Source organism: Dreissena polymorpha, chromosome 9 (genome assembly GCF_020536995.1).
Source record: "Dreissena polymorpha isolate Duluth1 chromosome 9, UMN_Dpol_1.0, whole genome shotgun sequence".
NCBI classification, from domain to species: Eukaryota; Metazoa; Mollusca; class Bivalvia; order Myida; family Dreissenidae; genus Dreissena; species Dreissena polymorpha.
Window position 1 is genome coordinate 22,945,823 of NC_068363.1, and position 72,089 is coordinate 23,017,911.

The window sequence follows — 72,089 nt, forward strand, 5'->3', positions numbered from 1 at the left end:
TGAATGATACATGGGACCTATGACCGTGACCATCTAAAAGCAACAGAATTTTGGATTCACACCTGCCAGGCATAAATTGTATGAAGGGTTTGGTCAGATAGTTAATGAAAACCTGGGTGTTAGACCAACCACTCTCTGACATTGGTCCACTGGCTCCTGGTGATGCCCCTTTCAACAAGTCACTGTTCATCCGATTGCCCGGGAAAACAAAGAATGGTGGAACTGCTGTACCACTTGCACTGCCAGCGCCAATGATTGTAACTGTTTTATCATTGCCAGAGGTCACAGCTTGCGCAGGATAGTTAGAACTAGCTAGTATGTATGGTGGCTTGTGATCAATTGATACACCCTTCTCATCAATATTGTAAAGCAAATGGGGCTTATCTTGGAGATAATGCTTCTGTAAACATTTCTGGTAATTTTCAAAGAATTTAGACACGATCTTTGCACTCGCCATTTTGGCCCTCACCTGATCAAGTGCTCTTGGTTTAACAACCCTCATTTCTGGCCATCTCTTTAGAAACCCTTTCATCCACATCATGGAGAGGGGTGTGTCAATTGTCCTCTTACCCAACTGCGCAGCAAACTGTGAAGCAACATCAATACACTCCTGCTGTGTATAACCATAACCTAAATCGGCCAAGGCTTTGAAATGGTTTACAATTTGGGCCTCTTCAATCTCATCAAACAATGGGAACTTCTACATTACAACTGTTTCTGGGTCAACTTTCCCCAAAATCCTGTTCCTGAGTGTGTTTTCTGGCACCATATAAGTCCTGGATGCTCTGAGAACGGACATTCCATCATCTTTCACTGCTAAAGCATTTATCAAATAAGATGGTGAATAAAGTCGATATTTTTTCCCTATAGGCTGTGGGTGTTTCTAAAATAAACAAAAAAATGGTGTTACAGGTGTGAGTTTCAAAAACCATATATTTTGAGATGCTTGGCCTTACTATAAACTTTCCGTCACGTGACTTTCATTCATGGGCATAAACACTTGCAGCCGACATGTAAAAAGTCAAAAAAAGTTATTGATAAACGAAGAAAAAATTGTATATCCATGGTAATTTATAACAAAAAATGTTAAATTTTGGTACATCTACGAAGACCTAGTGATAAATACCTGTTTAAATCTCATGTTTTCATGTTTGACAGCAAATACGATCGAGTAAACTTTGTAGTAAATGTGACGTCACTAAAATCACCGACCCGTGACCTCTCGCGAGATTTCGAATCAAAACAAAAATGGCCGCGAATCAATATACATCTTGATTTTAGATACATCGATAACAGGTGAAAATTCAAAACTCAATAAGGGAGATTACTTCGGCGAACCAAATGGAGTATTCGAAGCGATTGTCTCACCGTTTCCACAAACCTATTTATAAACTACACATCATAGATGATGCACACGGCTGTTTAATATTCCAGACCCGCTCGTGTTACTCGTCTCAGTTCAGTATTTTATCACAAAGGAATGTTCAGTCAGCTCAGGGCGGCCATGTTGGCAGTTTTGTAACAAAGTGAGGAACTTTATCAATCAATGTAAGTAGATCTTGTACTTTCAAATGTATGGGCACTGCTGTGTTTGTCAACGTTACGCTAGCAATTATGCACTAAACTTTATTACTTAGATCAGCTGCATAAGTAATGCATATGTAATAAATTGTCTTTAGTTGGGTTCAAGGTCGAATTTCATTATGGTCAGTATATAAAACTTAAAGCAACTGTTTCTTTCAATAATATATTCAATTTCATAAATAGTGTTCATAAGGAAATGTTCATGATGTAATACTGAAGGATTACAATATTCCCTTGAGGTTGGCTCAAGACTTAAAGCCCTAAAATTATAGGGAACATATAGAATAACCTGAAAGTAAATCATGTTTAGACATAAACTTTTTAACAGGATGCGTTCTAGTGGCTCCAATAAAATTAACACTTTACACTAGAAATAAATATTATGTATGTAATACATATGATAAAACTAAGCTTAGAAAACAGTTAACATCACAGATATAAATTACATATAACAGTTATACACATACCAGTGCTTTCCGCAGGATTTTTGTCAGGCGCGCCGGGGTTGATAGGGGTGGTTCGGGAGGGAACGCCTCCCGACGTTGATTTTTTTAAATTCAACGTGTCAATTGACGTTCTATGGTGCGTTATAACTCAAATAAAAACAGCGTCAAAAGACGTCATTTGGTGCGCTATGTCTCTTCAAGAAAATCCCCCAGTCATTTAAAAATATATGGTTTAATTTTTTTTTAAACTGTTCCGCATAGATAGTAAAATCCCGACTCGAACGAGTTCCCAATGCATCCGTTTCAACCCGACTCTATTACTGTATACTTACTACTTTTCAAGTTTCTATTTATTATGCCCCCCTTCGAAGAAGAGGGGGTATATTGCTTTGCTCATGTCGGTCGGTCGGTCGGTCGGTCTGTCGGTAGGTCGGTCGGTCGGTCCGTCCGTCCACCAGGTGGATGTCAGACGATAACTCAAGAACGCTTGGGCATAGGATCATGAAACTTCATGGGTAGGTTGATCATGACTCAAAGATGACTCCTATTGATTTTGAGGTCACTAGGTCAAAGGGCAAGGTCATGGTGACCCGAAACAGTAAAATGGTTTCCAGATGATAACTCAAGAACGGATACGCCTAAGATCATGAAACTTCATGGGTAGATTGATCATGACTCGCAGATGACCCCTATTGATTTTGAGGTCACTAGGTCAAAGGTCAAGGTCACGGTAACCCGAAACAGTAAAATGATTTTCGGATGATAACGCAAGAACGCATATGCCTAGGATCATGAAACTTCATAGGTAGATTGATCATGACCTGCAGATGAACCCTATTGATTTTCAGGTCACTAGGTCAAAGGTCAAGGTCGCGGTGACCCGAAACAGTAAAATGATTTTCGGATGATAACGCAAGAACGCATATGCCTAGGATCAGAAAACTTCATAGGTAGATTGATCATGACTCGCAGATGACCCCTATTGATTTTGAGGTCACAAGGTGAAAGGTCAGGGTCACGGTGACCCGAAATAGTAAAATGATTTTCGAATGATAACTCAAGAACTCTTTTGCCTAGGATCATGACACTTCATAGGTACATTGATCATGACTCGCAGATGACCACTATTGATTTTCAGGTTACTAGGTCAAAGGTCAAGGTCACAGTGAAAAAAAAAACGTATTCACACAATAGCTGCCAGTACAACGGACAGCCCATATGGGGGCATGCATGTTTTAAAAACAGCCCTTGTTACCCGATAATTCCGATTTTATAAATCACTTTCTGGTAAATACTGACGATAAAAGCTCTCAATTAATTCTTTTACACAAATCTTACCGTTTTTCTATTGTATGAAATAAATTTTAAGTGCCTATTTATATTTTACCCTTTATTTATATTTTACCTTTTCCCGCATTGATACGCATAATCCAGTCTCGATCAATTCCTTAATATATCCGTATCAACCATACCTTCTATCTATTATTACTGCATACTTACTACTTTTCCAGTCGCTACTGATTACCCGATAATCCCGTATATTCCAGTTTTAAAGCAAATTCTGGTAAATATTTACGAAACAAGTGCTCAAGAATAAAAAAAATAAATCGCCATATTTTCTTAAGTATCAAAAAATTTTGGCATGTGTTACTATTTAAAGATGTGATGAAATATCGTCCAATCAGGGCGTTTTTTCCACAGAACACGCGTAAATCGCCTGACATGATGTTCATGTTTTTATACAGCACAAAATTCATCCACACTTTCCATGCGACATTCTACATGTCTGCATATTTTTTTGCGCGCTTTTTATTGAGACAAAGGATAATACACTGTTTATTTGACGCTACAATTTGTTGATGTCGCGTTAGCATTTAAATTCGGAAGCGTGTTTCGGATTACAAATTGATAATGCTCATTTGAAAATCGAACGAAACATTTACAGTTGTGCATAATTAATTCAAAGATTATTTGTTAAAGCGAATTACGTGTCTAATAAATGTCAGAAAAACGAGGTTAATCAGTTCTATAAATGGACATGATACAATAAACATGTACTGGAATTAAATTGTTATCGCATAATTGTTACCGGGAGTTATTTGCACAACTTACTCGCTACAAGTAAGTAATTGCTTACCACTTGCAATTAATTTCTTGTATTAATTATAAGTCATGAGTAACACTTGTTTTCAGTAAAAAGGTGTGATGATGATGCCCCAAACCGTCTTTAATGTACTGTTCTAGTTACCGGTTTTATATTACGTGAATGGTACAACTTCTTGCTAATCAAGCTGGGATAAACTCTTACTAAGTGCCAGACGTCAATCAAAAATAATTGTCGATAGTTAACCCCGCCCTTATAAGCATTCGCGTAACCGATTGGACGATGAACACAACAGTTTGACGACTGAAAAGTTACCTGAGAGTTTCCTGTGGTACATCCTTGCCAGCATAAATGACTATGTAATGTGGCTAGAATAATCGATACGCGCGTCATTCTATCTCCTATCAGTGGATTGTCTATAACCCCATGTGGTGTTTATGGCGATTACATGCAAAAGTGCTCTTTTAAAACAGGGAATATTGATACACTGATAAAGAAATCTTGATTTTTTTGACATTCTCCATTTATTTTTGCTGTAAAAATACACTGATCGGAAAATTTCAAGCGCACCGGGGACTCTGATTTCGAAATTCAAGCGCCCCGACGAGATACCGTTAAATGGACTGTGGAAAACCCTGCGTACAATACATACAAATGTATCACCATACCAAATGTGGTTTGGGCTTTTACACCTGTCTGTCCGCCTCTCGTATCTCACTGACTTGTGATGGTTAAAACTGCAACATTAGATTTATGGTGCACATTAGAAAGAGCATAATTACTGCATATACGACTTAAAAATGGAAAAGCACAGTACTCTCCCAAATACAGGTTTATTCACAACATCTCAATACAAAGAATTTACAAACAGAGCATTACCCATTTGCAATCAATTAAAAAGTATATAAAAAATACAAAAATGTACAAAAATGTATTGCATGTTTAATACAATTAGTACTAACCTGATAAGAAGTAATTCTAATGAAGATATATAAAAATCTGCAGCTCAAGCAAAAACTGACTGCTGACACTTTGACTGCCTAGAACACAATGCAAAAGAGAAGGAAAAAAATCTGGCTGAATAGGCTTTAAAATCACTCAGCTATTGTAATTGGTCACAGTGGTCACCTGACTGAGTTGATTTAAAATCAGTCAACTATGAAATTTGGTCACAGTGGTCAAAGGTAGATAATCTACTACTCTGATAGAATTATTGGAAATTCTACCTGGTTACATATGATAATTGATACTGTAATTAAGTTATTGAGTATGTGCGAATCGCAATATGTTCGCAAACATTTGCTTTTGCTCGTCATTAAATGTTTACGTGAATCTTTGCTTTTATATGTTATGAGATATCGAGGTGATTTAAAAAAAAAAGCTTCTCTAATTTAAAGTTTACAACGCAATAGATCCCCTTTATGTAACAAAAGACAGTGTCTGTGTTGTTATGTTTCCCCGTGTTACACTCTCAAGTTTGAAAATCATATCAACAAGCTGCGAATAAAACAACATTGTTAAATTCGTAATGCAAGTGTACACCTATTTCAATTATTGAAACTTTAATATCACTTATTTTGTATAATTATATTAAATAAAATTGCTCAAATCTTTATTCCAAAGCCCTGTGGCGTATAAATCAAAGAATGTCTATTGGCAGTTATATTCAAACCGAATTAAAAGAAAATTCAAGAAATCGTTCTTTGTAGTCGATTTTTTTGTGCAATATTTAAACAATAATTTCTTTTTTATATCAATCAATGCAGTGTCGTCGGGAATGATAGCTCTGCTTTTAATTTGTATTTAAAAATAAACGACACCCTATTTTGCATATAAATTGTTTTGCAAATCAGGTACATATATTTTCTTTACCCTACCAACAATAAAATATACTACCAGGTATTTAAAAATCACCACACTAGAGAAATGGAAAACTTAATTAATAACGTACAACTCAGATGCTTTTTGTACATTTATAAATATACTCCCCTGCACATATACTTGAATAGGCAACTTTCTCTACAATGAGCAAACAAAGCATACATTTGAATTACGTAATCTGTTTTTGGAAGCATTTTATCCAGTGGTGTAATGAATTGCCTATGTTATAAAGAAAGCATATCATACTACACCATTTATCCGAGTAAACGCATTTTATTTATATGAACTACCAACCCTGCTCAAATAAATGTATACGAAACACTATCTACATTCAGCAGAAAAAAGCTTTTTGTCCACCTGTGTATTATTTTGCTAGAAGAAATAAATCAGGTATTCAAAATATTCACATTTTCTAATGTACCACGCATTGTAAGTTGTAAATAATACGAAATTAAAAAATGCCTTGTAAGAAAAAACAATCGTCATATTTGAGATGATATACATTAATTTAATTGTAAAACTTGGTTTGCTTGTTTGCAGCATTTAGTCTTTAAACAGATTTTAACATGACTAGTAAAGGTAAGTCGATGTGTTTTTAGATAAAGACATAATTATAAGATCGAAAAGATAATCACGAAGCCAGTTTGTTATTCTGTGCCGATGACGCATCATACTTGTGCAGTGCATACCAATGTGTAGTTATGTAATAGTAATGTTAAAGATAGAGCAGGACAATGGTAATATAGCATTCGATCTGAGACTACTGGTCACCTTAATGCCGTCCTCGGTTTGTATTTTAGTTTGTGAACTTAATTTACTCTGGTTAATGTGCGATTTAAGACATAAATGCCTGATTGCGCTATGCTTGTGTATACTTGGTGCGTTAATAAAATAACTTGAATAATACAAATGATACTAATTAGATCATTATAAAAAGTGTTTTAGTATGTTTAGACCATCACTTATATGATTGGAATAAATTCAACTTTTAAATAAACCGACTTGTGTAATCAATACAAAAAATATGTTACAGTGCATTCTACATTAAGAAAAATGCTGGTGATAACTCCACCGACCAATGCTAATAAATGATCACTCGCACAAGCTGCATTAAGGCAGCATGTAACAATTCTAACTTAGTAGGCTGCCAGCATCTTGATAGCATAATAACAATCAACAAACTGTTCAAATAAATGAGTGTGTGACCATGAGGTATTTTTAGTGATAATAAAACAAACCTGATTCATATCCTCACTTTAGTGTGTGGAAAGAAGAACAAGAAAGTTAATATAACATAATTTGAACGATATGATAAAACTAGCAGTGGAAATCTGCTAGTCGGTTGATGAAAAACAAAAATATTATATGTTTGCAATAGTGTTTCCTTACAAATATTGTTTTACAGTGTGATTTTCTTTGAACTAAACAATACCGAACACACTGCATATGTTTGTATAAAGCAAAATAACACTTTTAACTCTACATATAACATACAATTGTGTTATGTTTATGTTTAAGAACAATAGTTTCGCTTACTTGCGAAATAATTAACGTTTTGCATCAATTCATGTGCGACGTTTGTCGATACCGATATTGTTTCTTAAAATAAACACTAGAAGACAAAATGCTTAAAATAAACACTAGAAGACAAAATGATAGATTCGGAAAAACACTCGTACATACATGTAAAACCACAATGTTTCATTACTCTTCATAAGTTGTCGTAACTGTTTCAATGTCCAAGTCGACTTCAAAATAATTCATAACAGCTTTGAAATAATTCTAATACGCCTGCTAATTTAAAAGTGCAGATGCATGGGAACGTACACAACAGTACACACGTGACGAGTGAGTCATTTTCAATGAATCGGTATTCGCATTCTTACAACATATACCCAAAATAAAGATGTTAGTAAAATACAAATCAAATACAAATACTTGGAATAGTTCCCCAGCTAGGTCTAAATGATAGGGCACCCCGCCCTACCCTCCCTACGTTCCGCCCTGCCCTACTGGTGCTCCACCCTGCCCTTTTGTATTATTTTTTTAACATATTATTAGTTATAAATCTCTTATTACATTGTAATAATTAATGTATGGTTTAATGCTAATGGCAATGATTTATTATACGCGTTGAAAATGCCCTTTTGACAAAATAGCCCCCCCCCCCCCGACTTTGCCCTTTTCAAATCCTAGTTGGAGCACTGCTTTAAATAACAACTTGTTTTGAGTACTGTGTAGACTCTCAATCGCCCAAAAGCACTTTTTTAACCAGACAATTTGTGTAATAAAAGAAAAAAACATATTCAAAAGCATTATCGCCTGATGGTATTGAAATCACTTACTTGCACTTAAAGCCGTATTATTGGACTAGCCCCCTTAAACCTTCTTATTTAGTTATTAACAAGAACACTTACAACTCTCACGTAGAGGTTCAAGTGTGCAGGCATGTCTCCGCATTGAGTTTTCAATGCTTAAATCGGTCATTTAAGCGATATTCCTATTTATATCCAATAAGCGAGTATTTACGAATCGAACTTTGGTTTAAATGTTTCAATGTTACACTTGATATCGTTAGGCATTGAATGTTTAAGTGAATCATTGCATAAATATGTTAATGAAATCTAGAGTTATTATCATTAGAAGCTGTCGGTATAGGTAAGAGTTTGTTGGTGTCGCAAAGTCACGTACATGTACACTACGCGACCCGTGATTTTTGCCGCGATTCTCGCATCACCGCAATAGATGCAACGTGACAAATTGCGGTGATTCCGAGCGACGAGAAAATTTGGGTGATGTCTCGGCGACCGTCGCGCGATGTATCTCGCTGTTACGCAATCAGCGCGAATCACCGCGAACCGCCGTGGTTCACCTTTTTAAGAGATTGACATCAAGGGTTACACTGTACACGTAACATATATGTATACACTTACATTATACATCGCAATAATAAAGCTTTTGTTGTTGTTGTATGCCATGGGCGTATTAGCTAAAATACTCCCGTTCCGACATGAACGTGATGAAGTAATGTCGGAAGCTTTAACGGCTCCAAATTAATATAACAGCGCAGAAGAATGATCATGCAATAATTATTTAACACAACATGTAAACATTATTTAACTAATTGCATTAGCAGAATGTTTATTAAAACTTACAATCAATTATATTCCAGGCCCGAATACACTACCACTGTTCAAATTCCATATTGTTGCAATATACATGTAGCGTAGCACTGTGTAAATTGAAAGTTGCATAGTGTTTCGTCATTGGTCGGTTATAAATACCTTGTTTCTCTACATGGTATTTGATTTCGACGAAACTAATAATTTGGTAATTTACGAGAAATATGATATAATTTTTCCATTTAAACTTTGATCTTACCGTGTGTGTTAATTGACGTTATTAATAATGTTAATACGTATTTTTGCATTTCATTAAGAATTATAACGTGTAGCCCTTTTGTTAACAGTGTTTAGCAAAATATTCGCGCCTTAAGACACGGGAAATTGTTTAAGTAACACTTTCATTTAAAGGTTAAATGTAATCGGTAGATTACATCTAATTATTTGGACTAAAATATGCTATACTTATTTATTTTCTGTTTCAGGCTCCAATGCGGATAACTTGCGTTACTTTCCGAGCGTTGTACATACATTCACAATGCTTGATAAGCCGGAAATCGGAAATACATTACTGTTCTATTTTTAAGTACATGTTATTATGAGATCGTGGTAAATAATTTGTTGTTATTACATCATTGCCTATATATTAAAGCCGTTAAACATTGTGTTTGTTTTGCTGAAAAAAAAACACGAGTATATCAACGTAGCACTTAGCGTTCGCAGAGTTCAATAAATTTATGATGACATATAATGTACATGCATTTCTCTGGGTTTTCACGCCAAAAACAAAAAAACCCTCAACATTTGATTATTTAGTGTGTACTGTCCAGCGGGTGATAGTGTTTGTTCAAGTGTCTAATTGGCACTCTTTGTACGTGTTCAAACTGTGAAAAGATGTGACAATCACAGGAACAACAGGATGACGCTGCCAATTAAGTGCGGTAATGGATCAAAAGGCATTGACAAAAAAATAACAGTTTGGATATATTTTTCGGCGTTTACTCAGATGGTCTTTCAACAAAAAAACTATACAAGTCAATGTATTATGTTTTACTTCTATCAGTAACGATACGGATACGGCGTGTTTGATTTGAATTGACTTTAAAAGAAGTATCAAATTGTTGGCGATATAACAGTTTTAAAAATACCAAAGAAACATTTAACCGAAATCAACAGAATTCAATGTTCTCTGCGCTACGCAGTTTGTATAAAAAATCAATACCTGCACACTCGTATACCTTGACCTTGTACATTGCCGCATAATTTTCGTGCTCATTTGTCGGGAAATATACATGATGACTATATTGAAAGCATTTGTTAACGTCGTGTTAACATTAAAACATCGGAAGTGTGTTTCGGATTATAAATTTGTATTCTCATTTGGGAATTTAACGAACATTTATACTTATGGTGTATTTGTTTTGAATTGTATATTAATTTGTTACAACGCTTTACGTGTGAAAAAAATGTTTTGATAATATTATGCATTAATAGCACCATTTCCAGGAGGAAAACTTTTTTTACATGAAGGCGTATGACGCAATTAAACGTTTTTTTGTAAGATTGTATTGTATCAATCTAAATATAAATACGCTCGTTCAATGAAAGCTGTGTCCCACATTGTGCGCTGTACTCTTTACACTTCTGAAAAATGGCGTAGTCATATGGTTGTTTTAATGAAATTCTCAAACATATTAACCAACATAAATGTTCAAGATTATTTTTTTGATGTTGGATTATCGGATAATTGTGAACATTAGAAGCGTTATGTACATGTATAAAGTTATCGATACGATTCGGTTTCTATATTGGCGAGTCATCGTTGTCACTGCGATCACGGCGAATTGCGGCGAATCGCAGCGAATCACCACAACATTGAGGGGATTTAGCGCGAAGATTATCTTGTTCTCGCGCGACGTCGGAGTGACGAGTCACGTGAAATCGCGGTGATTTTCCACCCAAAAAGCAAAATGCCCGCCTTGACTTCGCAAGTTAGGCAAAAATCACGGGTCGCGTAGTGTAGTTACGTTTGATGATCGTATGACAAAGCTGCTATATAAACATGGGAGTTAATTTTGCAATACAAGTGTGTATGAATTGCGCACGCTTATTTCAATTGTTCCAGCATGAGTTTAAATGAGTTTTTACAATAATATTAAATCAAATTATTCCAATCACTTTTTGTATCCCCCAGTGTGGCCGTTTAAATCAATGAAAAGTGTGATATTTAAATCTTAGCATTTAATGCACCTTATAAAAACAGGAAAATGACATTTAAACGTGGCTTCTTTATAATTGATTCTTTCGCGAGAGTAAAATAAACTTGTGTTATGTCACAAAATAAATTTTAGTTGGAAACGATAGCCTATCTATAATGGTTACATTCATAAATCATATTAATGAAACACCAAAAACTGTTTATTATATTTTGCAAATATTCGTACTTAGCTTTACACTATCAACAAGACATTTTCGATGTCTGCACAAGTAACTAGATTGGGTCTCAGATACATATGGTATGACGAATGACGGATATTTATAAGTATATTGCAAAATAAAAACACATCACATAATGGAGCACTTGGCGCCCAACACAATAGGGCACATCATACAGCAAGGTTCTGCTTTGAACCGATTGGTCGACCTTTTTCCGTAACAAAAAAGCCGATTATTTTAAAATGCTACAGTGTAAAGCGAAGTGGGTCAATCAGCTTTCAATTGAATGTTTTAAGTCTCAAAACGTGTGCAATCAGGATAGCCCAGTTCACAACCATCAAAACGATCGCTCCAATTGATATAATAGATAGAACGACCTACAATGTAAGCATATACAGCTCATAGTCAAAATAACAATAACAATAAAGCAAAATAACAATAACAATAAAGCAAAATGACAATAACAATAAAGCATTAATACAACAAATACACGTGCTCCTGCACCCTTAACACACACTTGACATTAAATTGGTAGATCCCTCTTTATACAAATCCATTTTAAGAAAAGCTCGGAAATAAATGTTATTAACTGATATACATGTATGCTTTACAGGGATTTAGTGGACTAAAACGCAATGGCGAGTCTATCCGCTGTCTTCACTGAGGCGGAAAGGACGAACTGGCTAAAGGCGTGGCTGGCAGTTGAAATTGCAAAGTCTGGTTTAGAGCAATTCGTGGACATTGAGGCTAAAACTTTGCACACCAATATATACAACACTATCTGGTCTAGAAGTTCGGCGCCAGCCGAGTGTAAAGGTTGTCACACTGCAAATTTGCTTAAATGCCCGACACAAGGCGTATGCAAAAAACGAGGTGCACATGGCAACTGCACAGCTATGCATGATACTGCGGCAAAACAACCACGACCATGTCCAAAAAATGTGTGTAATAAAGTCCATGACGAGATTGTTAATCAACATACATTTAGTAATCCGTCATGGAAGAATACATCGGCTCAACAATGGGCAAAACATCCATGGGAAATTGCCAAGTGTTATTTCCCTCCAGACGGATATGTTGGAAAAACTTCAGTTCAAGATACCGACTTCAACGGGCTCATCAGCTTTATTATGAACTGCAAACACTTTAACAACATGTTTTCATTCGCCATAGCTGTAGGAAAACAAAATCCCCCTTGTCTACTAACAAAGGTAAAAGTATACTTGTGATTGTCAGTTTATTCCATTACTTTGACAAACATTGAACCTGTCCCACCCACCTGTCCATCCAGCCACATGAGATCGTTTATGTTGTATGCTACATGTATATATCACTGTTTTGAACATTTCTAATATCAACAAATTATTACAGCAACGCATTCATGCCATAACTATGTTTCTTTGCAATTCCATTTGTTATTCGTTTTTTTACAGTGTCAATTAGTCTACATGTTGTTACAAGATTTCAATAAACACATTTTGAACACTCATAATACGTCTTTAAATTGCACAAGAAATATAATAACTGCAGTCACATACTAGTGTGTATCAGAGCTTAATCACAGATACAAACATTAAATATGTTTTGAATTCAACAGCAGTGTACATCTTTATGCCCCCCCCCCCCTCGAAGAAAAGGGGGTATATTGTTTTGCACATGTCGGTCCGTCGGTCGGTCCGTCCACCAAATGGTTTCCGAATGATTACTCAAGAATGCTTAGACCTAGGATCATGACACTTCATTGGTACATTGATCATGACTGGCAGATGACTCCTATTGAGTTTGAGGTCACTAGGTCAAAGGTCACAGTCATGGTTATTTTAATTGCGTAATAACGCAAATACGCTTGTTATCTATAGCCCTGCCACCTACATGACCTACAGATGAAGTGTAAAATGCGTTCTTGTCTTTTGATGTTTGACGAAGATACAGGCCTTTGACTGATCTAAATTTGTGCCAAGGAAAGCTTTAATTTTTATTTATCATTTGGCAGATACAAGGTCATTTTTGACAAGGAAAGTAATATTTTTTAAATGGATATAATCCAAGGTAGGAGCTTCTATTAATAGAAAGTAAAAGGCATGGAGATTTTAGACAAAAGTGCATATACAATTTTTTCTATATTAACCGTTTTGCAGATGTTTTTTATGCAACGCTTTAAGATATCGAGCTGAGTTTTGGTATGTGAGTCTATCTACATGACATTCAGATGAAGTGTAAAATTCGTTCCCGTGCGTTGATATTTGGCAAATTTATAGGCCTGGGACTTGGAAATTATTTCCATAGATAATAACCATTTTCTGGAGTATATTTTTACGCAACTTTCAGATATTGAGCTGATTTTTGGTATTTGAATCTAACTACATGATTTACATATGAAGTGTGCATTTCGTTGTGATCCATTGATTTTTGGCTAAGTTATGGGCCTTGTTTTCTCTTAAATAGCTGCTTTGGGACTTCAAAGCGCAGTAAGGGGCATTGTGTTTAAAAAAACACAGCTCTTGTTTTTTGTTATTTTACATATTGTGTATTTATAAGTAAACATTGGTCTCTTTTTTTTGTATAGGCTCGTAAATTGCGGAATGAAATCTGTCACCCGCCTTCATTGAAAATCTCAGACCAGAAGCTCCAGGAATATTTTACGACGCTGATCAAACTGCTGAGTGATTCAAAGTGCCTTGCGCAAGATAAAGAGGCCAAAACTGCGGTTTTAAATTTAGATGAGGTATTATGTTAGCGGAGCATTAGTTTGATTTTGTGGTAGTAAAACCTTTTATTATACGCCCATTACCATTCGTAATGGGGGCATTATAGGAGTCACTTTGTCGGTCTGTCTGTCTGTCCCGAAATGTCATCCAGTCTTCACCAAACTTGGTCAGAAGTTGTATCTAGATACACTACGCGACCCATGATTTTTGCCTAATTTGCGAAATCAAGGCGGGCATTTTGCTTTTTGGGTGGAAAATCGCCGCGATTTCACGTGACTCGTCACTCCGAGGTCGCGCGAGAGACAGATAATATTCGCGCTAAATCCCCTCAATGTTGTGGTGATTCGCCGCAATTCGCCGTGATCGCACTGACAACGATGACTCGCCAATTCATGTATAGAAACCGAATCGTATCGATAACTTTATACATGTACATAACGTTTCTAATGTTCACAAATATCCGATAATCCAACATCAAAAAAAAAAATCTTGAACATTTATGTCGGTAAATATGTTTGAGAATTTCATTAAAACAACCATATGACTACGCCATTTTTCAAAAGTGTAAAGAGTACAGCGCATAATGTGGGACACAGCTTTCATTGGACGAGCGTATTTTAAATTAGATTGATACAATACGATCTTACAAAAAAACGTTTTATTGCGTCATACGCCTTCATGTAAAAAACGTTTTCCTCCTGGAAATTGTGCTATTAATGCATAATATTATCAAAACATTTTTTTCACACGTAAAGCGTTGTAACAAATTAATATACAATTCAAAACAAATATACCATAAGTATAAATGTTCCGTTAAATTCCCAAATGAGAATAAAAATTTATAATCCGAAACACACTTCCGATGTTTTAATGTTAACACAAGGTTTACAAATGCTTTCAATATAGTCATCATGTATATTTCCCAACAAAAGAGCGCGAAAATTATGCGGCAATGTACAAGGTCAAGGTATACGAGTGTGCAAGTATTGATTTTTTTATACAAACTGCGTAGCGCAGAGAACATTGAATTCTGTTGGTTTCGGTTAAATGTTTCTTTGGTATTTTTAAAACAGTTATATCGCCAACAATTTGATATTTCTTTTAAAGTCAATTCAAATCAAACACGCCGTATCCGTATCGTTACTGATAGAAGTAAAACATAATACCTTGACTTGTATAGTTTTTTGTTGTGAGAGGCCATCTGAGTAAACGCCGAAAAATATATCCAAACTGTTATTTTTTGTCAATGCCCTTTGATCCATTATCGCACTTAATTGGCAGCGCCATCCTGTTGTTTCTGTGATTGTCACATCTTTTCACAGTTTGAACACGTACAAAGAGTGCCAATTAGACACTTGAACAAACACTATCACCCGCTGGACAGTACACACTAAATAATCAAATGTTGTGTTTTTTTTGTTTTTGGCGTGAAAACCCAGAGAAATGCATGTACATTATACATCATCATAAATTTATTGAACTCTGCGAACGCTAAGTGCTACGTTGATATACTCGTGGTTTTTTTTCCAGCAAAACAAACACAATGTTTAACGGCTTTAATATATAGGCAATGATGTAATAACAACAAATCATATACCACGATGTCATAAAAACATGTACTTAAAAATAGAACAGTAATGTATTTCCCATTTCCGGCTTTTCAAGCATTGTGAATGTATGTACAACGCTCGGAAAGTAACGCGAGTAACACGAGTTATCCGCATTGGAGCCTGAAGCAGAAAATAAATAAGTATAGCATATTTTAGTCCAAATAATTAGATGTAATCTACCGATTACATTTAACCTTTAAATGAAAGTGTTACTTAAACAATTTTCCGTGTCTTAAGGCGCGAATATTTTGCTAAACACTGTTAACAAAAGAGCTACACGTTATAATTCTTAATGAAATGCAAAAATAAGTTTTAACATAATTAATAACGTCAATAAACACACACGGTAAGATCAAAGTTTAAATCGAGGGTTTGGCGCAAAACTATTGTAACTCACATTTTTAGAATTTTACAGGAGATCAAAAAAACATCCTTGTTTCCCTAATTTTCACTTCCTGATAAAAACCAGGCTAAAACTTGTAGTAAATAACTGTATTTAAACATAACAGTTAACAATTTGTTTAAATATTGATTCATTTAAATGTATTTGATTAATATCAAGATACAATACTGTTGCGTTAAAATTTATTCCTTTTTAGCCAATATAATTTGGTGCAAAACTATTGTATCTAAAGATACATTACTTTTGCACTAAGTTTTTATCTAAAATTGATGGTTTTGACATATCCAAGAAATATTGTAACTATAAAGGAAGATTTTTAATGGACATGTCCTTTTGTTTATAACCTTAATTTTATAACGTAATTATAAAGAAGGGAAGAAATCTTTTAATGACATTAAATTAAGTATACTTCGATGGACGGTTGGTTTCATTTCAACTGTTACAGTAGAAAATGCACACCATGACTGGCCAGGTACTTACAACTGACAAGACTGGTATCTTACAAAATAACATTCCATCAAAATAAACAAATTTAAATGAGTGTATTATGATAATAATATCAATAATCATTGATACAATGCCACATAACAGTTGCAAGTGAAAATAAACACTTAAGTCTTGATATGATAGGTATCTTTAATATTTACAAAAGTAGATTTACCTTAAGTACCTTTAATATAAAATTGAAATATGTTATTTCCTTAATCTTATTTTTTTTTATTTAGCAAAGATTTGTTTAATTCCCATTGTATGCCATTATACTAAAATGCCATAGTTATAATCAAATAATGTATAAAGACAGTCATTTAATTGCAGAACTTGTGAAATAATTGGCAATTGATATGTGAATTAAAAGTCTGCATTATGCAATTAAAACATGTATTGTTATAATTACACACTATTCCTATATTTCTTATGTTTAGGTCCATAACTTCATTATAAACAAACAAAACAAAAAATCCAAAACATTAAAATGATACTTAATGCTAACATCCAAACATTACTTCATCAGTAACTTTCATACAAAATTTTCATAAAGGAGGAGAAAGAAGAATGTATGGTGGACACCAATGGAATGGCATGAGCTTTGCAAAGCATTAAATGTGCCTTTTTCACGTTTTGGTAAATTGAAAAAATCAAAAAAAGTTGTTTCAGATTTGCAAATTTTCGTTATAGTTATGATATTTGGTGAGGAAACAGTAAAATTCGGAACAATTACGATGCTCTAAATTATCCATTATGCATCTTTTGACAATTTAAAAACCTGAAATTATAAAGCGTTGCAACAGGAAACAAATAAATAATTTGGAGAGTTCTGTTGTTGTTTTATATTTTGTTAATCTACGAGGATTGCTTACGGTATATAAAATATCAAATACATCAATCATTGTATAAGCACAGATGGCCGAGTGGTCTTAGCGGTAGACGTTTACTCCAGGACTCCAGGGGTCAGTGATTCCAGCTCAGCTGAGGGTTACTGTTTTTTTTCTTCTTTTTTTATTTCATTCTTGTTTTACTGGAGCTTTGTTGATCCAATGTTTACAATTATCAATATAAAGCATTTAATGACAATCTTCAATACATGCCAAAATCTGTGAAAAGGCCCCTTATGAGGTCTCTGTCTTTTTCCCATTTCAATTTGATTCAACAGAATCCTCCTTTGAATTTCTTGGTCGTTGCATCAGATTTAACTCATGAAACCATATCGGTACTGATAAAACACCAATACCCGTGTCCATTTAACTTAATTGTACTAAATGTTATTTATCATAGTCAGCAAAACCATACGTTGACTGATGTACCCGACCGTGTAAACTCAAACATCCTTAATGTTATTCATCATAGTCAGAAATATCATACCTTGACTAATGTACCCTTGTAAATTCAATCATCAAAATGTTATTTATCATAGTCAAATATGCCATACCTTGAATAATGTATCCGTTTAAATTCAAACATCCTGAGTGTTATTTTTCATAGTCAGATATACCACACCTTGACTTAATATGTACCTTTGTAAATTCAAACATCCTTAATGTTATTTACCATAGTCTGAAATATCATACCTTGACTGATGTACCCGTGTAAATTCAAACATCCTAAATGCTATTTATCATAGTCAGGAATACCATACCTTGACTAATGTACCCATGTGATTCAAATATCCTAAATGTTAGTTACCATACTCAGGAATACCGTAACTTGACTAATGTACCAGTGTAAATTCAAACATCCGAAATGTTTTTATTTATAGTCAGATATTCCATACCTTGACTCAGATGTACCCGTGTAAACTCAAACATCCCAAATGTTATTTATCATAGTCAGATATACTATACCTTGACAAATAAACCCGTGTTAATTGAAACATTCTAAATGTTATCTACCACTGTAAGGAATGCCATGATACCTTTACTAATGTACACGTGTAAATTCTTACATTCTAAATGTTATTTATCATAGTCAGATATACCATACCTTGACTAATGTACCCGTTTAAATTCAAACATCCTTAATGTTATTTATCAAAGTCGGGAATACCATACCTTGACTAATTTACAAGTGTAAATTCAAACATCCTAAATGTTATGTACCATAATCAGAAATACCATACCTTGACTTATGTACCGGTGTAAATGTAAACATCCTAAATGTTATTTATCATAGTCATATATACCATGCCTTGCTTTATAAACCTGTGTAAATTCAAACATCCTAAATGCTATTTACCACAGCCAGAAATACCATACCTTAAATAATGTACCATACCTTGACTGATGTTCCTGTGTAAAATTATCCTAAATGCTATTTATCATTGTCAGGAGTACCACACCTTGACTAATGTACCTGTGTAAGTTCAAACATCCTTAATGTTATTTACTATTATAGTCTGGAATACCACACCTTGACTGATGTACCCGTGTAAATTCAAACATCCTTAATGCTATTTATCATAGTCAGGAGTACCATACCTTAACAAATGTACCGGTGTTAAAATTCAAGCATCCTTAATGTAATTTATCATAGTCAGGAAAACCATACTTTGACAAATGTACCGGTGTAAATTCAAACATCCTAAATGTTATTTATCATAGTCAGCAATACCATACGTTGACTAATGTACCCGTGTAAATTCAAAAATCCTAAATGTAATTTATCATAGCCAGCAATACTATACGTTTACTCATGTACCCATGTAAATTTAAACATCTTAAATGTTACTTATCATAGTCAGAAATACCATACATTGACCAATGTACCCTTGTAAATTCAAACATCCTTTATGTTATTTATAATAGTCAGATATACCATACCTTGGCTAATATGTCCTGTGTAAATTCAAATATCCTTAATGTTATATCATAGTCAGATATACTATACCTTGACGAATGTACCCGTTTACATTCAAACATCCTAAAAGTTATTTATCATAGTCAGGAATACCATACCTTGACTAATGTACCCGTGTAAATTCAAACATCCTAAATGCTATTTATCATAGTCAGGAGTACCATACCTTGACTTTTGTAAATTCAAACATCCTTACATCCTTTACATTTTCGGAAAAGGTTAACCTAGAAAAAAATATTTGATTATGTTGCTTTTTTCATGGAATAATTCGTACTTGTTTACTTTTTTCGTGTGGCATACTGCCAACTTGCGCTGGCGACTTGTAAGAACAACAGGCCGCACCATTGCCGGTAATAAATAACATGTCAACAAAGTAATAAAGCAATTAATCAATACCTTTGTGATAACAAATAGGGGGTACGTTTTGATAACTGATACTATTAGTCTTTTGACTCGCTAAAATTTAACTAGCGAACTGCGGTGAGTGGGATCTACCGGTATTAGCGAAGACGTAATTGCCACGTTTATTGAACTCGCAATAAAAAACAGTTGAGACATTGGACGGCTTATTTTGATGTTTTGTTAACCAATATCCAACACTGACTGCTCGCGAAAATACCGTGTTTATAAGTAACAATTTTATGAAGAATTGCATTCGTAGTTACAATCTTTACGAGTTAAAAATTAATATCATTGTGATAATGTACGTCCAACAATACGACCATTACTGTCCGATGCAAGTTTTATTTAAGAAAGCAAATTATGAACTAATTAAATTATTAAACATCAAATAGAAATATTTTAAAAATAAACCCATTAAATTTTTTATTCGTGTAATTGCGTAAAATTTGTGCGCTATGGTACGTTTACAAACATACGTAACTATCAGTATTCAAGATCATTATACTTAGTTACATCGCTATTTAATAAATGTACTGATTATATTAAATATTCAACATACATTTCGTTCAAAATTAATTTAACTTGCTTTTGTGTCCTTTATTTTATGCACATTTTTTATTGTAAAATGAAAATCAAACGATACAGCTTCATCTACAAACGATAAAATGCAAACAACAAAATACATTGTATGCAATTATCGAATAAGAAGAGGTGCGGATTCATTGAACACACATAGCCCACTTTACGTCGCATTGAAAGGAAAAAAACATTTCTATATTAAGGCAATTTGAGTTTTAAATATTATAACAGAACGAACAAAGGAATACGCCATTTTTGTGAACGATACGACGCAAACGTAATATAAGCGGCCCAACCAAAAATAAGTTAATAAAACATAAAAATGAACATTGTGTAGTTCTTTAATTTTTTACTCCTATGCATTTACACAGGAAAAATAAAAAAATATATAGCATACATTTACAAAATTATGAAAATAATTTGTATAGTACATTTTATTATCAAACTGGCATGTTATCAACACAAGCGATTTCAAATTTGAAATAACTTTTGTTTCTACGGAGCGGTTCGAGCTGTATGACATTTTTTACATTCTATAAATTATTTAAACTACATAAGGCTTTTCGGTAACCGGTTAATAACCGGTTACTGAAAAAGATTAACCAGTTAATTATATTTGTAACCTCTTGTATCCCTAGTTATTTATACCATAATCAGAAATTCCATACCTTGACTAATGTACCGGTGTAAATTCAAACATCCTAAATGTTATTTATCATACTCAGATGTACCCGTGTAAATTCAAACATCCTTAATGCTATTTACTACAGTCAGAAATACTCTACCTTCAATAATGTTCCTGTGTAATTTCAAACATCCTAAATATTATTTACCATAGTCCGGAATACCATACCTTGACTAATGTACACGTGCAAATTCAAACATCCTAAATGTTATTTATCATTGTCAGAAATACTATACCTTGACTAATGTACCTGTGTCAATTCAAACATCCTAAATGTTATTAATCATATGGTCAGAAATACCATACCTTGACTAAAGTACCCGTGTAAATTCAAACATCCTAAATGCTATTTATCATAGTCAGGAGTACCATACCTTGACTTTTGTAAATTCAAACATCCTTAATGTTATTTATCATAGTAAGAAATACCATACCTTGACTTATGTACCTGTGTAAATTTAAACATTCTTAATGTTATTTACCATAGTCAGATTTACCATACCTTGAATAATGTACTCGTGTAAATTCAAACATTCTTAATGTTTTCTACCACAGTCAGGAATACCATTCCTCGACTAATGTACCCGTGTAAATTCAAACATTCTTATAATGTAATTTATTATAGTCAGGAATACCATACCTAGCCTTATGTACCTGTATACATTAAAACATCCAATATGTTGTTTATCATAGTCAGAAATGCCATACTTAAACTTATGTACCTGTGTAAATTCAAACATCGGTAATGTTATTTACACTGAAAATATATTGGAAAAGCAGTAAAACTTGGTTCATTACTATTGTAACTCAAGTTACAATAGTTTCGACAAAATATATTTATATGAAAATACATGCAAATTAATTTGCAAAACTATTGTATCTTGAGTAACAATAGTGTTGCAATAAAAAGGAAAATATATAACTACTGAGTTTATATGTGCAACACTATTGTATCTATAGATACCATAGTATTGCAATATGACTTTTTGTTTGGATTCAAATATGTTATTGCAACACTAATGTATCTTGAAATACAATAGTGTTGAAATACATTCTTTACATATTTTAGATACAACATTTTTGCAGGATCACTATAAAATTGTACATGTTAATTATATAACTGTGATATTTTTTTTATGGATGCAGGGTATGAAAATATGTACAATTTTAGTGGAAAGTGGTTTTGAGAAAAAATCCTAGTTACAATAGTTTTGCGCCAAACCCTCGAAATGGAAAACTTATATCATATTTCTCGTAAATTACCAAATTATTAGTTTCGTCGAAATCAAATACCAATTAGAGAAACAAGGTATTTATAACCGACCAATGACGAATCACTATGCAACTTTCAATGTACACAGAGCTACGCTACATGTATATTGCAACAATATGGAATTTGAACAGTGGTAGTGTATTCGGGCCTGGAATATAATTGATTGTAAGTTTAAATAAACATTCTGCTAATGCAATTAGTTAAATAACGTTTACTTGTTATGTTAAATAATTATTGCATGATTATTCTTCTGCGCTGTTATATTAATTTGGAGCCGTTAAAGCTTCCGACATTACTTCATCTAGTTCATGTCTGAACAGGAGTATTTTAGCTAATACGCCCATTGCATACAACAACAAAAGCTTTATTATTGCAATGTATAATGTAAGTGTATACATATATGTTACATGCAATGTAGTGTAACCCTTAATGTAAATCTCTTAAAAAGGTGAACCACGGCGGTTCGCGGTGATTTGCGGTGATTCGCGATGATTGCGTTACAGCGAGATACATCGCGCGACGGTCGCCGAGACATCACCCAAATTTTGTTTCGCTCGGAATCACCGCAATTTGTCACGTTGCATCGATTGCGGTGATGCGAGAATCGCGGCAAATATCACGGGTCGCGTAGTGTAATGTCTAGGTCACATTTGAATATGGGTCATGCCGGGTCAAAAACTAGGTCACGGGGTCACTTAGTGCGTTTTTAATTGAAAGTTTGTCCGGACCATAAATGTGTCATTTATAGTTAGATTTTAAAATGATTTGGTACATTTGTTCACCATCATGGGACGTTGTGTCGTGTGTAAAAAGTATGTCGATATCTAAAAAATCAAGGTCACACTTGCAGTTCAAAGGTCAAATGCTTGTCCGGACCATAACTTGTCATTTAATGTGAGATTTTAAAATCATTTGGCAAATTTGTTCATCATCATTGGACGGTGTTTCTCGCGAAAGAATTACGTCGATATCTCCAAGGTCAAGGTCACACTTTGAGTTCAAAGAACAAAAATGGCCATACATGAGCTTGTCCGGGCCATAACTATGCCATTCATTGTGAGATTTTAAAATCATTTGGTGCATTTGTTCACCATCATTGCACAGTGTGTTGCGTGAAAGAATTAGGTTGATATGTCCAAGATCACACTTTGAGTTCTAAGGTAAAAAATGGCCATAATATTAGATGAGCTTGTCCGGGCCATAATGATGTCGTAAATTGTGAGATTTAAAAATCATTTGGCACATTTGTTCGCCATCATTAGAAGGTGTGTCGCGCGAAAGAATTACGTTGATATCTCCAAGGTAAAAATCACACTTTTAGTTCAAAGGTCAAAAATGGCCATAAATGAGCTTGTCCAAGCCATAACTATGTCGTTCATCGTGAGATTTAAAAAAATCATTTGGCACATTTGTTCACCATGATTGAACGGTGTGTTGCGCGAAAGAATTACGTTGATATCTCCAAAGTCAAGGTCACACTTTTAGTTCAAAAGTCAAAAATGGCAATAAATGATCTTGTCTGGGCCATAACTATGTCATTCATTGTGAGATTTTAAAATGACTCTGTACATTAATTTTGTTCACAGGCATTGGAGGGCGTGTCATGTGAAAGAATTCAATAGTTCAACGGTCAAAATGGCTATAAATGATAAACTAATTCTTAAAAATCGCCATAAATTAGATTCTCTTGTTTTGTGAAGACAGCATGCAAAATAGTATGTGTCAATGCGGCACGTGGGGGTATACGTCATGTCTGTGACAAAGCTCTAGTTTATCTTTTCATTGGGTTCTACCAACTTAAATCTAATTTGCTCTTTTTTCTTTACACATCGCACCAGCATTATTTATTCTTCCAGTCACGTTTAAGAAACAAAATACCACAAGTTTGAGTCATACTTAGGGGTCAACTGTCAAACATTGACATGATTCAGATAGTTAATTGAGCTCTCTGGACAATATGCTTGACATGCTGCTGATAAGAATCTAGTTGAAAATACATTTATTATAAAAAATTATTTTTAGGTCATCAAAATTAATTCATTGATTTTTGTAACCATTCTTTTTTAATACCCATAAAAACTGGTTGTTATAACCAGTTTGGATAAAAAAAGTTTACTTACAATTTATTGAAGTGACATTTTGTGAATCAAATGTTAAGTTGCCAAAAAATTATGTATATACCATCTCCATACACTAGGCTTACTTGTACACATTTTGCAATGTTTGCAATGGTATTTTGTCAAAATGTGTGGTTTTCTACAATAAAAATACACTTGGAGACTTTTCTAATGCAACGCTTTTCAAATTTGAATATCTCAGTTATGAGTTAAGATTATGACTCTAAATCAATCAAAGTACTTCAAAATCACTTCGGCATATGACGCAGGCCTGCAGTTATACGTATGATATATTTGTACGCATGTAGATGTTTACTTGTGTCAAACTTTTTCTTTATTTACCATGTATTAATCAAAGTACTGAAAGCACTGGTTTCACGATGCTTCTGAAGAGGATGGATATATAGAGGATATTTGTTGGATTCGGTGGAATATCCATTTTCCCAGAAAAAACAGCGAAACATATTGATATTTTCACTGTTTATTTTTCACTGTTTGAAACAGTGAAATACCAGTTTATTTCACTGATGTTTCTTTATAAATCACCAGAAAGCATAAAATAAATAAGCATCCATTTAAGTTAATCAACATCACCGCAATTGTGTAATTTTTAGCATAGGTGCGTTTACGCACCTATGCTTATGGTATATACCACATTTCGAAAATCCACATCCATCGGTTGCCCTTTATGAAGCCTTACCTGATCAAAAATCAGACGAAATATCTATTTAATTTAGTATATGGTCATTCTTACAATTTTTTTTTGGAAACGTTTTTCTAACGTTTTCTTCCAAGAATATTGCTGACACCGTTTTTAGTGAATTTTTCTAAAACCGTTTTATGTCAAAAAATCTTCTTATAACCTAAAACAAATTTCGTTCGTAAAACAATTCTATCTGCACTATAAATCTCAATCTCCTACGCAGTGGCCTCCCTTATACTAGAAGTTACTGACCGGGCGAAGCAAGGGAAGTAACTGCTGTGAGGAGTTTCTATAAAAATCTGCATTCAGAAATCTGTATTCAGAACTCAATCTGTTGTGCACGTCTGCATCTAACGCTTACCACAAGTTTTACGACAAATTCTTGACGCAGACGAATAGGGTAGCGTCTATTTTCATTTGTGAAAAGAATAGAGAAAAGAATCGATACAGATCTGTCCGTGCTTAAATTTTGAAAGGCTTGGGTAATTATTTTTCATAAGCGTTTCAAACACTGATGTAAATGGAAAGATTATCTATTTAAATAGTCGGTAATTGTTTGAAATTATTGATTTTAGAAATTCGCGGATGGCGATATCGAACTACATTATACCACGTGACGCCATTCTTCCCTGTATCTTGCACCTATGCTTTTAACGCCATCGGCGCTCTCGTTATTGCTTGTCATTTATCCGCAGGTCAATAGTTAATGATTGTGGTGCAATCGTTTTCATTCTTGGACACTGCACTCCCTTCAATGAGATTTATTTACCTAAATATCTCATATTTGAACTTACAATTCTTTTGGGAGTAATGGTTCAGACAACTGGATAAAACAGCAACAATATGCTAACCCATTATTTTTCGAGGAACATAATTGAGAATTCCTGTGCTAGCCCCCAATCACAGTATGTTGGGGTATAATAATAGTCAAATTTTGTTTTTCTTCTCAAAAGATTGTCGTAGATTATAAGTTGAGGAATATATCATCCAAGACTACAACTTTCAGAAAGCCATTTTTTTCATTTATTTTTATTGATAAACAAAATTTTGTAACAATCTATACTATACATAGATAGCTTTAACAGCACAATGTGGCTCACCTGAAACTGATTGTTTCCTAGTGGTGTTAACTAATTTTTCATGAAGATCTAGAAAAAAAAGGCATTGTGAGTATGAACAAACTATTTGCGTCCAACAGATCTAGTTGAGCCTTGTTACCGAGTTCCTACTTTTATTTATTTGAACATTCTGATCAACTGCCATGAAGATCAGGTAAAAAATGAAAGTGTTAACATAGATTTTAATGATTTTAGTTATTGATCAAATGCTTGGAAGCATATCACCCACTTTGGAACGTGACCTGTTAATCACTGAGACTAGACCTTGTGACCTAAATGTTGAATATGCTACTTTCAAGCTTGACTTTGAAATCATTTAAAATAATGTTCTAACCAATTTACAAGTGGATCAAAGAGAGAATGTGACCACTAAAGTATTAACAGACCTTTTCTTATATTTGACCTAGTGCCCTAATTTTTGATAGAATATGAAACCCAAAATGACATAGAGGTGACTAGTTTCATAAGAATCTGGCAAAGAGGTGACACCCAAATTTAAACATTGTAAAATGATATCTTATGTGTTCAAAATAAACTTTGGATAAAATACAACAAAGAGTGATAACAAAAGCTCACCTTGTCACATCATAACAAGTGAGCAAAATAACCAAATCTATGACATCATATAATTGCTCAGTTACTTCCAATAACAATAAAATGTTACTTTTGAAACAAATACAATACCTTCCCTTTCTTACTACAGGCTGTTCTAAAACAAGATAGCCCTGTATCGCTCACCCAAAACTCCTTCTATAGTGTCAAAAACTTGTGTATGATTTGACTTAGTTGTAACCTAGCTTTAGCCTGCACATGACCAACTTGCAAATTCAGCTTTTGATTTGATTAAGATGGACATTGTAAGCAATTTTCATGAAAAGCAGGAAGATAATGTGACCTGTAGAAAGGTAAAGGAAGTTTTCTATATTTTGACCTAATGACCTAGTTTTTGACAAACTACCAAATTTCAAACTGAAACTTTATTTCATCTAGATAACATTCTGTCCAATTTTCATGAAGATCTGGAAGAAAATGTGACCTCTGGAGTGTTCACTAACCTTTTCTGTGATTTGGTTTGTTGACCTAGTTTGGACCACATATGACCTACTTTCAAACTTAACCTAGAATTGACCGAGATGAACATTTACCAACATAAGACAAACAAGGGCTGTTTGTAAAACATGCATGCCCCCCATATGGACTGTCAGTTGTAGTGGTAGCCATTGTGTTAATTCATTTTTACTGTTATGAGTCACTGTGACCTTGACCTTCGACCAAGTGACCTGAAAATCAAAAAGGGTTACCAGTCATGATCAATGTACCTATGAAGTTTAATGGTCCTAGGCGTAAGCATTTTTGAGTTATCATCCGGATACTATTTTACTGTTTTGAGTCACTTTGACCTTGACCTTTGACCTAGTGACCTAAACATCAATAGGGGTAATCTGCAAGTCATGATCAATGTACCTATGAAGTTTCATGATCCTAGACATAAGCATTCTTGAGTTATCATCCGGAAATCATTAAACTGTTTTGACTCACTGTGACCTTGACCTTTTACCTAATGATCTGAACATCAATAGGGGCCATATGCCAGTCATGATCAATGTACCTATGTAGTTTCATGATCCTAGGCCTAAGCATTCTAGTCACTGTGACCTTAACCTTTTATCTAGTGACCTGAGAATCAATAGGGTTCATCTGCCAGTCATGATCAATGTACCTATGAAGTTTCATGATCCTAGGCCTAAGCGTTCTTGAGTTATTATCCAGAAACCATCTGGTGGACGGACCGACTGACGGACTGACCGACATGTGCTAAACAATATACCCCGAACAAGCCACATAAGAAATGCAGCATAACACATTCTAAAAGTAAAATACATCTGTGCAATGATATCTTTTCTTCAAATGGTAAGATGAACAAACAAGAGGGCCTGAAAGGCCCAAAGTCGTTCACCTGGGAAAACAAGATATTATTGGGACAAATATTGTGACCAAAATTCATGAAGATCGGAAAATAAATGTGAACTCGCGAGTGTTAACAATGTTTTACTATAGCAATATAAGGAAAAATGCCCCACCCCCTGGCAGCCATGTTTTTCAACCAATTGTAACCATTTTCGAAATGATCGAAGATATCATTGAGACTTATATTCTGGCCAAATTTTATGAAGATTGGAATATAAATGTGGCATCCACAGAGTTAAAAAGGCAAATGTTGACGGCTCACGACAGCCATAAAGCGATCACAAAAGCTCACCATGAGCACGTTGTGTGATTACACTCAATGTGTTCAAATTTTTCTCACAGGCTTTGCCATTGACCTTTATAGTATGGATGGCTTTGTTATTATTTATTGCTATCATGTACCTGCAATATTGTGTGTAATGTTTACAATACACAAAGCATATGACATAAATAGACTAATTGAGCTTATAATAATTTGATTACTATAGCCAGGTCAATTACATGTAAGGACTTAAAAAACATTTTTGTTGTCCTGATTTCATGAAGACTTGAGATATTTATGCACATAGAGTTTCAAGATATGGGACTATCCACAAATAAAAAGTATTTTTGATCTGTGTTATGCAGGCTCTTTTTCCATGACTGTCAAAGTGAAATTTCCATGTGAAAAGGATGTCATTTTTTTAATTCAACCATTGTGTATAAAGTACGGTTCTGCATTTAATTTGCCATTTTGATAGGAGATAACCAGGGTGACAGAGAAAAGGGATATGCATTTGAGATCTGGTCAGGACATTATATAAAAGTGGTTATATTTTAAAATGTTTAATTACCACATGACCACGGCACGGACTCTAGATCTCCGTGACATGACTAAGGTTCTAAATGAATCTAGTATGAACATTTGAACTTTATCTTTTTAAAACAATAAAAGAATAATATTTGATGTACAAATTTAATCTACCGATGTGTACAGATACTACTTAACATATATTTGACTGTATTGAATGTAGGAACTACTCAACTAGTTAAAATATCCATTAGAAAAATAGATCAGGATATGAAATATTCATTGCCTGAAGCAAAGACCCTGGAGCTATGTTTATATATCTTTAAGCGCACTGATTAAAGAAGTAAAACCATACATTGAGACAACAGAAGTAAAATCATCCCCTCTGAACTATAATTATGTATCATATCTTTTTATCTAGATCTGGATAGGTACACAGCAGGATGTTTAGGTGTGCGCGCTGTGGGAGAGATATAGGAGTTACTTATATATATTTAATTTAATTCACTGAAATTCATCACTGAAATTACAGTATGATCTCATTTGATATAGATGTACATGATTGTATCAAGCAAAATATATTAAATAATTATCAGTATTTGAGTCACTGTGACCTTGACCTTTGACCTAGTGACCTGAAAATCATTAGGGGTCATCTGCGAGTCATGATCAATGTACCTATGAAGTTTCATGATCCTAGGCATAAACGTTGTTGAGTTATCATCCGGAAACCATTTTACTATTTCGGGTCACCATGATCTTAACCTTTGACCTAGTGACCTGAAATTCAATAGGGATCATCTTCGAGTCATGATCAATGTATCCATGAAGTTTCATGATCCTAGGCATAAGCGTTCTTGAGTTATCAGCCGGAAACCATTTAACTATTTCGGGTCACCGTGACCTTGACCTTTGACCTAGTGATCTCAAAAGGGGTCTGCGAGTCATGATCAATGTACCTATGAAGTTTCATGATCCTAGACGTAAGCTTTCTTGTGTTATCATCCGGAAACCATTTTACTGTGTCAAGTCACCATGACCTTGACCTTTTACCTAGTGACCTGAAAGTCAATAGGGGTCATCTGCGAGTCATGATCAATGTACCTAAGAAGTTTCATAATCATAGGCGTAAGCATTCTTGAGTTATCATCTGGAAACTAATTTTTCAAAGTTGAGTCACTGTGACCTTGACCTTTGACCTAGTGACCTGAAAATCATAAGGGGTCATCTGCGAGTCATGATCAATGTACCTATGAAGTTTCATGATCCTAGGCATAAACGTTGTTGAGTTATCATCCAGAAACCATTTTACTATTTCGGGTCACCGTGACCTTAACCTTTGACCTAGTGACCTGAAATTCAATAGGGATCATCTGCGAGTCATGATCAATGTACAGTACAGCCAACGCGGCACAAACATAATCCGTGGCTATGCCACGCGGCCGAATCGTGTGTTAACGCGGCTTATCGCCGTGGCACTTGGCATCGATCCGCGCAACGACGCCGAGTCTGTATTAACCTCGCGTACTTTCGCGGAGTAAATCCGCCGCATACGTACGCGGCGGATGGAGTGAAACGATATCCACCTACATGTACATACATGTATGTGTAGTGTAGAAACCAAGATTTACGCTGGTTTCATAATTATTATTTTCACGTTTTAATAAGCGATATGACACGTTATGCGCTTTAACAAATTATCGTTGGATTAATTACACGCAACTGTTAATGTTTCGTTCGTTTATCAAATTATCATTAATAAATTTGTAATCCGAAACACACTTCTGAATTTTAATGCTTACGCGACCTTTGGCAAATTCTAGCGTCAAATAAACAGTGCTTAAATATCCTTTGTTTCATAAAAAGCGCTCGAAAATTATGCAGACATGTAAAACGTCGTTTGCAAAGTGTGGGTGTATTTTGTGTTGTAGAAATACATGAACATCACGCCAGGCGTAAATCGCGTGTTCAGTGGGGAAAAAACGCCCCGATTAGACGTTATTTCATCATCTCTTTAAATAGTAACAAATGCAACAATGTATTTGATACTTAAAGAAATATGGAGAATGTTTGTGTATCGTAAATATTTACCAGCATTTGCTTTAAAACTGGAATATACGGGATTATCGGGTAATTAGTAGCGATATTAACTGTATACCGTAAAAATCCAGTCATAAGTCGAGATTTTTTACCTCCAAAATTTGATTAAAAATACAGTATCGACTTATGAGGTCGACCACGAAAAAAATTAATGAAATTCGACGAAGATTGATCCCCGCGGCAATTGTTGTTGTTGTGTATAAAAAAAAAATCGTTGATTTACGACACATGAAATGTCGTCTTTTAACTGATTCTTACCAATTAATATAACCACAGTTTGCAACATTTCCATTGTTTTTATTTTCATAATTTAATCCAAAGTTTTCATGTTAGCAGGTGTTTTTTATAACTGAACGTGTAAACAAAAGATCAGGTCATTTTTAAAGTCGAGTGATATTTGGCAACCTGTGTGAATTGACAGTTTGACGTCATCAAAGGAAAGCCGCTTCCTGTCAAGAAGCCATAAAGCATCACCCTTCTCGCCGATAAATTAAGATTCATTTAATTTGTGAAGCGACATGTTTAACCAATCGCGAGTTTGTTATTCACTGGTAATCGTCCAATTATGTTTGAGCACGTGCATAACTCCGCCTTTTAAACTGTTATGTAGAACAAAGGTGGAGTTAGCGGTCTATTGGTTATGTAAATCATTGTAATAAAAACGTGTTTTACCGAGGAAGTAATCAATTGTTTTGATAGATAAAAAGTCCAAAGATTTGATTACAGTGATCACAGTTTGTCATCGGTTTATAAGTTTGTGGATTAATACTAGCGTGGGCAATTTAGTGCAAACTTTATAATAGTTTATTAATTTGACTAACACATTTGATTTGTGAAAATGCCTGGAAAACGCAAATGCAATTCGAATGACAATGCGTTTAAAATACGTGTGATATAATTTGCAGAGCAATCAAATAATAATACTGCTGCTGAACGCAAGTTTTGTGTTTCGTATGTCGTTGTGTAAATTAAGATGTACATGTATATACGTCTTGTTTTTCTATGTTGTTGATTTTTTATTTTTATATGGTTCGTAATGATTTGCTTGTCTATATTTTATCTATTATTTTTGATTTCCTAAATATATATCGTATTTTCCGCTATGTCTACGTCGCACAGGGCTATAATGACGTAATGTATGGAATAAAAACTTCCCGTACATTTAAAATGGCGTCTGTTTATGAAATTCGTGGACGGACAATTTCTGACTCGACTTATGACTTGGACATATTCAAAATCTCCGATTTTCGTATCATTTTTTACCCCCCGACTTATGAGCGGGTAGACTTATGACTGGATTTTTACGGTAATATGAACAAAATAAAACGTGTTCATATACGCATATTCAAACAATAGTTATAATAAGCTGATAATTAACAAAACAACAAATACGTCTTCACCGTCTTGATTATTGATGTGGCTTCAAACTGCTAATTTTCTCAGCTTAAATATAATAGCAAAATCAACATGCAAATAATTTATCCACCATATGCTGGAGCCTTGACCACTTGTATGTGCGAAAACATAATTATGTGACCTTGTTTATGTGTGAAATACATACACTACGGGCGGGAAACAAACTTAATTGGCCAGACACATTAACTTTGCTTACATGTATATGCTAATACAATCTGCGCACAATAAATTTATTATGATTTTAATTATTATTATAATTTTTCTTTCAAAATTTGTTAACTACATGTAACTAATAATTGTAAAAAGATTTTTTATTTCATGATGCGCATCTACTTGGCATTATGTCGCGGATCGCGGCATGCCTCGGCGGACAGATGCGAAGCTTCGCAGCGAAATGCGACTTGCTGCCGCATACTGACGCGGCTTCAACGACTGACGCGGTTGATTCGTTTTGCCTTGCCGCCGCGGATCGCGAAATACGTTTGTTCCGCGTTGGCTGTACTGTATCTATGAAGTTTCATGATCCTAGGCATAAGCATTCTTGAGTTATCAGCCGGAAACCATTTAACTATTTCGGGTGACCTTGACCTTTGACCTAGTGACCTCAAGAAGGGTCATCTGTGAGTCATGATCAATGTATCTATGTAGTTTCATGATCCTAGGCATAAGCGTTCTTGAGTTATCATCCGAAAACCATTTTACGATTTCAGGTCACCGTGACCTTGACCTCTGACCTTGTTACCTGAAAATCAATAGGGTTCATCTGTGAGTCATGATCAATGAACCTATGAAGTTTCATGATCCTAGGCATAAGCGTTCTTGAGTTATCATCCGGAAACCATTTGACTATTTCGGGTCACCGTGACCTTGACCTTTGACCTAGTGACCTGAAAATCAATAGTGGTCATCTGCGAGTCATGATCAATGTACACATGAAGTTTCATGATCCTAGGCATAAGCGTTCTTGAGTTATCATCAGGAAACCATTTTTACTATTTCGGGTCACCGTGACCTTGCTCTTTGACCTAGTGACCTCAAAATCAATATGGGCCATCTGCGAGTCATGATCAATGTACCTATGAAGTTTCATGATCCTAGGATAAGCATTCTTGAGTTTTCATACGGAAACCATCTGGTGGCAGACATACGGACCGACATGTGCAGAACAATATACCCTCTCTTCTTCGTCGGGGGGCATAATAATACAGTAGCATGAACCAACAAGGGAGGCAACTTGTTATATCACAATTTGGCAGTGTATAAAAAGTGGTTCTTAATTATCTCGCTAAACATGGGTCTAAATTACGTTTAAAAGCTATTTTCTGATTGGATGAAACAGTCCAAAATCATCCAATAAATAAAGTTGAGAGACATGTGTTTATCTTACGGAACATGCAATGCCATGCCGCATTTATAAAGTAAATCTCGTCAATCAAAAAGTTTGTTATGTTGTTTTTTTGCAGTCATAGACAGTGTTCCTGGCTGAAAACGATGCAATATTACTTTTAAATCATCCATGCATTAGTTTTTAGCAAGAAAGAGGTAGAATATTACCAGTAGTGTAAAACATATTTTTTTTATTTTAACTTGTGTCTGCTTCAATTTAACGAGTGGTTACGGAAATTACCGATTGTGCAAAATGATGATGTATCGACAGACATATGCAAAACGAAAGAATAGCTTGCATATTTCAAGTTTATCAGCCTTGAAATCACCTATTAATCAAATGAGAATCGAAATTATTAAAATATAAACCAGTAATCTTCATTAACACCAAAATATTTGGGCACAACCATCATATTTTTTGGAAACCATGACGTAGTTTTTTTCGGAAACTGACGATTGGTGATTGTCATAACCATATGGAAAATTTCATCACTGACAAGTTTCGTTTCTAATGTTTTTCTCAAATATTTTTCCACAAAATTATTGTATACCATTACACTAATGAATGACAAGTAATAATTCCTTGATTTTGGGAAGGGACAATGTCTATAAATGCTTATAAAAACGCATTAAGGCTAAACTTACGTGCATAAAATATTGAAAAATAGATCATAAATCAAGTGCAGACAAGTGTTCGTTTTATCCGATATATTCATTCATCCACATTGCTCAGACACTCAATTATATTGGAAATTATTACGAATATCTTATAAAACTTGCATTATTTATTTTTATCTTTAAACTTCCATTTCATAAATGTTTTTTTTTTTATAAACGTCGTCAATTATTAATTGTATATAGATTTCTCTAAAGTTTGAAAAACATTTAGGCAAATATTTCTCATGTAAGATTAAATGCAAATAATTAATAAAATATTCCCTTTTAATCAGTATGTTGGTTTATCGGTCAATAACAATATCACTTTGAACATAGAATTATTTAAAAGTTATAACAAACATTAAATGTTCTCCGAACAAATGATTCATAACACATATAACAGATTGATATGAAGATATGAACAAATCAAGGTTGCTAGGTTGCCCGCCTAGAATGGTCCTGTTAGTATGGAAGTACTTGATATATAAATTTATTAGCCTGTCAGTGTTGTAAAGACATAAAATATTTTATGAATGTCTCAAAGAGTAGAATTATTTTGCATTTAGTAAAAAAAAGGCAACATTTAACCCTTAAGTGGCTGGCAAGAACTTGTGGCTGAATACAACTTAAAAGAGGCATTATGCTTCTTGAAAATAAAAGGAAACATCATTATATATGAATTTTCTGATTAAAAGTGTTATTTTTAGTGAATAGGGGAAATACATTTTCAAGAATAAACAATATAATTATTAATGTTTTGGCGAAGTGCATCATAGTATTATCATAGTACCAGTTTTGGTCTAAAAATCCTGTAACATTTTTTAAATTTCATAACCCCTTGTTGCGAAAAAAAAATCATGAAAAATAGAATTTTCAGAGTAACCTATTGAAATAAAATAAAAAAAGGCTTAATTAGACCCTAGATATTATTTTTGCAATCATTTTTCATCAATTACAAATGTTTAAAAAAAAAAATTGTTTCATGCTACTCATGGTACCAGTTTTTGTCAGAAAATTAATTACATTTTTTAAAAATGCGTTACCCGCTTGTTGCCAAAAAATTCATAAAAACTATAATTTTCAAAGATATCCTTTAAAACAAAAAGAAAATGCCTTCTTAAACCTTAAATATTATTCCTTCAAGCATTTTACATCAATTATTTATGTTTGAAAAAATCATTGGTTCATGCTAAATACTGTTTGATATACTGTAAATAATGTAACTACACATCCAAGTAGTGAGTCCATCAAACTATTGCAACCGAAACACCTGGTGTGCCAAAGCACCAGCCGAAGTCAAATGCCTCCTGACTTAGTGCATTTTACTATTTATTTTTGTATGCATTTGTATGTGTTTGAAAAAATGTATAATCTTAAATGACATCTTTTGACCATGCATGTCCTAGATTTCAAAATCCAGGCCCTGGTCTGACACATTGGTAACATTAAGGTCGCGGTGGTGTAGTGGATGAGGTGTCTGCCTAGCGATCGGGAGTTCGTGGGTTCGCTCCTTACTCGGGGAGCAATCTCGTTATCTCCTCCACAGACACCAAGTACTGGTTCTTCCCAGGAAACAGACTCGACAATGTCCACATCTGCCTATAATAGGCCTTCCTGTAATAGTCAGCAATTGACTGTAGGAAGTACAAAGTAGAAGAAGTAGAAGTTAATGTTAAACTGTTACCAGGCTTCTGAATTTAATAAGCCAGGTCACAGGAAAAGGGCGGTCTAATCAGTATCCAATTGAAATATTTGTCATTGTCAGAAAACCGCTCTTAAGCAAACAGCTTTCAAGCGACTGCAGGCGGAACTGGATCTAAACTGGCGTCAATCGCCTTAAATGTCTCTTTTAATGGGATACAGATCATTTAAAGTGATATTATGGGCATCTAACAGTTTATAGGTGTCTTTAGCAACTGTTGTTTATTTTTGGTGTTTATACTTCATATTCACTTATATGTTAATGCAGCATCAACATACTAATGTCACAGAGTTACAAATATTATTATATTATGATTTGATTTTTGATTGAGTACATTATAAATTCATACAATACAATAGTTACAGTTTTAAAGATATTGAATTGATTTCTGTGAATCTGTTTGAATATGATTTCTTTGTCTACTGAATTGCAGTAGAAGGTTACTTGGAACCACATGTTTAACTTGATATTGATTACATTGTGTTAGTTACAGTCTTGGAAGTCTTCTCATGTTAAATTCACACTCAATATGCAGACTGTATGCTGAATGTATGCTTATCAGCTCTAGCTATTAAGAATGACTGTGACTAAAGATTCTTAGACTAGGTGCTAATTAATTACAGTCTTATAGAAGTAAGGAAGTAAGGTACTGTATGTTGGATGAGAGATGGATATGATTGGTCAGTGAGATGTGTGGGTGTGACTTGGCATTAAGGATCTGTATTATCGATGGATGAATGAGAGATAAGATTGGTCAGTGAGATGTGTGGGTGTGACTTGGTTCTAGGGATGAAAGGGTTTTCAATAGTGACAAGTTAGTTTTATGAAGGAAGGAAGTGGAGGTCAGTGAGAAAAAGTTAGAAAGTGAGTTACAAGTTAGAGAGAGACAGTTGGAAATAGGAGGATGGAATTTGTTAAATAAGATCTGATAAGAATGTAATAGAGTTAAGAAGGAATGCTTAAGAATGCAATATAGGAAGATGGAATTTGTCGAAAATTATGTGAACTATAAATGAATAAAAGAGTAAGCGCAGAAAGCGAGTTATGTTATGCCATTAATAACAAGGGCATAGATTTCCCCCGGTCCGGTTACACTAAAACAATATCCCGGAGAGAGAAAAATAATGCATTTGAATATCGACTGTACTTTCATTTGACAACTGATCATGCATGTACGTTTTGAACCTAAATTTAGTTTTAGTGCAGATTCGTTCATACGACACAAAGACACAATTTTGTTTTACGGATCATTTCAGCTTACAGGACTGAGTGGGTCACGTAAGAATATCGAATATAAAATATATTTTTATAAACAACTGGTAGCAAGATGAGTTGCAGAAAATTTATCAGTAACCACAATTTAACTAACTCTTTTGATCTGTTAATTCTTTTCAGCTCAATTCAACAGGTCAAAATGCCCATACTATCACTTTAACTTTAAAGGGATTTTTTCACGTTTTGGAACATTGACAAAAATTGAAAAAAGTTCTATCGGATTCGCAAATTTTTGTTTTAGTTATGAAATTTTTAGGAAACAGTATTACTGAACATTTACCAATCCATGGTCTAATTTAGCCATTATATGCATCTTTTAACGATTTAAAAATTATAAAGCGTTGCAACGCGAAACGATTGAATAATTTGGAGAGTTATGTTGTTGTTGTTTAATTGTTTGAAACTACGAAGATTGCTTATATTAGGTATAAAATACACCAACCATTTATACTTGGCAGAATAGTCGAGCAGGCTAATGCGTTTTTACTCCAGGACTAAGGGGGTCACTGGTTCGAGCCCTGCTGCGGACTACTTTTTTTTGAAGAATTTTATTCTGGATTTTTAACTGGAGCTTTTAAGATCCAATGCTTACATTTATCAATATAGAGCATTTAATGACTAACTTCAAAACCTGTCAAAATCTGTGAAAAGGCCCCTTTAACATAATATCTACTCCTATAAATATGAGGTCGATATACATGGACTAAATGGTAAATTACGTCTAATTATTTGGACTATGATGATATCAACTACTTTAAAATAGAAAGAAGAAAGAATTCATACAAACCAGTAATTTGAGTAAAGAGTTTGTAATCAATGTTGTATTTCAGGACAGCTTGGTGATATGCAAATCCAATATGAAATGTTGATATCAGGTATCATAGCCATTCAATAAGTCGCAAAATGCTCGAACAAAATTTATAAAGCAAAATGTGACTTAAATTAATAACTAAAATTACCAGTATCATCAGTATGCCAGTTTTGCCCTGTCAAGCTGTCGAGATCCAGAAAGTGCTTCATTCACATTGAATATATTCTTTGAATTCCATTTATTGTTGCATAACTAAATAGCGAAACAAGCTGATTTAAGCTGTAAGAAAGTTTTAACACAAGTGTTATCAAGTCTCTCATGGGCGAAGCCATTGTTGTAGAAAGTGATCCATTCACATCGAATATATCCTTCTAATTCCATCCATTGTTGTCATTAGCGGAGATTTAGTGAAAAAATAATTCATATATCATAAATGACAGCTTCTAAATAGCGAAACAAGCCAATTTATGCAGTAAGAAAGTTTTGACTCGAGACTCTCATGGGGGCGGCCGTTGTTGAATGTTGAAACAGTAACGACAACTCTGCTAGGAGAATGTTATCAATAAAAATCAACGAGGTCGAGGTATTTCAATTAGAAAAATCGAGTTATCTCAATCGGACTGGCTCGGTCTTTTACATAGGTCGCCATTGTGAAGAATTTTTTTATGGTTATCAAACCTTAGACGATGCTGTTGCAGCATCGTCAAAAAAGATGAAACCATACATTCCCCATGTGCTTAAAGTCCAATCGTTGCGGATGAATGATTTTATCATGATCTTTCCCAGAATGTAGTCAAATGATCACATGTTAAATTTTTATGAAAAATCTTATCTCATAGCTGAGATATTTAAGTTTGAAAAGTGTTGCATTAGGAAATTCTGCAAGTGTATGATATCCATGGTACAGATCATGAGATGTAAACGCATGTGTTGTCGGATCATTGTAACACATTAGAACACACAAGAGATCACAATATTGGCAGTGTTGTTACAACATATAATGTTATTTTTCTGCGCAATAAATAAACAATTAACGCATATTAGAGGCTAAACTTTTTGTAAGTATTTGTTGCTATTAAAGCGGAGAGGAATTCAAATTAGGTTTAAATAAAGCATGATTTAAGCAGTGTTCTTGCTTGTAATCTCAGTTATAGTGCAACACAGGTTACTGCTCTATCATTGTATAATCCGGTGATGCTTAGAATAAAAGAACGGAATTGCTTGCAGAGAAGTTATTTTATTCATGCCGAGCAAAATATATTACAAAACAATAGGACAGTAACATGTATTTATCCCCACGCTTTTTGAAAAAAAGGTGGGGATATTGTGGTGATCTCCGCCGTCCGTCCGTCCGTCTGTCCGTCCGTCTGTCCGTCCGTCTGTCCGTCCGTCCTGGCCACTATCTCCTCCTACACTAAAAGCACTAGAACCTTGAAATTTACACACATGGTAGCTATGAGCATATGTGCGACGGTGCACTATTTGGAATTTTGATCTGACCCCTGGGTCAAAAGTTATAGGGGTTGGGGTGGGGCCGCGTCAGAAATTATCACTCATTTTTTTAGGTTATTTTACATTTACTTCTTTATTTCTACACCGATTCACTTCAAATTGATACTGGACCTCACCTATGACAATACGGTCAATCTCAACCATGCATGGCCCCATTCCCAACCCTGGGGCGCCCCGCCCACATAGGCCACACCCACCAAAAATTTCCATTTACTATAATTTTTTCATTTCTACACGGATTCACTTCAAATTGATACTGAACTTTTGTTATGACATTAGGGTCAATCTCAACTATGCATGGCCCCAATCCCAACCCTGGGGCGCCCGCCCACATAGGCCACACCCACCAAAAAAATCCATTTACTATAAAAAAAATTTAGGTTATTTTACATTAACTTCTTCATTTCTACACTGATTCACTTCAAATTGATACTGAACCTCTCTTATGACAAAACGGTCAAACTCAACTATGCATGGCCCCGTTGCCAACCCTGGGGCGCCACGCCCACATAGACCACACCCGCCCAAAATTGCCTTTTACTATAATTTCTTCATTAATACACTGATTCACTTCAAATTGATACTGAACCTCTCTTATGACAATACGGTCAATCTCAACTATGCATGGCCCCATTACCAACCCTGGGGCACCCCGCCCACATAGGCCACACCCTCCCAAAATTGCCTTTTACTATAACTTCTTTATTTTTACACCCATTCACTTCTAATTGATACTGAACTTCTCTTATGACAATACAGTCAATCTCAACTATGCATGGCCCCATGATCAACCCTGGGGCGCCCTTGGGTCAAACATGCGGCGTGGGGATACGCGTCGGCCTCTGCCGCGCCATTTCTAGTTTTGTTTATCATAACCCATAGGTACCCATTTTAAAAAGAAATAATGAAATATAATTGCTACAAGGCTGCATTTTTAGAGGTAATGAATCTGATGTTTGACATTTGATGTCTTAATAGTGATGTCATGAGCACTTGTGTTTAATATGTGTAAAATGTTTTTTTCTGTTCATGTTACTTTTTGTGTCTAAAATATATTACATCTTGCTATGCAATAGATTTGTTGAACCTGCCTCTATTGAAATAAAAATGATTGCCTTGATAGTGGATTCAGACACATATGACCTACCTCCAAACATCCACTGATATAACCACTCACTGTTGACGTTATACAAAAACAAACTGGCATGCATGTATTTGTATGATGATATATACATGTAATACCATGCACACATATTTTAAATGAGATTTCAATATGCAGACACTTCTGCATGTGTGAATTCAGGCCTAAATATTGTTTGCTTTATAAATGATACCAATTATGTGCTTAAACAATATATGCATTACTTCAGCAGGATTAAGGACATAAAACATGGAAGACAAATGCCTTAAAGCAATAGACCATTACCTTTGCGTTATTGTGCAAGGTCAAGGTCATCCTTCAAGGTCAAAGGTCAAATACATGGGTCAAAATCGCTCATTTAATGTCACTTTTGCAATATTGAAGCTAGCAGCTTGATATTTGACATGCATGTGTATCTCATGGAGCTGCACATTTTGAGTGCTGAAAGGTCAAGGTCATCCTTCAAGGTCAAAGGTCATATATATGGGGACAAAGTGTTTCACAAAGACATCGCTTGTTTTTATCTGAATGTGGACACACATTCTTTTTTATTTTTAAGTATTTGAAAACTTAGTGGTATTACAGTAATGTGCGCTTATGGTTTGTTTTGTACTGACCATAGCTTATTATGGACTGTATATTTTATTGAAACATATGACATGTCATAGGGTTGATAATAAAAGGTTCCTGAAAAATGCTTTGATATCACTATGAAGAGAATTTTATTAACACATATTTGTTAAAATAAATATGTATACATTTGCATATTTATCTGCAACTACAAATGTTCCATCGCCCTTTGCAATTATGGTAAAACATTGTACGTGTTTTTCTGTGTCGAAAACTTTTTCTTAGAGAGAGAAAGTGTCGCTTTGAAGAATTGTTCCATGGCGGAAAAGAAAGGCTTTCTAATCTGTGTTTGTACACACCAAATATATAATTCAAATTGTCATGGATGTTAAATTTTAACATTGCTTCCAACATATTTCAAAATGTCTTTCACAATATTTATCGTGCTAATGTTGTATGAATGCATGATTTGAAAAATGTAAACATTAAGAAGAACACTTTTAGCTTTTCTGTCATAGTTAAACATATTTGAGAACAAAAACACTAACATTATTTTTGATATAGTTGCAGAATGAGAGAATGTCTTTAAACGACCTGATCGAGCTGTTGAAGAAGAGCCACAAAACTGTAAAAGATGTGAACAAGCCTGGAGAGCTAATTTATAAAGAGATGGATGAGACCCTAGCAAAAGCTCTAAAGATATTAGAGGCTAGGATACAGGATTTAGAAGAACGCCATGAAAACACTGAAACGCGAGTACAAGTTTTAGAAGAACGCCATGAAAACACTGAAACCCAAGTACAAGATTTAAAAGAACGCTATGAAAACACTGAAACTGAGGTTACAGATTTAAAAGAACGCAATGAAAACACTGAAACCGAGGTAAAAGATTTAAAAGAACGCACTGAAAATACTGAAACTCAGGTAAAAGATTTAAAAGTACGCAATGAAAACACTGAAACCGAGTTAAAAGATTTAAAAGAACGCACTGAAAATACTGAAACCGAGGTAAAAGATTTAAAAGAACGCAATAAAAACACTGAAACCCTAGTACAAGATTTAGAAAAACGCCATGAAAACACTGAAACCCGAGTACAAGCTGTAGAAGAACGCCATGAAAACACTGACACGCGAGTACAAGATTTAGAAGAACGCACTGAAAACATTGAAACCAAGGTGAACGATTTAAAAGAACAAAATGAATACATTGAAACCAAAGTCCAGGATTTAAAAGAACGCTCCAAAAGCAACATACAGGCAGTGAACCAAATTGAACAAGAAGAATATGAACGAGGCGTAGCAGGTTTGTACATGTAATTGGGTTTGCTTTTTACACATTCGTCTCAATATAAGTTATACCCCATATACATGTACATTTTTATTATTTTATAAACTACAATAACTGTTTGATGTGCTCTCAATATTTGACAATCCATATTTCATAAACAAATCTAAGTTCATTTTAGTTATTGAGCTACACTTCCGAACTGTTCATCAGCATTAAGTTCTGGTAATTCATCCAAATTAATAGGCAATATTAATTAACTTCTGATGGAATTCACTCTGAACTTTACATAAGGCTTATGTAATTTTACAGGGAAAGGCTCATAACTCTGTTCTGCAATTATGCTAATTATAAACACTTAATTTTTCAACTGAGAAAATCAAGATGAAGTGTACTGTACAAAACCGTTATAGTGGCTTATTAATGTGTACTTATTCTAAAAAAAATACCATTTGACAAATTCCGAGGACAATATAAATGCAGTATGTCCATATATGTCCATATTTTGTACACGCTAAGATAACATTTAGAATGTTACGTTCATATAATATCTATTAATCAATATTAAAAAAGTCATTAGTTTTTTTTTCAAAATAAGGGCTGTTAGAGGGCCCCATTCCAAATGGTTTAGGTTTGCTGGTAAGAATACTAAATCTGTGTTGGTACAACATGTATTCATTTGAAACTTAATACATCAATTTGTTGTCATTGTGTAAGGCCCTTGCAAATAAATTAAGCAGAATTATGCCCCATAAAGGAACTCAGAAAAATATTGGCTTGTTAAAGGATACGTATCAATCAAGATAAATATAAAACATGCTTATTATTTTGCATTCAATTTTTGTAAAATGTTAGTAAAGTTTTTAAAAGGGGGACTTTATTTATCTAAAAGCTGGAATGTCAGAATGGTATGGTGTTAGTTTTTGCCTTTGAAGGTCATGAATTCCAATTCAGGTGAAGGCAATATGTTTTGTTCTTTTTATTCACCCTATATTGTAGTCACCCTATTTTCCTCCTTATTCTGTGTGTGTCGTCAAATTTAAGATTGTCATTGCAAAAGAGGTCACATTTTTCATCATTCTTCATGAAAATTGCTCCAATGTTTATCTTGAAAAATATCGAAGCTGAGTTTGAACCTTGTCATGTGCTTTAAAAAAAAACAGCCACGGTGATATCTCAGAAATATCTTGTGATCACTATATAGGCAACACGTATAGGCAACATATAACTCAATCTTGACACAACTTTGTCAGATTGTAAATCTTGAAATTATAATGCCGATTTATATTCTAAGTAATGTGCTTAAACTATGTCAGCAGGTCAAAATTATTGTAATAACTTTAGATGTCACATTTGTAACTAAAATTTTGATGATACTTGGTCGGAATGTTTATCTTGACAATATCTAGGACAAGTAAGAATCTGATTAGCATTCATCCAAAAATTAGAATCTTAGAAAAACCTTGTTATCACTGTAAAGCCTACATTTAAAAATTTGATGAGACTTGGAAAAAGTTTTAACATGATTTAGCTTTTTTCAGTAGTCAGTTTTAATGTATATCATTGAAAAAGTGTTGCTTTTACCAGGTTATTATTTAAAAAATTCAGATTATTGTAAGTGCCGAAACATGGTAAAAAAAATGATATTTATTTATTCTATTTTTGAAGGACCGTCTAACCATCCCACACAAGCTATTGCTAACAAACTTGAAAAACAAAATTTATTAATTTGTTTTATGTCTTTACAAATGTTCAATAAATTGTGGAAAATATACCTCAACTCAGAATCATCTATAAAGTATGACTTCTTTACAACATAAGCGATCAATATGTTTCAATGATGGTCCTCTTCCACTTACAATATGACTATATGACCTTGACCTTATTGAATATGAACAATATCCCCATGATGGCTTATGTTATACTGTCAAGCACTCTAATAGTCGAGCGGGCTGTCCTCTGACAGCTCTGGTTTAAACATGAGCCGACTGCTGAGTATTTGTAAGAAGCATGCGCCCATTTGTTAGTAATATATTTAAATAAGTATGGTTCAATGATAATTTCCAAATGTTCAGAACAAATATTCTAACTGCAGGTAATTCTGCTAAGTTTGAACATGGGTCATGTCACGATGATGTGGAATCAAAATTAAAGAAAACAAAGCCTTTGAACACTCTAGAGGCCACATGTAAAGTTCAATCTTCATGAAGATTGTTTATGATGTAAAAAATTAGCTTCATGGTAAAAAGCATATGCTACTACTTCTAATACTTATAATTAATATGTAACGTTTTGATTTCAGAACTGATCGAACGTACGAAGAAGCTTTACAGGGACACCTTAAATCACGTACCCATATCTCCATTAAATGACTACAAACATGAAAAATTAGGAGATGTTTATATGCCGCCGAAAATTGTTAAAATGTCCGAGGACAAAGGTGTTTTTAAGAAAACAGACGAACAGGTTACGCAGTACAAGGGTGTGTTTTTAACAGATGACAAGGTTAATCGACGAATATTTCTTCAAGGTGAGGCGGGGTCTGGAAAAACTACATTCTTATCCAAGTTAGCCCTGGACTGGTGTGGAGAACCGCATGATATTAGTGCATCTGATAACAGTTCACTTTTCTTTAGTGATATCGACGTTTTGCAAAGCTTTGTGTTTGTTTTCCATATTACATTGAGAAATTCGGTAAAACAATTTGACGTATATACTTTGATTAAACAACAAATAATAGACTCGATTTACTCTCAGGAAGACCGTGAGAAGGCGTACAAACTAGTGAATGAGATCATGAAACGTGAACAATGCTTGATACTACTTGATGGTCTAGATGAGTGGACCGGACCAGGAGATCATCACAACCTACCAGAATTGGTAGTAGATCACAGCGAATGTGTGATGTTATTTTCAACACGACCTTGGAAATTGGCTGTAGTAAAAATTACGCATTTGAACAGATACACGTCGGTGCAATTGGAAGGAGTAAACAAGCCATTTGAGCTCAGCAGATTAATCCTGGGCTGCTTGGTAGCTAAGGATGATCTTGAATTAAAATGCTCAGCATTTAAGCATTACATAGCAAAACAGAAGCTCGACAATTTACTGTCATCACCCATGATGCTCTCTGCAATTGTTTGCTCATTTGCAGAGGGAATAGAACTCAAAGGCTCTAAGTGTGAAATATACATCCTCTTACTGGAGAGTCTTTTTAAGAAAGCGAACAGTGAAATGCGTACATTTGAACAGTCTTCCTCTCCTTGCTTCAGAGGTACTCAATACATACAGCCAAATATAGATACCCTGAATCGCCTAGCCGAATTAGCATTTCATTTGTTGTTTGTAAATACAAAGGAAAATTCACTAGTGTTTAGTATAAGCGAATTAAGACAATTTAAGTTGGATGAACAAGAGCAAATGAAATTTGCATTACAATCCGGAATTTTGTCGTCAGCACGAAAGGCTGCCTTACTGCGACCGTCGTCTTCATTTTCGTTTATCCACTTGAGCATGCAAGAATTCCTCGCTGCTTATCATATTTCCCGCAAAACCGATCTCGTTGATGGTGTTATTTCTGTTTATCTTAACCGCCAAAGGGAAGCATATCGCGACATATCACAGGTGTTTATATTCCTGTGTGGACTAGATGTAAGGTATGCGGAAAAGCTATCAAGCATGATGGATGAACGCAATGCTTTGAGTTCTTACCACTGCCATGCTTTGAGTTCTTACGGCTGGTTAAACTTGTTTGACTTTCAAACAATCATACTGGCAGGACACAGAGAAGCTGTTGCAAACGGACATAATGAAACTTTCCTTAGACTAAGTACCTTCATTTTCGATCAGCGAACATACGTTAACGACCTTCATAGGATTTGGACAAATAACACGGCAAATGTCATTTCCTTGGAGATTGGCACCGGGAAATATACTTTTGAAAACAAACTAATGTCACCTGCAAATGACAAGTCTGCATCTCGTATAAAGATGGACCTATCATCGTGTCCCAAGCTGAAAAGGTTAGTCCTGTGTGGAGGCGTACAGAGAGACGGCATATTGTTGAAAGGTAATTATACCATAAAAGTTATTGTTTGTAAAGTGAATTCGGTGTATGTAATGAACAAGGTACATGCACTGCTCCAATGGTATTACACTGCTCACAATGTATCAGGTTTCCTGAGGTGTTTTGCAGTGTGTCGTTTTATTGGGCAATTTAGTGTAAGCATTATAACAATATTGTTCCAGTACATTAAATACTCATACAACACATGTTACGGCATTAGTCCAAATGTGAAAAAAATACAGTTTTTAATTTCTATTCGAAACAAAATCAAAAACGAAGGAAAGTTTCATCAATTTCCAAAATCGCATACCGGTAATCGTGAATGAACATAATCACGGCGTGGAATCATTGCGACCATAACGCTCGTGTTATGTGCGTAAAATGTCGCAATGCAGCTTCCGTTGTGGTGGCAATTTCGAAAAATGGATGCAAACGGTGAGTACGATTTCGTTTTTTACGTTTCCCGAAGATATACGAACCTTAATTTAAAATTCGGGGAATGCTATTCGATACGAATATTAATATTGTTTACTATTCTGGCAAAATTCCTGAGAAAAAACAGATATCCTAACCTCAAGGACTTTACAAAGGTTGGGTCATGTGTTTCTGACAATGAATAAGTCGCATATTTTTACGATATTATTATACTTTTGTACAGAAAATCTCATTTTATATTCGTTTTTTTTTATAATAACTATGCTCGGCTATAAAAAAAATAGCGTAACCTCTGCTGCAAAGAAGGCGTTGTACCCGTTGTTTTGAAAATGTTATGGTCGCGAGCACATGTTGTGGTTGCAATATATTGTTGTGATCCTGATGTGAAGTAAAACAGAAGGATAATTGAGTCTGTATATCTGTCTCTTTGTCTGTCTGGGTCTGTCTGTCCGTCTGTCTGTCTTTCTCTGTGTATGTCTGTCTGTCCCTCTGTCTGTCCGTCTGTCCTTGTCCTTACGTCAGTCAGTCCGATTGTTTACTCAATCTAAATTTGATCCAGACTGGCTCATTTTCGAAATCTGGTGCTGGTTACTTGAGGAATCACTCTGCATTTAAATTAGGTACATAAATTGTTAAATATGGAAAGCCGATAACCAAATCCCTTAAATTGCTGTTCATCATTTAGTATGGTTTTGAATTTCCGTGCTCATCTCTATGTGAAGTCGAATTGCAGTTTAAACATTCTAATATTTAAAACGCGCTTGATTAAAGAGTTATTTACATTATTAACAAACAAAAAATAAATATTTACTGCTGTATTTTATGTAGGCTCAATGTGACAGATTTTCAGGAGACAAACGAGGCGTTTAAAGTTTACATCACCATATTGTTATACCAGGTAAAGATGAATTACCTCATTGCCAAATCTTTTTTTACACGGGACAGTTTTACTTTGTTACTAACGTTATTATCGGAATTAAAAATCCAATTTAAATACGGAGTAGGTTCTTTACTTGATAAATGCACATGAAGATAATATTGATTACCTATGTCGATTTATTTGTTTACGTGATTATGATTGCCATGCGAATGAATATATTAAAATTCATTTTTAAAGACGTAGAACAGTTCCATGGCCCGAGTCTAGAGTTCTCAAATGCAAATAGGTTTGCCCTCCGCCCGTCCGTCTTTCTGTCCGTCCTTCCGCACAACTTTATAATGTGGTACACCATTAAGTATAAACCGGGTTCTCTTATGAAATTTGGCGTGCATAAATAGAAATTAAACATTTCACCAAAACTGGACCCTGCGATAACTGTAATGCATTAAATGTACTTAAAAAGCCTGGTAAATCACATTTGTTGTTAATCAAGGGCGATATATTTATATGCTGTCTCGTCCTGATTTAATATTTTCTTGCTAAACTGTCACGCTATATACTAATAACGAGTTGGTATATTTCAGGTCGCAACATGGTTATCCCGTAATTAAACAGACGCCAAAAGTTCTTCTGTAAGTTCTGTGGAAAGATTTTTAGTGCAAAAGACATAGTCTCGTTTTATATAAAAAAACTTCTATGAACAATCAACTCGCAACTAGTTTTGTCTTCTCTGCGGTAAAAAAACATTAGCACAGTTTTAACATGAAAAGACATCAACGCGCGTACACTTGAACAAACGGCCTCATTCGAGTTTGGTATGCAACAAACTCTTCGCTTGCAGGCGAGACATTAATGAACATATGAGCCATTCTCATGGTAATGGAAAAAAACAAGTGTGAAAATTGTTGCAATGAGTATGCGTACTCACGAAGTATTGAACGACACGTGGCTGTGTGTGGCAGACAAAAACCACAAGTCATATGTGAACAGTGCAACAAGAAATTCCGATCCAAATGACCTTTATCTAACCATATGAGAGCGAAACACACCAATCACAAATTCGTTTGTGAGCGATGTGGCTAATATTTTGAATGGCAATCAAGCCATTAAGGCATATGTAAACTGTCCACAAAGAAGACATGGATTTGCAAGTCGAAATTGTCAAAACGTCAGTTTCGTAAATGTTTTTCTGTAGGCATAACAGTCACAAAATATAGGCTTAAACAGTTCAAACAAACAACAATTGTCTCGCAAATAATATGACCATGCCACTTTAATTAATTTTATCAAAGAAACGATGTTAAATTGTTTAAATATTGTTGTTATTTTTTTGTTTTATGGTATTTTAAAAGTCATACATTTCTTAAACTATTAGATTATGGGCAATTTCAAAAAATACATTCCAATCGATTAAATGTTATCCAACATATTTTGCATTTGCTTAATTTTAAACACAATTGTCGGTGTGTTTGTACAACTGTGTAAAACATTATAGCTATATTTTTATTTTATTCCATTTACAATATGTTCTTACAAACTACTAGTAAACTGTTTTAAATCTCAAACCATAAATATGTTTTGTTTTTTTGTTTTCTTAGACATGTAAGTACGTGTAGTTTTTTCTGTTTTCATTCATGTAACAATGAAAGTATTTGATTGCCTGAATTTAACCATTTCTTAGTTTAAAGGCGGATAAAACTTTCTGTGAAGTAACAGAAATTAAGATCAAGCTAAAATTCTCGTAACAATATGTTTGAAAGCCTTTTGTGTTGCAATATTTGTATGTTTATTTTATTCGTTTAATAATTCAATATGATACTGTTTTGAATATTCATATGCGTGTTTCTATAGAAGAGCAACATACCGTAACTAAGCATCGTGTTGTATCAATCCTAGAGATTGATATAAAGGTACAATTATAAAAAAATACAATTCGTTGTAACAGTTTTATCAAAGAGCATGTTGGGAATGAAATGAACCCAACGAGCTGTTTGATTGTATTTGTGTTACGCCTACAGTGTATGTATGTTTTAATTACGTTTATATTTTAATGTATGTTTTGATATGCTTCATTATATATTTTATACGTAATTATAGACAATTTGTTTGTTTTTGTTTTACTTTAAACTGCATAAACTATAATGTTATTGTGATAATAGAATATGTTTTAGATTAAACTGTATAACATATTATGCTAGTATGCTCAATAATTTTACTTCTTTGCCCTCTGATATTTGATTAAATTATAACTTAAAAAATTTAAATGTACATATCAAAATGCAATTCAAGGTTGAAATTTGACCACACTCATGTATTAGGTTTTCTTGTTTCCGATAACATTGTCAAAATTAGGGAAGGTAGGTCGGCGAAACTTTTTTTCATTCGACTTTTTACCTGTGCAAGTTATTTCCAACTTCGCAGTCTTCTAAATATGTTTGCAACATTAATTCTATAAAATTCAAATATGGCACAGTCGTAATTTTGATAACAATAATCAAATTAAACAAACAATGTATTTTTCGCTGTGAACTTGATTTCAAATGACCAAACAAATAATGTGTCGGTACGAAAAAGTAGGATTCGTCGGGTAAGTGGAAAACAAACAAATCTTTGGACCTAAGTTACATACTTAAAATGGTTTCAAAAAGAAATGTTTCATGTTCCTGTACTTTGAAGAAAACAAATATAGAAAAGAGAGTAACACCCATTGTAGAGAAAACTTCTTTTAAGCGTCATGAATTTAAAAACAAATAACAAGACACATAATATTAATGAAAGTATATTTAATAAAATCTAATTCTGCGTATAACTATGGTCCATTTCACATAAAATAAAGGTATTTTAACCGTTATGTACCTAGTTTGAAAATAAAATGATCCTTTCTTCATAATAGTGTAATAATAAAAGGATCGACCAGGCTCACGTGAGGGTAGATATGCAACTATACATTTGCTTTAAATAATAAACACGTTTTTAAAGTAAGTTGTTTACCCTCAAGATGCTTTTTCAAACGTTCTTTTAAAATTAACACATATGGACTATGAAATGTTTAACAGTTGCACCTACACATATCATTAATTTTCATGGAAAAAAACGTTTAGATGACAGTCTCTTTTCTTCTTTGATTTTATAACCGAAATGTGGGCTGTCCCCCTCTCAAGGAACCGTCACTGCTCGGCCTGTACAACTTCTCTCATGTATTCACACGCGCACAATCATTTTTCTCGAAAAAGTGAAATGTTACAATAATCGTTTTCCACCACCCTTTTTAACAGGCGTACTGGTATTTAACGTCCGTTTTAAAGATGTTTTTCCACGGACTTTTGTATTGTAAGAAATCCGTTTGATACTATATAGGAACAATCCTTTCGTTCGGCTTTCCTTGAAAATTTCCATCTGAAATAAAAAATGCAATAGTAAAATAATGTTTACTATGAGTGGTCGTAAAGCGAGGTTTCCGTGCAACATATTTGTATAATATTACCAACTTTTATTCTTGTTACACTGCTGCCCTCACGTTTTTTCTTGTTTAAGCTACTTCACATCAGGACCACAACAATATATTGCGACCACAACATGTGCACGCGACCACAGCATTTACACAACAACGGGTACAACGCCTTCATTTCAGCAGAGGTAACGATATTTTTTTGTAACCGAGCATAGTTATTAAAAAACGAATTTAACATGGGATTTTCTGTACCAAAATATAATAATATCGTAAAAATATTCGACTTGTTAATTGTCAACATCACATGAACCAACCTTTGTAAAGTCCTTGAGGTTAGGATATCGGATTTTTCTCAAGATTTTTTTACAAAATAGTAAACAATATTAATATTCGTAATGAATAGCATTCCCCGATTTTTAAATTAAGATCCATATGTCTTCGGAAAACGTAAACCACAAAATCGTACTCACCGTTTGCATCCATTTTTCGAAATCGCCACCACAACGGAAGCTGCTTTGCGACATTTTACGCACATAACACGCGCGTTATGGTCGCAATGATTCCACCCCGTGATAATTATCAATCAAAATCGATTTATTGTGTGTACCCACAAGGACCTAGAAAGATTAATTAAGATTAAATAAAACATATCGATCAATTTTATATACATCAGGGATATTATAAGAGCAGTTTATCAGTATGCATATCAAAGTCTTGAATGGCTCAAGTGGACAATGGTAGGTTATAAGGGCAGTATATCAGTATGCATATCAAAGTCTTGAATGGCTCAAGTGGACCATGGTTGGCTACATAATGTATAAGAGCAGTATATCATTATGCATATCAAAGTGTTGAATGGCTCAAATGGACCGAGGCTGGTTATAAGGCAGTATATCATTATGCATATCAAAGTCTTGAATGGCTCAAGTGGACCGTAGTTGGTTATAAGAACAGTATATCATTATGCATATTAAAGTCTTGAATGGCGCGAGTGGACCGGGGCTGGTTATAAGGCAGTATATCATTATGCATATCAAAGTCTTGAATGGCGCATGTGGACCATGGCTGGTTATAAGGCAGTATATCATTATGCATATCAAAGTCTTGAATGGCCAGGGTTTTTTTTTACTAAGAAAGTGACGCCGATATTCGGCGTCTTCCCCTACCAGAATTTTTTCCCTCAAAATACAATTTCCCCACCAAAAATATCATTTTTCACTAAATTATAATATTTTCTCTCAAAGAAATGTTTATTTTTCCTTTGGGCATTCGACAATTATCCAATTTGCACCATGTACAACGATCTCGCTCTCTCTCTCTCTCTCTCTCCAGACGAACACAAAAAATCTGGGAATCCCAGTTATTCTAAATATAGCTCTTAAATTACGTCATGTAAACTGGGCAACTAATCGTAATAATCATGTGACTATTTTACTGGATACCGGTCTTGCGCGAGAAGGGTGTTTCGTCAATTTATTACCGGAAACCAGTTGAATTTTCATCCGGGATATGTGCAAGCCAAGATATAAACGTGAAAACAGAAAAAAAATGTCTCACAATTGGCGTTCTTACACAAACAAAATAAAACATTCGGACTCGGAAGATACTGAACGCATCGAGGCATTTTCTAAGAAAGAATCATCGAAAACCGTTATAACCCAGCAGGATTCTGAGGTAATCAACATCGAACATTGTGAAAGTGAAAGTAGACAATCGGCAGCTGCCGCTCCTTTCCCTTCCAATACTGTAGCAGATCAAGATCGTCAACCCATTCATCATGAAATTGAAATCACAAAATTGACATCGTCCCCCGGCCCCAGTACAGAAATATAGTTGAAAACATTTCCCATTATCAAGATCTACACCCATCTATTAAGAACTTTGACTTTAATACGTGTTAAATGTGTTTAAGAACAAAAAGGACAGAGACAAGCCTCTTTTAATGAGTTATAGACATTGAAATGAACAGTTTTTATTTTTTCCCCTAATTTGTCTCTTTCGCACTCTTTTTTCCCCTGTCACCCAGCGTCCAGCGTCTTCCCCTTTCTCTAAAAAAAACCCCTGATGGCTCAAATGGACCGAGGCTGGTTATAGACCGTTCCATAATTTAGTCATTACATAATTATCTCCCCTGAATTCTCTCCGCGTCCGCCATTACACTGCTGCTTTACAATCGGTAACATATATAAGAGAGCACCGATTATTCAACGGATGAATTTCTTTCTAAATTCTAAGGCCGTCATTACATGGTCTTGGTTGTCTTGGAAAACTAACACATTGACACATTAAAAAAAAGCATTTAATTAAATTAAATGCAATATTTTTCATTTGATTATTTGCATCAATCTTTAAATCGTGTATGCCTTTGCATTCCAGTGTTTAATTGCCCCTTTGTTCTGCATTATCCGATAATCTCGTTTTGATCAGATATTGTCCAGACTTAACTAACCACATGGTGTCATAAACCACACTGGGTGGCAGATGACAATCTGGTCATTAAACACAATTGATGATGCCACCATGTCTCATCTTCCTGGTAGTATTAAGCAGTCATTTGGTAAGATAATTTACCTCCGACATACTTAACAGTTGCGTAAATAAGATATGTTACATATTTTACAAATTAAAAGTTATGTCCAATATAGAATATCGGAAAGTGTACACCTTAAAGATGAATGTAGGTAAAAATGCCAGAGGTAAAAATGCCATAGGTAAAAATGCCAGAGGTAAAAATGCCATAGGTAAAAATGCCAGATGTAAAGTGGTAAAAATGCCATAGGTAAAAATGCCATAGGTAAAAATGCCAGACGTTATATAGTAAAACAGATTTGTGAGCAATGCTTTTTAAGGATAATGAGTATTGTACGGAAACAATTTTTTATTTGAACTTGTTCAAGTGTCTTACTAATACATTTAGACTGTAATTTTGTTGTTTTGTGCTTTATTCATTCTGTTAATTGGTTGGGATTTTTTGTTTCTTTGATGAATCGGTCATTAAAGGAAACTTGTTAAATTCATTGTAAAAGCTATTGGATTTTTATTGATGTAATGGAATCTTTAGATTTTTAAAGATAATAAATTATTAAACTATTAAAGCAATAAACAAGCAGGGTTTTGATGGTGATTATGTTTACATTGATTATTAAATGAGGCATGTATTGATACGTCTTGCTAATTACAGCATTTAAACTTAGAGCCGATAATATAAAGATTTTTAGAGAGTAAATTTTCCCCCCACAACTTAAATTTTGTACATAACATCTAACTGTATTTTTTTCTTTATCAATTGCGGATTTTAAAAATTCACTTAACTTTGTTAAAACAGAAAGAGCTTTCTCTTACATCATACATTCTCACAAGTAATATGTTTGTACAAAATGCATAAACATATTATTGGTGTTATTTTGATGCATGTGTATTGTGTATTTATTATTATGGTTGTTTGATGTTTAGCTATATATGCTTATGTCGCAAATAAACTCGCTGTTCTGTTCTGTTAATTTTATAATATTGGGATTTATTGTGCTCGAATCAAAGTCAGGGGAAGTCTACACTGTGTATTAGCAACCTGCTGTGTTGATCACTTTCTTAGGGTTACTAGATTTACCGAAAGCGCGCGCTTTCGGTATCGGGATACCGAAAGCGCATTGGATATATGCGTTACGTATACAATTGCATGAGAATTAGGAACAAACTGTTAATATAAAATAGGGTTACTAGATTTACCGAAAGCGCGCGCTTTCGGTATTGGGATACCGAAAGCGCAATGGCATTACCGAAAGCGCATTGGATATATGCGTTACGTATACAATAGTAGGAGAATTAGGAACAAACTGTTAATATAAAATGTTTCTTGCCACATATTTAAATGTTTATTTATTTGAAATTTATTGAAATGCATACACGTTATTTGATTTATAAATCTTGTTCCATCATGTTATTATTTACTTCAGTTGAAATTATGTATTTAATGAAAACGCTTTGAATATTTTTTAGTTGTCTTTAATATAATTTCGAACTTCCAGAAATAACACATCGTTTTGGTTATCAGTTAGTTCTGGGATACCATATACTAGTTTGTTTGCATTAAGAATGTGGTATGGACGAATTTTGGTAAAAAGCACGATACCTTGCTCGGAGAAAAGAGGACATTTGAAGAAGAAGTGATCTACGTCCTCGACATGACTATTACACGCGCATTTTGGATAGTCACGTTTGTGGTTTAAATGTGGATCGGAATTTAAGTCGCTACAGTGGTTTCTTAGCCGAGCATGTAGAATGTGTTGCTTTCGTTCGCCAACTAGGAAATACGAAGGAACTGTAGGAGGATTGCACTTCCGCTTTACTGCACTTTTAAAACTAGAAAGCGTTGGTAGAGACCTTGTTCCGATGTCAAGGTCGTTCCATAATTTAACCCATTTCATGCGGCATACGAACCGATTCGTACGTACCCATTTCATTCGGGATACGAATAGACCGGTATGTGTTACTGACAGTAGGGAAACCCTGTGTATATGTCGGTAAACGTCGTAAAACGTCATAAAAACATGTGCAAAAATTACCCAGAAACAACTTCCTTTGAGCATGCGCAGATAAATCAAAACAAAGCGCAATTTTTGAATAACAAGGAAGTGAATTTTGCAGAGTATTTCTAAAGCGATTTTGACAGTTTTTTTTTTAATTTTCGTCATGGCTGATTCTACGGACATGGATAGCGATGGAAGCGACATTGAGGTCGATTTAAATAACGAATTTGACACAAATACGAGTAATTTGAATGAAGAAAATGGTGAAGATGGCTTCGAATGTCAACAAAGAACTGACGACGAATGGTTTCGTGGCTTTTTTTAATCGGATGGTGAACATGACGAGTTTGAAGGCTTCGACGTCGAATGGAAGACTTCCAACTTTGACGAACGAAACGAGAGAACGTACAGTGAAATAGGTGGTTCAACGTTTGTTCACCCTGAAGATGCCCTGCCACATAATTATTTTGAACTGATCTGGGGTCAGGACTTGTGGCAGCATATGGTTACAGAGACCAACCGCTATGCTGAGCAAGAGCGGACACGAAACCCACCACCACCATTTGCTCCTCGTTGGGTTCCAGTAGACATTCCAGCCATGAAGGCTTTCATCGGACTCTGTTTTTGTATGGGAGTTCTTCGTCTTCCATCAAGAAATGACTACTGGAGGGTAAAGAAGCGTATGTTTCGTACTGCCTTCAACACCATCATGCCTCGGGACAAATTCAATCTGATCTGGCGCTACCTTCACCTGACAAACAACGATGCCCCACCTCCTGCCAGACCAGACAAACTTAAAAAGATAAGGTGGTTTTTGAACTATCTGAATGACAAATTCAAGGCAATGTACACCCCCTACAAACATGTTACTGTGGATGAAAGTATGGTAAAGTTCAAGGGGCGTCTGGGCTTTCGTCAGTACATGCCATTGAGTGGGGAATAAAAGTGTGGACATTGGCGGAGAGCGAAACTGGCTACATCCACCAGTTCCAAGTCTACACTGGAAAGGAAGAGAATCAGGAGAAGGGCCTATCACACAGAGTGGTGACAGACCTGATCGGCCATCTGAACCACACTAACATTAGAGTTTTTATGGACAATTATTACACGAGTCCGGCCCTTCTCACAGATCTGCACATGCGCGGTGTGTACGCCTGTGGCACAGTGCGCAACAACAGGAAGGGCTTACCAACTGCACTGTTGCCAAGGAATGTTATGCTGGACAAACACGAGTTCCTGGTGGCCCAGAAAGATGAACTTTCTTGTTGCATTTGGCAGGACACAAAGTGTGTCATGGTCCTGTCAAACTTTCACAGTCCTAATGACATGGGAACTGTCAACCGACGATCTGGTAACCCAACACAACAATCTGTGGAAGTTCCCAAAATGCTTGCGGATTACCAGAAGTTCATGAAGGGAGTCGACTTGTCGGACCAGATGATTGGATATCATATCATCAACCATAGATCAAGGAAGTGGTGGCGGCGGCTGTTCTTCCACTTCATGATGGGCAGTGCTTTGAATGCGTACATCATTGCAAAGGACTCAAATCCAGAGACAGTCGGGCGTGAATGGCCAAACATCCAGGACTTCGTTGAAGACCTTGCGGATGGCCTGATTGGCGATTACTGTGCTGGGAAGGATGCGCCAATCCTGGACACAGCCAGACCAGCTCGTGTTCACACGATGGAGCGGTTGTTTGAAAAAGAGAAGGTGTGTGTTGAATGTCGCGCGAAGGCAAACCGTGGCGAACGTGTTGGTACTTCAAAGTTTGGTTGCGTTGAATGCAATGTGCCGGTACACCACCAGTGCTTTCCGGCACACATAAACAGGGCTAATAAATTGTGAGTGACAAACTTGTAAAACAAACAGTTGACCAAGTTAGAAGATCAGTAATACTGTAAATATCAGTAATTATGTAAATAAGATAATTGTATTTTCAGTGAAAATGTTGTGAATGATTGTTGTGTGGAATGCACACTGTATTTAAAATGGTATTTTCAGTGAAAATGTTGTGTATGATAGTTATGTGGAATGAACATTGTTTTCATTTTTTATTTCAATGTAAATTTCTTTGTATAGTAAGTCTGGACATCTGTGGACCGTCATTTTGGTACATACCTGAAAATATACAAGAAAACAATTTTAGTAAATATTGGAATATTTCTTATGTAACCTGAACCAGTTGCAGTAATTTCATTGTATTTTGTCATGATATTTATTATATATTTAAATGTTAAGACCGTATAGTTATTTGTTGTCTTGATTTTTTTTCTTGAAAATAAACAGAGTTTGTATCTTTTCATTAATTTTATTTCCTTATTTTATAGTAATATCATTATTATTAAGCATTAGATTTTAGATCAATTCAATACCTTTCATAAAATGTATGGTTTGCTAAAGATTACATCAATAATAAATATAAAATTCATAATTCAGTAGCATACTGTGTTGGTATTTTTCACTGTCAATGACACAGAATTATTTTGGCAATTTGTGCGCGTTTCCCATTGTATAGTATAATAATCATAACTTTGGTATTTGTTGGAATATTTTAATGATTTTTTCACTGTTATAAAGTGTATAAAATTTAGAATAATTATTACATTGATATATGCACATTTTGAACATTGCATCATATTGATTTATTTAGTTGAAAATGTTTAAACTATTGTTTCTTTATGATTTTAGTTTTATTTGCCAATTTTACAGCCTAATATTTTGATTAATTCTGGACATAATTAAATAAAAAATATACTGCTGGATTCAGAATTTTCTCTTCTTTCTAAAAATGTATACATATATAGGCTTTAAGTCCATAATAAATGTGCTACTGATCTTTATCATACATGACCCTCAAATGTCTGGCATGGCTTATCAGTTATTGATCAGGTCTCAGATCTTGGGGATATCTTATCTGGAAGGGGGGCAGAATGAAATGGGTTAAGAGACGTGGGAATAGTTGAATTTGAGTAAATCGCAAGTCTGCGGGCAATTGTTGCATAGTCGCCACGATTACGTTAGAAGTAAGGAATGTTGTCTGTTGTGACTGAGAACCGATATCCAATCACCAAACGAGAGTTGCATCCTTTTTTTCACTTGATAACCCAACAATGATATTCAGTTGCAAAGCAAGTATCAAAAATACACTAGCATCGCGTCAAGTCTTCTAAGAAAAGCCACGTCCTCCTTGTTTACCAAACTTCAAATTAAAAATAAAACGCTCTTTCGAAATAATGAAAAATGTTTAAATTCACACTTAAAGTTTTAGTAATTTTGCATCAATCATTTACTTATTTGTGCCAGTGCATCCTGCACGACATTGCCTAATTTATCATTCGTTGTTTTGCTTTGAGGTTAGAAGCCTGCACGAGATTACGACATTGTCTAAGTAATCATTCATGGTTTCGTTTTGTGGTAGGAAGCCTGACAAATGATGTGCGGTAGTCGGGCGTATCTGTTTCTCACTGTCACTGATTTGATTTATTAAAGTTGCACATTTTACATTTCATTACTATTCTTGGAACATAACGTTTTGTTATTGAAATTTACGAAACGCTTTACGAAAAAAACAAAAACCGGACACGTGTAAACTGTTTGGTAAAATGACGATTTTCAAAATAATTATCATATATGCAAAAAATAATGTATGCATTATATTGAAACAAGCGAAATTCAGAAAAAAAGGTTAAAAATATTGGTTCATTAACGGATAATCATCATTCGAAATCGGTAGAATAATAATCGGTTTATAATGCTAAGTTGCAAATTCGTCGTGTTAGTAGAGCGGTTATGCTTTGCACATAATCTGGAAAGGCTGCTTGGAAGCGAGGTAGATTTTGCTTCTAAAGGAACCGGGTTAGAATCCGGTGAACAACAATATTGTGTATTCAACTCAACTTATGTTGCTATTATATTTAGTGAGATTGTTTCCAAAATACGACAATCCGTGAACAAGTCCGTTTAAATTGATTTTGTTTACAAGAAACACGTTTCTTACTCACATACAGTTTGATGTAGCACTACCACCACACCAAATATCTTACAAACGCTCCTCAAAAATTGAACCCGCGACCTCCCGGTCTCAATGGGGAGCACAACTACACAATTGCTCCGAAATAAAATGTGTGTACTTTATTAAATGAATTCGATTTAAACTATCGTATTTAAGCTATCCCAACAGCGGTCGAGCGCAGATTCATGCACTTGGCCGCTAGATGAATAATGTTATGCAGTTATTCTGGGCAAATTTATAATTTCAAAACATTTTAGTTGATGATTTTATTCATGTTCAATAAATACATCATCCTGCTACTGTGCTACAAATGTGTGTCTTATGCTGTTCATAACTACATGATAACTGAATTTGTTAACCGTCCGCAATAATAATAGCGCCTTCAAGCGTTCCATAAATAAACTGTGAAGGAAACACATTTTTTGTTGAATAAAATGGTCGAAAATCAATGATCACTGTGTTTGAGATGGGTTTTTTCCATAAAATAACTTCAGTGTCATATTCAGTTAAATCGTGAACGGCGCTACTTTTCAAACCGTATACCCTTAATTTGTATTTGACAATTGTAATCCATATGATAACTAGAAATGGCGCGGCAGAGGCCGACGCGTATCCCCACGCCGAATGTTTGACCTAGGTGTGCCCCAGGGTTGGTAATGGGGCCATGCATAGCTGAGATTGACCGTATTGTCATAAGAGAAGTTCATCATCAATTAGAAGTGAATTGGTGTAGAAATGAAGAAGTTATAGTAAAAGGCAATTTTGGGTGGGTGTGACATATGTGGGCAGGGCGCCCCAGGGTTGGTAATTGTGCCATGCATAGTTGAGATTGACCGTATTGTCATAAGAGAGGTTCAGTATCAATTTGAAGTGAATCGGTGTAGAAATGAAGAAATTATAGTAAAAGGCAATTTTGGGTGGGTGTGGTCTATGTGGGCGGGGCGCCCCAGGGTTGGTAATGGGACCATGCATAGTTGAGATTGACTGTATTGTCATAAGAGAAGTTCAATATCAATTTGAAGTGAATCGGTGTAGAAATGAAGAAATTATAGTAAAGGCAATTTTGGGTGGGTGTGGTCTATGTGGGCGGGGCCCCAGGGTTGGTTATGGGGCCATGCATAGTTGAGATTGACCCTAATGTCATAAGAGAAGTTCAGTATCAATTTGAAGTGAATCCGTGTAGAAATGAAAAAATTATAGTAAATGGAATTTTTTGGTGGGTGTGGCCTATGTGGGCGGGCGCCCCAGGGTTGGGATTGGGGCCATGCATAGTTGAGATTGACCCTAATGTCATAACAAAAGTTCAGTATCAATTTGAAGTGAATCCGTGTAGAAATGAAAAAATTATAGTAAATGGACATTTTTGGTGGGTGTGGCCTATGTGGGCGGGGCGCCCCAGGGTTGGGAATGGGGCCATGCATGGTTGAGATTGACCGTATTGTCATAGGCGAGGTCCAGTATCAATTTGAAGTGAATCGGTGTAGAAATAAAGAAGTAAATGTAAAATAACCTAAAAAAATGAGTGATAATTTCTGACGCGGCCCAACCCCTATAACTTTTGACCCAGGGGTCAGATCAAAATTCCAAATAGTGCAGGGTCGCACATATGCTCATAGCTACCATGTGTGTAAATTTCAAGGTTCTAGTGCTTTTAGTGTAGGAGGAGATAGTGGCCAGGACGGACAGACGGACGGACGGACGGACGGCGGAGATCACCACAATATCCCCACCTTTTTTTCAAAAAGCGTGGGGATAAAAAGTGTATTAGCAACCTGCTTATACACATGTGTCATCTTGAGTTTCCTTTGAGATTTAATGTCACATCAAAATGAAACACATTGCCGCTTCAAATTGTGAGCTTTTGGAAACAACAATATATATGTGCTATAACCGTATGCTTCTAATTATTCGGCTTTTTAACCAGGTTTTCCGAAGGAAAAAACTGGTTATTAGATTGGCGAATGCGGGCGGGCTGGCTGGCTGGCGGGCTGGCGGAATAAGCTTGTCCGGGCCATAACTATGTCGTTCATTGTCAGATTTTAAAATCATTTGGCACATTTGTTCACCATCATTGGACGGTGTGTCGCGCGAAATAATTACGTCGATATCTCCAAGGTCAAGGTCACACTTTGAGTTCAAAGGTCAAAAATGGCCATAAATGAGCTTGTCCGAGCCATAACTATGTCGTTCATCGTCAGATTTTAAAATCATTTGGCACATTTGTTCACCATCATTGGACGGTGTGTCGCGCGAAATAATTACGTCGATATCTCCAAGGTCAAGGTCACACTTTGAGTTCAAAGGTCAAAAATGGCCATAAATGAGCTGGTCCTGGCCATAACTATGTCATTCATTGTGAGATTTTAAAATCATTTGGCACATTTGTTCACCATCATGGGACGGTGTGTCCCACGAAAGAATCACGTCAATATCTCCAATGTCAAGGTCGCCACGACTAAAAATAGATTTAAAAAAAAAAAAAAACTTACAAAGGGGGTTAATTTTTTTTGGTCATTTCAAAAGTTCAGTTTGAGTTTTCTCCCTTTATCAGATTTTTTTTTCACAATGAAAACCTGGTTTTGTGACAATTTTGTCCCTTGTTCTTATTAAGTTCGCAGTAATCTGCTCTTTAAATATAGGTCTCGATTATTAAAGACGGCGCTAATTACTTGTGGAAGGTGGAATATAATTTCTTTAGCGCATTACACACTGAATGTGTCAATTGTTCTTGTGCTTGAGAAAGTGTGTGCTCGGGCTGGGTTTTTTTTCAGGTGTTAAGTATTTCATTCAATGCAAGTGAATGGTTGACTTTGTATTATTGTGCACAAGAGTGACGACAAATAAAATAACACACGTTTATTTATTTTAATCATTTCATAACAGAAATACTCTTTTTATAACTAAACAATCACTACTGTGAGGGATGCAACTTGTTTTTAAATAATTAACCGGTTAAATAATTTTTGACATCCATTAATTGAGTCGCGTTTTGAGAAAACTGGGCATATTGCATGTGCGGAAAGTGTTGTCCCAGATTAGCCTGTGCGGACTGCACTAGCTAATCTGGTATGACACTTTAAGCACATGCAATATGCCCAGTTTTCTCAGAACGCAATTCAATTAATCCGTTAACTGAAAGACTGAAAAAAACTAGCTATTCGATGTACTGCTTTTAAGTCGGGTGGTTGGAGTGCATAGGTAACAGGAAGCCCATTTCCTTTTTTACCTCTGGCATTTTTACCGCACACCCGTAAAGATACTAGCCCGTTTAATTTATGAAACAATAAAGTATTTAAAAAAATATAAAAATAAAACATTTAACGTATTTAGCGGGTATCGGTTAATTAAAACTACGTCATTCCGTATGAAGATTTGATGTTACGGCAATGCACGAACGATATCATAAAACAATAAATTACATTTGAAACCAAACAGAGGTAAAAAATATTTTAAAAAATATATATGTATATAAATATATGTGTGTTAAAATGTTAGATATGTGTCACTCATACTCACTAGTAACGAGTTTTCAATATACATGAGTACACAGTTCCATTTGCATCATATGAAGTTGTGTTTTTTCAGTTGTATGTTAATATTCCTCAATAGCGTCATTCTTTGTACAAAACCCATCAAATTAAAATTAATGTAAATACTGTCATGTCCTTTGCTTTTAATATGGCTTTGTAGTATGTTTATTTTCAAAGCACTCCTTTCACTTTCTAACACTCATTTATTTATCACACCAGCGTCCTCATGCCATTGATAATTATATTTTTATAATTAGATGTATTACTATTGTAATTTATTGAAGCTTTTCTGCAAAAAAAATATTACGGCTTATGCATAGAGCTCTTTATTGTGTCAAATTGTCGGCCTTTCAGTCTTCAGATAATCTTTAATTTGATGCTTATGCCGCGTTTTTAAAGTTGCAAATAAATGTATTAATAAATTCGTTTGGCGCTTAATAATATATTTTTGAAATATTATTTAGGTGTTTTTTTATCGGAGTTTTTTTTGTGTGGATTAATTGACTAAACATTTGGTGTCGTTATCCATATGTTTTGCGTTACTTCAAAGACCTATAAAATACAATTTTTAGTATTTTTAGCTTTATAGCTGTTAAATGATTCAAAGATGAAAATATATATATATCACATAGATCGCATTCTCTTCATCTTCCGAATAATCACATAAAAGGTCGTCAAGATCAATATCACTCTCTCATGATAAAAAGCTCGTTTTTTAACGTGACAAAATTCCATCTAAAAAAATTAATATAAATCCAAACCACAATTTTTTATCTCTGATATCAGTTAGAACAAGAAAAATAATGGAAGGCGTATCAATAATATCATACTTAATATAATATGTAATGATTTTGGAATGTAGATTTTTACCAAATGAGATCAATTACAAACAATTAGCGGTAATTAATTGCGCGAGAATCTTTTATTAGTATTAATTAAAATATAATCTGCTTGATGTTGCGGCTATTAAAATCAACACAACAATACATGCGTGAATTGTTTGTTAAACGTTAAAAGTAACGAGTCTAATCAAAGACATAGTATGAGCGACTGAACCAGCAAATTTTCGCCGATGATTACCACTTGATTACAGATAAACAAAAACAAATACACGAAAGCATTTTATACATTTTATTTGTAACAATTAATCTCAACTTCAAACAATCATTTAAACAACAAAAATGTGATAATCGCCTTACATTAATTCATTAAGTAATTTATTTATCCGACAACGTTGAAGCGGGTATTCTCTACGTCTTTGGCTTTTGGAATCGCAGACTCGCACAAGTTAGCAGCAGTGTAATGGCGGACAGTCACGTGACTGACAATATGGCGGAGGTCAATTTATCGATTATGGAACGGTCTATAAAGCAGTATATCATTATGCATATCAAAGTGTTGAATGGCGCGAGCGGACCGAGGCAGGTTATAAGACAGTATATCATTATGCATATCAAAGTCTTGAATGGTGCATGTGGACTGTGGCTAACTCACATCCCATCAATATGTCATAATGACCAGAATGTTAATGTTATGCTTGCATTGAGCATTATTGACTGCATCAAAATAACGTATACATTTATTTTACAACTTGCTTACAATTTAACACAAAAAAGTATCACCTTCACGTTTAACGATAGTATAATAGTATTTCATAGCGTCACATTGATAACGTGGATGATATGCACATTTAATAGCCCTTGTCAAATAAAAACGCACTTTTTACCAAAACACATGTTATGCACCACATAAATGACATAATTTATTGTTTACTTTTCTTTTAAAATAAATAAAACTATTTTTAATTAATAATAATACACAAAGTTTTTATAAAGATAATGATATTAAAAAAATATAATAAAAGGAAAATATATTTTGGTTGATTCAAATTGTTGTATGATGTTACATAATTGAATGTCATTTTTATCAGATTTTGAAACAGTAACCTTTGTATTTAAAGTTGAATGAAACTTTATTGTTTAATATTTAAACTGTAATCTTAGGTCAGTTAAAGAAACTGATAATGTTAATTGGCATTTTTATTATATAAGTATCTTATCTTCAAAGGCACATTAAAGAAGCCATTCATCCTCTGTTGTCAAAAAAAATCCCTCTGGCAAACATGTCTATTGTGACAAAAGTGTTTGTTCACCAAATAGATTTTTATCTAATATGTTTCCTGTATCTGTTGTTTTGACAACTGTTTGTAAATTTGGTATAAAAGTGAAGAACATAAAATATGAAAAAAAAAAAAATATATATATATATATATATATATATATATATATATATAGGAGATAAGAGATAGACTTTAGCCTTACTGTGTGACAATTGACTTAGTGATTTTCTGTGTGATACAACTTAATTTTATTAAACATTATAGGAAAACATTTATGACAAACAAACATTAATTTAACTCAACATTTTGAACTGTGTGTCATTATTGTGAACTCAAAGGATATTTGTTATTATTGCTGTTAAACTTTAAACTTCGTGACAATTAAACACCAAAACTAATAAACACTTAGTGAGTTGCTTTTGCATGTCTTTCCCAACAACGTGGAACTGCGTCTCAAAACACACAAAATCTCCGGCAGCAGCATAATACACACATTTAGCACACTTAAAAGTGCGTTTATTGTGTGTTTTTTGTTAATATGTGCGTTTTCAGTGTTCAAAAGTGCATGTAAGTGCGCTTTTTGTGCGTTTTTACTTTTCAAGTGCCTTATTTTAGTGAAAAAGTGCATTTTTTGTGTGTTTTCTTCATCTGTAAGTGCACTTTTGAGTGTAGATGTGAGAAAAATGTGTGTTTTTTATCTAAGAAGTGCGTCTTTTATTTAGGAAGTGCGTCTTTTATCTAAGAAGTGTGTTTTAAGGTTTACAGATGTGGGTTTTTTCTCACAAAAGTGCGTTTTTCTATTTTGATGTGCGTCTTTTTTAAGCATAAATTAGTCTTTTATTTCATAAGTGCGTTTTTATCATATGATCTGTTTTAAACGGATGTATCTAAAAAGACACATGTTTAACACACTTCTTAAAAAGTGCGTCTTTAACAACCGTTTAGCAAATGTACAGAAATTGAACAAGAAACAAAATTGTTGCAGGCTCTAACAATTTATTTACATCAAATGAATAAACATAGACATATATCTCAGTAACCTGTAATAATATAAGGGGCAGTTGAATAATTACTGGTTGTCCATATTAACCTGTTTAATGTTTACATACTTTATCATACAATTTCAATGCATACCCTATTGCTTACGTTTTAATCTCAAACATTTCTAAAAATTTCCACCTAAATCAGACTGTGTGTAACTAATTAAAAATATTGAAAGTGTCAAAAGTATTATGTGGGCTTGATAGTATCAATTATATTTCCTCAACATAAATAAGTATTTGAACTTTCTTATACTGATATTTATACCCTAATACAATTTATGTCTACCACATTGACCATAAACATAAGTTTTAAAAGGCAATTAAAATAATATTTATACTATTAATATTATTTGCTAAAACCATTCAGCATGTTATATTTAAATATTTACAATTAAATATAATGTGTTAAGGGTGCTGTGTATTATTCAATAAATATTTTGGTGTTGAAATGACTGCCTTATCAGTATTTCTCAAATTATGCAATTTTTGGCTTAGACACAGCATGGAATCAGATAAGAGAATAGCCAGTCCCTATCAGTCCTCCATCTAAGCCTAACTAAGGGGTGTTGATATACTTTTGATTTGTTCAGGCACCATCTATTTGAGAACCACAGATAGGAAGTTATTTTTTGAAAACAAGCAGCATCAGCAACTGACTTTAAGCTAGAATTAAGACTTATTATTCTAGTGTAAAATGTCTTGAAATACTTTCAGCATGAAGTATTGTGTGATGAAAAAAATGTGTATTTACTACAATGTGTAAATCAACAATAAGTTTGTTGCAAAGGAGATTAAAAGTGGGTGGTTAAAGACATATAAAGTGATATGGTCTAGTTCAACAACTGCCTGTATTTTTGAAATACTGAAGAATAGTCTGTTGTAACAGGTTCGTATTTTCAATTCTGCATCCCTTTTTTATTTAGTTTATTGCATTAATTATGATCATTATCATATTTATGTATTTCACTGGGAAATGTAAATGGATGAGTAAATGTAATGCAATTTTAAAGAAAAACAACACCATTTGAATTATTATGGCTGTATTTTATGGTTATTGTCATCTTAAAGTTATTTATACATATTTTTGGTCATTAATGAACAGATTTTCCCCCCATATTAAATGAGAACTTTTAAATTTAAAGGTTAAACCCCATGGTGACCGTGAAATTTACATTGATCAGAAGATCCTTTGAAAAGAATGTGCATCATCGCATCGCCTGCCAAAAAAGGGAGCAAAAGAGAGACTACCTGATGTATTGACTTGAATACCAGGTTTTACCTACTCCTATAAATATGAGGTCGATTTACATCGACCTCATATCGTTTAACGTTATTTTGCCATAGCATCGTTCCGACATGAATTCATGTCGGAAGCTTTAACGGCATCAAATTCATATAACAGCACAGAATAATCATGCAATAAATTATTAAACATAAAATATAAACATTATTTTACTAATTGCATTAGAAAAATGTTTATACAAACTTACAAGTAATGATAGTCCAGACCTTAAAACACTACCACTGTTCAAATTCCATATTGTTTCCATATAGCACTGTGTAACTTGAAAGTTGCATATTGTTACCTCATTGGTCGGTTATAAATACATTGTTTCTCTATATATAGTATTCGATTTAGACGAAAATAATAATTTACGTGCAATGTCATATTAGTTTTCCATGAAAACTTTGATCATGCCGTGTGTGTTTATTAACTTTATTAATTATGTTATGCTCGTTTTTGTATTTCATAAGGAAGTATAATGTGTAGCCCTTTTTGTTAACTGATTTTATATTAGCATTTTGTTTTAACAATTTCAAATTATTTCACTACATTACTTTAAAGTTGTACAGAGCAACGCTATCATAGCCTGGTAAATATAATAATACAAAGGGTAGTAAGGCATCATGTCATATCTATTAATCGTAATACAAAATATATGTAAATGTAATCGTGTAATCGTATTTCACAACAATACTTTACAGTTGTAAAAAGCACCGCTAGCATAGTCTGGTATATTTAACAATAAAAACGGCATTAGGGCCTCATGTCATATTTATTAACCGTATTACAAAATGTATGTAAAAGTAATCAACAAACACGTAAACATAGTTTGCGTAAGGTTTCTGTAATATACCAAGGAGCAGTCATAATACATCAGACATATTTACAGTTTCACCATAAACACATAGAAAACATGAAATATATACAATTTAAGTACAGTTCATATGACAGAAATTTGGCCAACTTAATAGATACAATACAATTACGACAAAAAATAGGCTACATCCTTTGAAAATCTTGCGGCACAAGTACATTTTATGGAACACGCACTACAGCACTTGCACGCCATGCATTCACATGGAGATTGTTCGCATCCTTCGCAACATGATAATTGAGCGTTTTGACTTTCTCCTGTAATTTCGAAAGTTTGAAGCACCTGACGTCTCAAACACAAATTTTCGGGGTTCTTCACCATATCGGCTATTGCCTTTTCAGTTGTCTTCAATGAGGCGCTAAAGTTATCATATAATATAAGGCTCAATCCTTTTCGCCCATCTCTCGCACAACGTCCTGCCTCTTGCCAATATGATATCACAGACTTTGGACACCCCACGTGGGTAACAACATCAATATCAGGGATATCTATCCCCATGCCTAAGGCTACTGTCGCAAACAAACATCGAATTGTGCTGTTTTGCGATGGAAATTCTCGAAGAATTCTTGCCTTGGAACTTTCATGAGTGCACTTATGAAACATCTCCACCAACAAATTTTCGGGCGAAACCACACGACCTGCATAGGCTGAATCCCCTAGACACTCTTTTACAGTGACAAAAATCTCTGACACTGTATCGATCGACCTACAATATACTAAAATCTTCTTAGATGATTTGCCATTTTCCTTTAGATGATCTATCAGCCATTTTAACTCTTGCTCGTACTCCTTACTTTCCTTTTTCCTACAATAAATGAAAATATTTTCTCGGTTTGGTGATTTCGAAATTATGTCGGTGTTCTTGGAGTCTAATTGCAAGACTTCAAAAATATCTTGTTTGACTTTCATTGTGCTTGTGGCTGTTAAAGCTAAAACGGGGGCTTTAAAAAAGCTACGCAGCTGGCACAGTTGCTGATATTCGGGTCTGAATTCCTCACCCCACTCCGAAATACAATGTGCCTCGTCAATCACTATGAGTGATATGCGAGTCTGCCACGTGTCTGTCAGGAACACATCTCTCCATTTTGGTTTCAAAACCGATTCTGGCGAGGCGAACACGAACGTGAAACGACCTCCAGCTATATCTGGAAGAAACGTTACATACAAACGTTATATATACATGTATATCCACACAGGCTAATCAGGGACGACACTTTCCGCCTAAACTGGATTTTCGCTGAGAAGAGACATCATTTTAACGAATTATTCCATAAAAGCGGAATTTGTCGTCCCCGATTAGCCTATGCGGACGGCACAGGCTAATCTGGGATGACAATTTACGCACAAGCATTATGCCCAGTTTTCTCAGACCGCGACACATATCTCGGTCTTAGAAAAGTCACATGTCGAGCGGCGACAGCTCTTTATTAGTGCCTAGGGTTTGGAATCCGGTGACTGATGCGGTATTTACTACCAACTGATCAACTTGCGACCTAACACAAATATTGAAATTGAAATATTCATATGAAAAGTTTAATACTTTTTTTTATTACACATGTTTTAATAAGTATCGCTTATTATCAAAAGTAAAGATTTTTTTTAATACTTGCAATCTCGATTATATTCGCATACATACCATTCAGCATATCTTCGCTGGTATCCGCGCTAATTTTAGCGCACGAAAAATTCCAGTCTCGTAATGCTCCCATTTGATTTTCCATCAGAGATAAAAGAGGCGAAATTATCAATGTTAATCCTGAATTGTCACTAACCATTGCATTTAACACAAAACTGAAAGTTTTACCGAATCCAGTGGGTAAAAATCCTACACAATTCCGCTTTTTTGCAACTGAAGCTGCTATTTCAATTTGCTCATTTTTCAAATCAAATGCTATGTTGTGTTGAGATCTTCTTTCTTTAAAACGAGAAATTATAGTTTCTTTTTCCATTTTAATCGGCTGCTCAAAAAAATAATCGAAAATCCAATGCGCGTGTCGTGGGGTCACCCGTTCCGTGTATCCAGTGCATTGACATTGTATAATGTTATGCAATAGATACTGGACTTGGACTTGGTATTCGTTGTTACGTGACTTGTCCGCGCACCGCTTTGAAGTTTTTGGCACTGTCCCAGAGTCCCCTATAGCCACTGGTGGCATCGAATATGCAAACCGTACATTGTGAGCAACAGAGAGTTGAAATGGGTAATATTATATAAATGTGTGACTAACTGACTATAGGGAACGCAGGGTTAGTGATTCTTAAAAGAAATGTTGTTTTTCTAAATGGCATTGTGGTTAAGCGTCATGCAGAAATGGAGACATGTGCTAATTGCGCCTCTTCGTTTAAGAAAAAACCTGGTGGATCGGGATATTATCGTTACTCGCTTGAAAACAAATTAGGTTCAAGCAGCAATATCACTGCTCGCGAACACTTGGAATATGTGACTGGTTCGAGCGTCACGCCTGACTCCAAGAAAAGAAGTGGCAAATTTCTCTGTCATGAATGTTGGAACAGGCTTGGAAATTCATTCAAATACAAACAGTATGTAAAAGACTTCTTTGAAGCTACCGAACAAGAATCGTACGTGTCTTCGAAAAGAGCCGCTAGTGATATTGTACAGTCGCCTGGTACATCATTCAAAAGGCCGAGATACACAAGCACTCCTGTGAAGGTGAGTACAGTTTTAAAACAATTCATGATCGAATGTAGTCTATTAAGATGACCAGACAG

At 34.6% G+C, this 72,089-nt stretch overlaps 1 protein-coding gene across 1 annotated transcript; it reads left to right on the forward strand.

Annotated features, from left to right (window-relative positions):
• The first annotated feature begins 1,409 nt into the window (after positions 1-1,409).
• On the forward strand, positions 1,410-59,823 carry LOC127845914 (uncharacterized). The gene is made up of 8 exons (XM_052377092.1): positions 1,410-1,548; positions 12,187-12,784; positions 14,140-14,298; positions 42,415-43,153; positions 45,438-46,409; positions 56,940-57,163; positions 57,376-58,206; positions 59,800-59,823. Exons 2-8 carry the CDS (start codon positions 12,209-12,211, stop codon positions 59,821-59,823), a joined length of 3,525 nt encoding a protein of 1,174 aa, XP_052233052.1. The 5' UTR covers positions 1,410-1,548; positions 12,187-12,208.
• The last annotated feature ends 12,266 nt before the right edge of the window (positions 59,824-72,089 follow it).

Excerpts from the sequence above, each read along its gene's own strand:
- LOC127845914 (XM_052377092.1), top strand. The coding sequence starts at position 12,209 with ATGGCGAGTCTATCCGCTGTCTTCACTGAGGCGGAAAGGACGAACTGG. Across the intron at positions 46,410-56,939 it reads TTCCTCTCCTTGCTTCAGAG|ATGCCCTGCCACATAATTAT; the intron begins GTACTCAATACA and ends TTCACCCTGAAG. Across the intron at positions 58,207-59,799 it reads GGTTGTTTGAAAAAGAGAAG|TGCATCCTGCACGACATTGC; the intron begins GTGTGTGTTGAA and ends TATTTGTGCCAG.